This window comes from Cuculus canorus, chromosome 7 (genome assembly GCF_017976375.1).
Source record: "Cuculus canorus isolate bCucCan1 chromosome 7, bCucCan1.pri, whole genome shotgun sequence".
NCBI lineage: Eukaryota > Metazoa > Chordata > Aves > Cuculiformes > Cuculidae > Cuculus > Cuculus canorus.
Genome location: NC_071407.1, coordinates 20,081,118 through 20,141,483, shown reverse-complemented (window position 1 = coordinate 20,141,483; position 60,366 = coordinate 20,081,118). Strand labels below are relative to the sequence as shown.

At 47.1% G+C, this 60,366-nt stretch overlaps 2 protein-coding genes across 2 annotated transcripts; one reads left to right on the top strand and one right to left on the bottom strand.

Annotated features, from left to right (window-relative positions):
- Window positions 1-2,907: 2,907 nt before the first annotated feature.
- On the bottom strand, window positions 2,908-22,886 carry SCD (stearoyl-CoA desaturase). The gene is made up of 6 exons (XM_009570705.2): window positions 22,652-22,886; window positions 18,713-18,998; window positions 11,922-12,052; window positions 8,366-8,571; window positions 6,984-7,216; window positions 2,908-6,048 (listed from the first exon to the last, which is right to left on the bottom strand). The coding sequence occupies exons 1-6, from the start codon at window positions 22,676-22,678 to the stop codon at window positions 5,849-5,851; spliced, it is 1,083 nt and encodes a 360-aa protein (XP_009569000.2). The 5' UTR covers window positions 22,679-22,886; the 3' UTR covers window positions 2,908-5,848.
- Window positions 22,887-39,217: 16,331 nt separating this feature from the next.
- Window positions 39,218-56,964, top strand: PKD2L1 (polycystin 2 like 1, transient receptor potential cation channel). Its single transcript, XM_009570786.2, has 15 exons — window positions 39,218-39,512; window positions 42,608-42,721; window positions 44,061-44,188; window positions 44,853-45,109; window positions 45,960-46,184; window positions 46,717-46,945; window positions 47,317-47,487; window positions 48,193-48,374; window positions 50,484-50,604; window positions 51,291-51,389; window positions 52,148-52,269; window positions 52,594-52,711; window positions 52,942-53,078; window positions 53,868-54,015; window positions 54,885-56,964. The coding sequence occupies exons 1-15, from the start codon at window positions 39,218-39,220 to the stop codon at window positions 55,077-55,079; spliced, it is 2,541 nt and encodes an 846-aa protein (XP_009569081.2). The 3' UTR covers window positions 55,080-56,964.
- The last annotated feature ends 3,402 nt before the right edge of the window (window positions 56,965-60,366 follow it).

Sequence of the window (60,366 nt, the reverse complement as noted above, 5' to 3'; positions counted from 1 at the left end):
CGATGCTCCCGCGCCGCTCCCTGCCGCAGCCCCCGGGAGGCAGCGCAGCCCCCGCCGGCCGCGGGGGTGCCCGGGGCGCTGCCGCTCAGGCGCGGGGGCTGCGCGCCGCCGATTGGCCCTGCGCGGCTCAGGCGCTGTAGGCTGTTGCGAGCAGGCGGCAGCGGCGTGACCGGCAGTAACCCCGGGGACGCTCAGCCTGCCTCCTCGTTTGTTTTTTTTTTTTTTCTCTTCCCCCTCTTTTCTTTTTGTGCAACGTCAGCTGGTTGCGGCGGGGCCCCCGCTCTCCCCGAGCCTTTGTGCCGGGGCTCGGCTCCCTCGTGTCGGGCACCGCGCTGCCGCCGTCCTGCGCTGGGCTGAGGCCGCTTGGCTGGACATGAAGCGGATGCCACCCGCTCCGCGTGAGGCCGTCTCCTCCACGTGTTCTCCTGGGGCTCGTTTCGGTTCCCACCCCTCGTGCGTGGCTCCCCGCTGCTCCCCGGGAGGCCCCCGCCGCCCTGCGGGGGTGCCGGTTCTCCGCGGGTGGGCAGTGGCAGCTACTCGGTCATCGCTGCGGTGGGAGCCCACGGCTCGGCGCGGAGTTGGCACCCAGCCCTGCCCGGTGGGACCACTGCCCTCCCCGGGGCACCGTCCTGCTGGCAGGGTCCTGGGCCCTGGAACGGAGCTGGCACCCAGCCCTGTCCCCGCAAACCCACACCTGCATCTCCTGTGTCTTGTGTCCAGGGTGACAAGATGCAGCAAACCCCTCCACCTGGCTGCTGCCAGCCTGCAGTGCCGGCCCACAGCCCTCCCTGAGTTCCCTTGGCTGGGTCTGAACAAGAAGGCACTTGTTTGCCTGTCCTTTCCTGCCCAGCAGAGCTGGTTGGCACGTTAACCCTTCCCTCCCTTTCCCTGTCATGAGAGATCTTTGGAGAAGCAACGTTCGGGTACATAGAAATCGCAACCGTAATTCATGGATTATGTAGGATAATAGGAGCAATAATTCTGTATGAAACACTTCTAGGCAATAAGCTCAAAATGCTGAGCTGGCACTGCTGGAGGGCTTGATAGTACACGAAGACATATTTTGGGCAGGGGATTTAATAACAGCCTTTAACAAAGAGGGAGAGGCCAAGATCTGTGTTCCCCTCTCATAAAATCCAGACAGAGGGATCATTAACTTTATTTTTAGCCTTGGCTGAATAATCAGGAGGTTTGAAGGGTTGCTTTCTTTGTTTCACTTATTTTAGGAGGGGCTGTTCTGGCATAGCTGGGATCAAAAGCACACTGGATTATCAGAAGCAGCACCTCGCTGTCGCTTCCAGAGACATACTGCTGTGGCCAGAGCATTTCCATAGCTCAGGGCATCCACACATCACCTGGCCTGGGCTAGTCACACACCTCTAGGTTGGAAAATAGGGCTTCTGGAAGAGCACAGACTTTCCTCCCAAATAACCCTCTTCTCCCTTCCTTACTCCTGCACAGTTCCTCGCACTGTGTTTTGCAGTGCTTTGGCTCTGGCCTTCCCACCCAAAGGGCTTTGCAGCAGCAGAAGCTGCAACTGGCAACCAAAGCATGGGCCAGTTTTGCCAAGGAATTATGTATACCGGCTGCAAGGAGCTGGCTATGAACTGTGAAGGTGGGCTGGCTCAGTGATCCCTGGGTGCTGCAGGTGGTAAAGTTGCTGCAAATAAGGCCTACATGGAGCAAGCTGGTACCACGCAGAGATGGTTGGGTGGGATAGCTGGGGAAGCTAACATCAATTAAAGTGAGATTTGGTCTGGGCACTTCCCCCTTCTTTCACTTCAGCTGACATCCATTAAAGTGAGATTTGGTCTGGGAATTTCCCCCTTCTTTCAGTTCCCTCCAGCTGCAAAAGGGGAAGGGACAGCAGGGACACTAGCTCTAGGAGGAGGAAAATTCCCACTTGCTGAGGTTAATGAACGTGCCTGATGTGGTTGCGGCTGCCGGTATTACGTGTTATGCTGCATGTGTATCCATTAGCCGCAAGGCTCTGGCAAGAGGCCCTGGCTGGAATTAACCTGCAGTAACCCCGTAGCACAGGGTCAGCCTTGGCAGGGAGTACTGGCTGGGCTGCGCTGGAGTATGAAAGCCATTATAATCCGCTCATTCATGGTGCTTAAATAGCCAGAGATTTTTTTTTCCTGGTTCTCCTGGAAGGGAGGAAAGTTTGGAAATGGTAACACATAGCATTCCCCATCCCCATGGGGGGGTCCCGTGCTTTCCTGAGTCCAGCCCGCCATGTCATCACTCCAACAAGTTTAAAGTAACATTTTTATTATGAACAAATAAAATTTCAGATCAGCACAACCAGATGTCTGTTTCCATATTAGTAGAAATTATTTCAAAAAGTGTTTTATTTTTCTTTTCCAGTACACAAAACCGAGATACTACTATGCAGAAATCCCTAAGCTGTGAAAAATCATATCCTACTCACGTTTCAACAGTGACAGAGCTTAGACAACGTGCAGATTCAACTTTCCAATCCTTCCCTGAACACCCAACACTTGGACATCTGCTCTTCACAATACCAGCAGGGCTGGGAACGATTATGGAAAAAAAACCTGTCTGTGCTTCTGACAGCAGCGGTGTCTGTGTGGTACATACACCTCCCTTCTCTGTGCTCAGCAGCAAACCTCACCACACCCTGGCAGGCAGGGTGTAACCCCCTTACAGTAGGGAAACTGAGGCACGGAGAGTTTTTAAGTGACTTTGTCTCAAATCACAGAGTAAGCAAGTGGCTAAGCTGGGAACAAGCCCCAGGAGAAGAGCTGCTTTAATAGCCACGAGGTCCCACTGCTGCTTTCTCTGCTTCCACCTCTCACAGACTCATTTAAGCTAAACATACAGACGACGCATCCAGGATACAAACATGCCACCAAAAATATATATATATATTTATAGGTGTTGATATATATATATATATCTCAAAGTTCTACTTGAAGTGTTGTATCAGTTTCTTAATCTAACAAAAGTTCTAACTCAAATACATTCAAAATCACCTGCACCCACAGTTCAATGTAGGCAATTAAATAATTAAGCAACCCCTTGAATGTTCGAAATTCAGAAAAAAAAAAAAAAGAAAAAAATTTACAGCAAATAGCTGTCAATACTCCTATGTATATTAAAGAAAGATTTAAGGCACCCAGAGATATTTGCCAATCTACCTTAAAAGTAACTGGGCAAACAGCAGGACTGTTTGGTTACTGCTCCTCAGCTTCCACTCTGATTCCAGATTCTGGACCTGAATCAGCACTTAGAATTTGAAAGGAACCCTTTATGTGAAACCCTGCTTCTCTGCTGAGGAGATGTGAACTATTGCAGCATGTCACTGCACACTTCTCTGCTGCAGGGTAAGTTACACACATTAAGGGCAACAGGAGCAAGGAAATCACTATCCTCACCTCATCTCCACACCCCTTTCAAATACTGTCTGGAGCAACTTCATCCTTCTGTGAGTTCAGAGTGGTTTAGACTAGAACGAAGTCAGCCTGCAATTACAGAGTTAACAGTATTTCTCTTTTTTGTGAGGGTGTTTGGGGTTTTTTTAAATGGTAGGCTACAATTCCAGCTACAGTCCCCCCTACCCCAGGCAGTCACGAGCCTTGGAGCAGTAAGGATGCCATCTCCTGACACCATAAGCTGAAGGGCTCACTGCTCTGTTCCGTCTGGTTGTACTTCTTGGCTGGAGACCACATGGCTCCTGATGGTTCAGAGCCTTGAAGGGTCCCACTGCTGAGCAGTAACAAGGCTGTGGTGGTGGCAGGGAGGGGAAATGAGAAAAGGACTTACTTTCTGAGTAATATGCATGCTGTTACGAAGGAGAATATCACAAAAAACTGTCCTAGCTCCTGGCAAGTTTTGCAGCAGCAGAAGAAAGCAAAGCTGCAGAAGCTTGTCTGGCTGCTATGTGACAGAGCTGAGGTGAGGAAGTTGGCATCCGCTCTGTCTCTGCCCTCTCTGGCCTGCCTGAATAAGGAAGACACTGCAACCCCCACACCAACATCACCTTTTTCCAGCCACTTCTTGTGCTTTCCTCCAGCTCCATTTGATGCATTTAAGCAACAAAAATGGTACTATTGCTACAACAACTAATAGTAATAATAATAAAAAAATCAATACTAATGAAGAGAGATAAGGGTAAAAAAGCACATTCGGCCCACTGAGGGGGTCACGGCCATGACACCCAGAACCTAACCCACCACTTGAACTCAAGCTGTGGCCTCTGTAACTTGTTGGAAACAATATCCACAAGGATGTTTTTGACCAGCACACCCTCCAGCTGTGTGCCCATGTCAGTTCAGGAATATAAATGACCTTTCTGCAGCTGCCCTCGCTGCCTGGCTAGTGGACAAAGAAGTGAGGTGGAGAGGTGGCTTGACAAGGGAGATGGGAGGCAAGCTTAGAGACAAGGAGATGCTTTCACCTCCCCGTCTCACTCCCTCAGTACTGCCTCCCAGTCCCTCAGAGGAGAAGGGAATTGCAAACCATCCTGGTGGACCCTGGGAAGGAAAGCCCAGAGGTTCCCCACTCTGGCCGTAGCGTCCTGCCATAGAGATCTCAACTCCTTTGAGCCCCCTGAGCTGCCGCCTGGCCCCATATCGGTGTTTCTCAGGCACTTGTAATCGACCAAATGGAGCCCACATGGAGGGAGAGACCTACTCCTGTGGACATCCTCACCCCACCCTATGCCATCAGGTGCTCCCTTCCCCTGTCTGTGTGCTTAGGACAGGATGCAGATATGCAGGGCAGGCGCAGACATCATATCATGCACCTGCCACCCAGCAGGAACCCTGTTCCTGCAGCACATAAAACAGCTTAACTCAGTGGTGGAGCTTTGGTTTACACCCTTCTCCTGCTCTACATTTTGGCAAAGTCCTCTTAGCCAGGACTGAAGTTTTGTCAGCAGTGGCAAACAAAACCATCACAGGCTGGTCCTATCCCACAGCAGCCACTGGCACACCCTTCATCTGTCCCCTCCTTGATGTGGCTCTCCAAAGGGGCCGTGGAGCCCAGAGCCAGGCTCTGCCTTCAGTCCCTGGTGGCACAGGGCACAGCAGGCAGTGGAGGGAGGGAGGCTGTGACACCAGAGGCAGGAGGTAAGAAGGCCACTGAGGCTCCCTTTCCAGTGTCTACTGCTGCCACTAGACCTTCCTGGCCTCTGGTGGACCTGGCTGGAGCTCTGAGAGTCTGGGGGCTCTCCTCTCTCCAGCCAGAGAGGCTAAGCAGTGGGGAAAGGGGGAGAATACTTCTCAAGAGACATCTCGGAAAAGAGACAATCCTCTAATGGCATGGGAAGGGGACAGGGCTCCTTTTCCTAGGGAGAACAGTTTAGCCATGCCACATGTGTCAGCAGCCCTTGAGAAAGGAGGAGAGACAGAGGAAGGAGTTTTGGCACAAAGGTGGTGAGGAGAGGGTCACTGACTTTGGCTCAACTGTTCAGCTGGCAGGTACAGGCTTCCCTTAACTCTATGGTATGTAGCTGTCTGCGATGGGCCTCCCCAGGCTGCTTCCCACCAACTCCTCTGCCAGTGAGAGACCGGAACAATCTAAAGCGGCAGATGGGGTAAAGGGGCTGGAGAGAAAGAACGGAAAAGAAAATGACAGGAGGGAAATGGGTGGCCTTGCATTATAAAGGCAGAGTGCTAGATCTTAAATATATCACGTAAAATACAGCGTGGGAGGGGATTTAAAACTCATTGTTATCTTAAGCAAACTGGTAGCATTATTCAGTAGTTAGTAAACAGAACATTAAACTTTTGTCTAGCGTGTTTGGAGGGGTCAGGAAGGTAGGAAAGGAGAAAAAGGAAAAAGGAGAGGTGTGGATGTGTGTGTGAACTGGAACAGAAACTCAGCCACTCTTGTGACTGCCATCTCCAGTCCGCATTTTCCGAGCTAGGATGACCTCTTTGGAGACCGTCTTGCGATCGCTGGCCAGCCCCAGGAGACACATAAGGTCAATGAAGGCTGTGGTTAAATTGAAGTGCCAGCCAAACTCACTGGTGGAGTAGTCGTAGGGGAAGGTGTGGTGGTAGTTGTGGAAGCCTTCTCCTGCAAAACATGACCAGGGAGAGGATGTTGCAGAGCTCTAAGTGATAGCCCCTTTCTCTTGGCCCAAACCTTCCAGTATTGGTTGAGCTACCAGCTAGACCTGCAGTGAGTCCCTGACAATCCAGGTCAATCAATACTCTTACAACTCTGGCAATCCTAATGCCAAAATCCAAAGCAAATTTCCAGATGGGAATAACAAAGGCTTCTACTGATCAGTATACCCCAGGAGGCCACCCTTTGGACACTATCAATACTGGCTCCAGTAGTCACCCCTTCAATGACAACAGCTGGGCTCCTGCTCCTGCCCCCTGAGTCTCTGCAGTTCAAATCCCTCCCTACTGAAAATCCAGGAGCAGATCCTTCAGTGGTGGAAATCTGTAAAGCCCCAGTAACATAAAGTGATGCAAACCAGCTGAGGATTTGGGCTTGGAGAACACATCGGTGCAAATGCTGATCCTGGGATATACCTTTCTAGGTACCCAAAATTTCAGGAAAATGCAAGATGATCTGAGTTGTCTCATCCTCAAATACCCCCAAAATCACCAGCTGCCCTGAGAACATATCCAAACGTGCATCTGCTGGTTTTCAAGTTGAAAAAATGAAGACAGATAAGCATAAACTGCAGCACAAATTTTTCAGTTTGGTGAATGGGGCATAGAGACCTTTGAGCAGGGTAGATAAAATATTGCTATTGAGATAAGGAGGTGCTAAGTGTAGCAAGAGTCTTTTCCAGCCTGGAGAGAGGCTGCTCGGAGCTGATAACCCCACTGCCCTTATGTACTCACTGGCCAGCCTGGGAAACACCTCCAGACACAAAGGCTGGAAGGGAAGGGGACATCTGGATTCACAGAAATTCCTAGAAGCAGCTGCAACCCCAAGGGCCAGTCCCTGCACTACAGTCTACCTGCAACAACGAACACAGATACTGAACATACCTAGAGCCCCCAGGCTGACCAGGGGGTTCTCCCGTGGGTTGATGTGCCGATCATATGGCCGGTTGCCAAACATGTGAGCAGCACTGTTCACTAGCCAAGCCGCATTGAGCCCTAGGGCATAGCGCAGGATAGCCGGAATGAAGAAGCTGATGACGATGGATTCATCCCAGAAGTACCAGGGCACTAGAGTGGGCAGTGTGAAGCACAGCAACACCACCGATGGCTTGTAGTATCTGGAAAGCAAAGGACCAGGAGGAAAATGCTCAGTGGCTGAGGCAGGACAAGAAGGGATGGTTCAGTCCTCCCTTTGGAGGATTCATGCTCAGCTACACAGGTAAAATCAAATGCAGAAATACCTCACCCTTGAGCCTTGTATTGTTTGCCCTCGATGTACAAAAGCCATTCCTGGAGACTTATCTCCAGGATCTCGTCACTGGTTAGGAGACTTGGGGCTAAACTCCTGCCCTCCCTGTCTCAATCTCACACATTCCCATCATCACGGTCTCTTCTCCAGCTCTGGCCCAGTGCTGCAACTCCTCCTTGCAGACTTGGCCCTGCCTACCAATACCCCTCACCAACAAGTGCACACAAGGGACACTTAGGCCATCAAACAGATAAGTGCATGGGGTTTCTCACACTAGAGACATGGGAGTAGAGGAAGCTTAGCCACTCTGACAATCCACAAGAAAAATCCCAGGAACAAAAAGGAGGGAAGCTATAAACTTTGCTCGGTTTGTCTAGAACTGAACTAGGGACTTCCCAAACGAGGGTGGTTACTATGTGAGTTTAGTCTTCAATCCCTGCACCTACGGTGACAGGCTTGCCTCCTCTAGGGATCAGTCCTAGTACAGCCCCAGGGAGCTGAGAGATGCCCTATCCAAGAGGCACCAGTAGATCAAGACTATCCTTCCTAGTGACTACCTCTCTTATGCCCCCATTTTCAACTCTTCTTTCACCACAGTTTCCAGAAGACTCACAGGAGAGAGGCAGAGGCATGGCCTGGAAATCGTACCACAACATCTCCGCATGGGTGGGCTCTGGGCTAACCAAAGCAGCAGCTGGGCTGTGGGCAGGCAAGCATGGAGATGCTTTGTGATGGGAAGCTCAATCTGCCACTGGCAAAATGCTACAGGGTAGGCAAGAAAGGAGGAGTGTGGGAGGGCTGAAGAAAGCACTAGCTTGTAAATACTTCTTATAGGAGAGGTATGACTCGTTTCTCACAGTTCATTCCACAACAAAGTCTCCACTAAAGACATACACTTCTCACACGATGCCCTAAATGCCCTGTTGCTCCATCAAAGGCACTTCGGGTCCCCAGTGCATTTGCAGAATTCCTGCTCTATCCCACACAGTTCTGGGCTAAGGCTGACCCCACCACTCACCTCCGCTGGAACATCACTATTTTGTCAGCCTTTATGTCACTCAGGTCCAGCTTCTGGCCCTTCTCTATGACATCTGGATGCTTGCGCACCAGCAGCCAGCCGATATGGGAGAAGAAGAAACCCCGCTTGGCATTGTGAGGATCCGCATTTGTCTCGGAGAACTTGTGATGGACGCGGTGGTCCCGGACCCACTCGTAAATGTCATTCTGCAAGGTAACAGGAGTGGAGACTTAGGGCCAGGGCTGGAGATGTTCCCTTCAAATTAACAAAAGAGCCTAAAGCATTTGGACAGCTAAATCTCATTAACCTGATCTCATATTAATAATTTTATCTTGCTTTAAAGTTTGAGGATTTGGGCTTTTGAAACAGACTGGTTTTTCTTTGCTCAACCACTTCAATTTTCTTTGAAATCCGCTTCTTTGGTGGGCTGCCAATTCTTTTTTTGTAATTGGAGGCTTTCATTCTCACATCCTCTACAGCATCACAGGCTCTGATTGGTCAGTCTGTTCCCCCACCCCTGTAATAGCCAGCCCTTATTGGCCAGCTGGTGCCTCCTCCCTCACACACTCAGCTCTTGTTGGCTACTTGTTCATGTCCCTAAACGGTGCCAGCTGGAATTGATCAACTTGCCCATTCCCTTTGTCCTGACATTTTCCATGGGTCAACCTGCCTTGCTTTTCCTGGGATTACTAAATCAGACAGACCTGTTTAACTTGGGGCTGAGGGTTTTTTCAACTTCTTTCCTTGGAAATCAGTATTAAAACAAAGGTCCCTCTTTAGAAACAGAATAAATACACCATTTCAATGACAATTACCAAAAATACCTCCCTCCAGCCCTATAACCATTCAATTTAAGCTTCAAAATCAATAGTTTAGATAATGTCAAAGCTTTCATCATTTGTACTAAGAAATGATTGTTCTGAACAGCTGTAACTAAGCCTGTGCTCATGCCTTTATGCTAAGATAGCAAATGTGCTTAAAGCCATGTATTACACCATCCTAGAAAAGATGAAACAGAGATCCAAGCATGCTCATATCGCCTGTATTACACAAAAGTCTCCTTCCACAAAACACTCTGAAGGTAGGGAAGCAGCATAATCATCCCAGTTTCTTGCCTGGAAAGACAAACTGACTTGTCCACAAAGGGAGCCTGTAGCAGAGAGGGACTTGGGGAGTTGTGTCTCATGTGCTGTAGCCACTCCTCCTTCAACTGACATAAAATGATTTACCCGCAGGCCATGCAATAATGCAATGATAGGCATCATCTAGGACTCATCCCTCACTTGTTTCCAAATACTGATAATGCTGCCTTCGTTCCAGTCAAATCCTTAGCACCTCCAAGTATCACCAGCCCTCACTGATGTTAGCCAGAGCTTGGCCACTCAGCATTCCCCCAGAAGAGGGTGGCCCAGCAGCCTTCCCCGTCAAGTAAGCAGAGAAATACAACCAGTACTCATGCTGGGAATGCTTCACCTGTGACCAAAAGTCTCTTTCACAATCCAGACCCTACACAGCATCACATAACATAAGGAAGCCCAGCCTAAAAAGTGACAGGCAATTTGAATCTGCACACCTTGAGAGAATTTCCCTGTCTCCTGGAAATCCTTCTGCTGGAGGCAGAGGTCATAAATTTGGAAAGGGACCACGTACCACAAGGGGCGTGATGCCGCCTCATCCACAACACCCTGTGCACAAAAACAAATCAGGAGTCTCAAAGCTGAAAAGTCAGTCTATCCTCACCCAAACCTCAGCACATTATCTTTCCTACAGATTGTATTTTGGGACCACCTCTAACTGAAATCTTGTCTGAAAATCATGGCTTTCTGAGACCAGCAAGCAAAGCCTAGGAGAATGCCTCCTTCCTCAGGAGTTTCCAGCCACAGACTATAATCAGGAGAGCTTCTGCTGTGCTGCAGCTGCCTGGTCTTGCAGGTGGAGGAGCTGAATAGAGGCAGAATTTCCAAATTCTCTCAAATCACAGCCCACGGGTCTTAGAACAGCCAATAGGCATTTTCTGGAGGACCTCAGATAAGATAATCTATAGACTTCTATGGTCTTATAAGATACTGGTCTTGTCTTAGAGCTGCCGCCGCTAACAGGAATAAAAGAAATTGAAAATAAGTTGTCTCTTGATCTCATTGAAAGTAACTATTAAAAAAACATCCATGGGGACTGGTACTGAATTTTCAGTAAAACTTTGGATTAGTTCCTATTGAAACCGAAACATCTGTCTATCTCTCATCTTTGTCTATTCGTATCCCTACAGCAATAGCTCAGCAAATTCTCTCCCCCTCTGCCCTATAACCCTGTGAAAGATGGTCTTTGTATGGGACTAGCCTATACACAGCAACCCACCCCATTGCCTTGTGAGTGCTGGACCAGTAGTTGTAATAAGCAGCTTGGTCCTTCCTCTTCCTCATGAAAGACTATGGTTTGGTACTAACAGAGAATAGGAAAGTGAATGGTGTGTTAGAAAGTTTTTCAAGGCTGAAAAAAGCCATCCCCACCCTGTTCCGAATACATGTCAATGAAGTGATGTCCAGCTATACAGAAGGGGAAAGGAAGAAGTCTCTAAAATACTTGGTCCACTTGGGCTTTATCCTCCTGCCATTTCTCAGCTGGACAATTACACAGGGATGCAGCATTGATACTCCTGTTCACCTTCTTCTAGCAGTAAATGCTGCCACCCTCCCAAGTATTTCCTACACACAAGCAAGCCTGTAATAATTAAATCCCTTCAAGTACAGCTGGAGGACAGAGTGCCATCAGAGCTGCCTCCACAGCAGCAAACCCAAGAGACCAGCAGGATTTTTCTGTGCCATGCCAGTCTGGGTTCTCACTCTGGCTCCTTCTAAAAGGCCATCTCTGCTACTTTCTACAGTCCCTAAGGACTTCCCAGTTTGTTTGCTTTGTGGACTGTGAAGTGCCCTCATAAGTGGTTAGGCGATATCCTGAGGTGCCAAACCCTCCTCTCCTTGAAAGGTCACTGACCTGGGATGACTCTCTGGAAGCCAGACTTATAACAGGGTTATTCCAGGTTATATCACTCTTCCAAAACAGAGAAGAATCACCCTAACTCCATAACCTCAACAAGTTCTTGGTCTTCCTGCAGCAGCAAATTCCACAGCCTGGCTTCTTGGACTGTGCAGATATCTCCCCGTTATCAGCCGCACAGCAAGAGAAGTGTGAGGCAACCAGAACATCAGGAGAACACTTAGCAGTTCCACACCTTTTTCACAGGACCCGAAGCAAGCAGAGAGAGACCACACCTTGAGGGGAGGGTACATTCCTGCTTTGGAGAACTCTCCTACCCCTGCTCTTGGCCAAGAGCCCTCTCCCCACCCAGTTCACCTCAGAGGCACCCCCTGATGGGACAAAGTGAAGACAATGAGACAGACTCCAGCACAGCAGTGTTAGACGGCAAGGGCAGGTTGTTCCCTAGCAAGAGGTAGTAAGAGAGAGCAACCTCTCCGCCAGCTTATGCCCCATTCCTCAGACAACGATTCAGGGGAGCAATTCATTCTGAGCAACAGAGGCACATTGAAGAAGTGCTTACCTGGAAGGCCACAGAGTTTCCAATAGTCAAAAAGATCCGTAGGGGCAGCGTGGCTTTGTAAGACCGATGGCTCCAGAGGCGGTGAGATCCAGCTGTTATGCCTAGAGCACTCACGATGAAACACAGCACAGCTGGAGAGGAAAAGAAAGTGTTGGATAAGTTAGAGCAAGTCAGCGTGCAGCAAAGTTCCAGCATCTGGTCCTAGAACTAAAATGGAGAAAAGACCCCCAGCAGGGTCATAGTAGCATTACACTAGGAAGCCGGCAATAAGAAAAATAGCTCTTTCATTAGGAAGGACAGGTCAGGAAGTTTGGCAGAAAGACAGAGGGCATTCAACAGTTGGTTTGTTCTGCAGGCTCAGACACAGAGAGGGAAGGGTGCACATCTGTGCATAGGTCAACTGATCCACCTTCAGTGCCCTTCCTGAGGGAACAAACACCTCTTTTGCAGATCCCAGGGGAAGCTCTCTTCTTGGTATAAAATTGCAGATTTCAACCGATTGGATCCATCATGAAAACAGCTCCTTATTCTTACATGTTAAACCCATGGACAGGAATTGCTGGTATGCTTGACAACACCATTCAGTCCAGCCAAATGTCTCTAATCAAGCTTGTCTTGGACCCACCAAATAGATAACTCTGCCAGAATCTTGTTTGGAATCAGATGTGAGATATGCGCAAGGCACCGTCACCCTGTTCTTTCATTCAAAACAATCCAGGTTTTATTATCCTACCATTTCCTACCCCCTCTTCCTTCTGTCACCTCCTTTGTTTTTCTACATTCTAAACCTAATCTCTTATCTGCTAAAAGCCGGTCTTGGCTGTTTAAACATCCTCTTCTAGCCCCTTAAACTCACATGGTCCCTCCTCACTCCCATTCTGCTGTAGAACAGTGACCCTCCCTGTCTGCTCATTTGACCGTGGCTTCCCCACCTGCCGCCAAATGCAGTGCAGGCCTCAGACTGGCACATCTCTGCCTTGTGTCTCCCAGCACCTCTGTGGTCTCTTGGAGGAGCCAAGCAGTCACTGGTCATAGCTGATTTACAGGGCATGAAGAAGGACGAAAATGCATGCAAACACAGCAGGATCCAGCCTTTGCAAGGGACACTGGAGCTGAGCAAAGCACAAAGCTGGCCAAGCCTGGAAAGGGAAAAGGGAGGGATGCTGGAGAGGGTGCTTAGTTCAGGTCTCCCTTTGAACTTATGCTGGACACCTTGAAGGTCTCAGCCAGCCCCATGATGCTCACTTGAAGTTTATGAAGCAGCTCATGATCAATTCCCCATTGGTTTTAGATTTTAAGACTAATTTTAAATCATACACTACCCTCACAGCATGATAAAGAAGAGCAAACCTTGAAAAACCACCTAATGTATGACTCTATTTTGCAGGACCTATTTGGCCTCAGACACAGTGATAACAATGAAACCCACTCCTGGATGTTTTAGACACTTCCTACCAGCAGCAGAAATGTGACTTACCACCATTCTCCCTTCAATAGAAGCTGTTATACCCTGCAATCTGCATGTCATAAAACCTCTAGGCAACTCCATACCTACAGTGCACACTTTAGTAGCTGAGGTAGATTTCCAAGGGTGACAAGTAGTACATGGCAGAGCTGAAAACAGCATCTAGAAGTCTGAATTCAACCTCCAACCTATACAGACTCTACACCAGATGGGGAGTCTGTGGAAAACATGTTGGATCAGGGATGTCGGGGCAACTTGCTGGGGAAAGAGCCCAGCTCTCCACTGTGGGGCAAGCAGGCATGAGTTAATGGTGCACTGGGGACAGAAATGAACTATGCAATCTTTCATGACCTTCAGTGTCACTAGAAAGTAAATGCCAGGTTAGACGAGTACAGGACCTGAGTTCAGGCTTCCCTTTCTAGTGAATCCTCACATGCTGACTGGGAGTTTTTTGGTAAAAAGAGGCCTTCAAGATGACTCTGGCTGAGGATTGCGGTATTTAAGCTTTGCAAGAAGGAAGCTCATCTGTATCTCTTTTACACAAACAATTCTGAGAATGTGCCTGTGGATAACCCCCTCAGGGAAAGATGACAAGCAATGAAGACTTATCAGCAAGCACAAGGAATCACAAAAGAGACATGGTGAGGGCATTGACAGATCCAGAAAACAGACAAGCAGTATTTGCTTTTGGTAGCCTTGACTGAAAGCTTTTGTTAAAAATTTGGAAGAGTATCCACTGCTTTTGGGTGCCCTTGCATAGAACAGTCATGGCCCTCGTCCAAAGCCCATGAACCTTGTAGCTCGCGTTGACTTGTCTCGGAGCTGCATCCCAGGTCACTACAATGGACACTACTCTCTAACTATTATCCTGTGCTGCCTTGCCTCTTGCCCACGTACAGCAGCTGTAGTTTATCTAAGGAAAAGACAATATCTGTGAGGAAAGAGCTGATTCTCAGTCTATGCATGTATGGCACCCAGCCCCACAGAAACCCAAACCCTAGCTGGGGGCTATTAGCTCCATTAGACATAGGTAACAGTTGTAATGACAGTGACAGGATATGCACAATAAGATTAAAAAGCCTAGTGGAAAACAAAAAAAAAAATCCAGAATACTAATGATTCAAAGGGTTCACCCCCACAAAGAGGTACAATGATGATCATTGCATAGCCAAGGAACGAGCATCTCACAGGCAAGGAAGAAGTAAAGATCCTTCAACATCATCCACTCAGAATGAAATTGGAAAGAGAACAGAAAAGGCAAAGTAAAGTAGCACAGATTTTCAAAGATGCTTTGTGAAGCTGCCCCAAACTGAAGGGTTTAGGAACTCTTATCAGCTGAGGTTTCACATAACCTTCCACACCACAACTTGAAGTACCCAAGATCGAAAAGATTGTCAGCTCACAGGTGATGTTCCCAATGACCCATTCAACTGGAATACAAAAAATTACAGCCACTGGCCGTAATACGCACTCAGTGCTCCAAAAATGAAACCCAAAACATTCCATGTTCAGTCATGTCTATATGAGTCACTAGGCTTTACCTCTTCAGGTCCTGCATTCAGACCTCAAGCTAAGATGTGAAGCCAGGAATGTGCTAAAGGCATCGTCACCTGCAGGCAACACCAAGAATGTTTATATGACGAGATGTCCCTGCTCCAGCAGGTGTCCTTGGGCTTCTGCTCGGTGGAAAGGAAAACTGCAGTTTTAGACTGTTCCCTCCTTGCCTCCGAGACCCTGCTAGCCAGGTATGTCTCTCTGGAGAAAGATTCCAAGAGCAAGAAATCTGTCCATGCTGCATAAGGGGAACAGTGTTCAGGAGAAGCAATAGGAGCTACTGTTGCTAAAATTTAAATTTTCTATCTGGCAGAATCATAACTTACACTCCTGCTTGGAGGAAAAGCATGTCATCTGCTAGTTAAACCTGGAGAGGACACTGAGTGGGGAGGTGTTGCCAGCAGCAGTCTTGATGGAAAAGTAACAAAAAACTTCTGTAGACATTTCGCTGGACACATCCCTGGGGGTAACACTGGCTGAGATTTTCAGGCTGTCACAGTTGCCTAAATTATCCAGCAAGATTCTCCTTGGTCCAAAGCAGCAGCAACAAAAAAAAAAAAAAAAAAAAAAAAAGGTATCAGCCCATGTTGCTGCCCCTACTGGCACTGCAGGGAGCTGGAGTACTCTCAGAAGACCAAATCACTGGTTTATAAACGTTGCTGGCCAGGCCAACATGGGTTAACACAAATATTGTTGGTCTGCTGCACCTGAAAGCCAGTAAGACAACCTGCAAATCATGTTTCCAGGGAGGCTCAGAGCAGCGAGAGACGAAACTGTCAATCATCTTTGCATCCTGCCCTTCCAGCCTCAACCTCTATACCTTTTGGCAAATGACGTGAAATCTGCCTGTGATCTCTGAAAAGACTGTGCAAGACTTTGTCAAGTACAGCGGAAAAGACTAAATAAAAGGGGAGCTGGTTAGAAAGCCACAGTGCTGGAAGGGCTCAGAGAGCTCTCGTTATGGTGAGCTCTCACCTGACCAACAACCCTGGCTCATTCTGGGAAGCTCTGTACCAGAAAGAGATCAGGGGATACAATGCACACAGCAACGCAGAACAGCAAACAATGATGAAGGCAGAGCTGGAGAGCTTGAGAGACAAAGAAGAATTAACACACAGAGAAATGAAAACAAAAGAGGACACAGTCACCAATATAACTGGTTTCAGAGGGACAGGAATATCAAGGAGATGATGGCCTGGATGAAGAGGGTATTAGCAGGGGATTTCTCCTTAATATAAAATATAGAAGGTAGATCAGCTACCAGGCATCACAGCTGCCTGTAGCATCACAGCAGAGAACATCTGGGGCCATGTTAATTTTATATTCCGTGTACACAGCCTACAGAAGGAAAGATCTGAAAAACAAAGAAATAAGCAAAAAAACCTATGCTCCAGAACTACCACTGAGAGCTGCTCTGCCATGAGCCCATGGTGAATTGCTGGGAGCAATGTAAGTTCCTGCTGCTCTGTCCTGGTGTATAAAATGGGAACCTAGTCTTCTTGTTAGCAGAGGCTGCTGGGAAAATAACAGCATATCACCAACATCATAGCCACAGATGCCTTGTATATGCTTAGAAATGGGCAATGCAAGAAGGAGCAAGAGCCTTGCTGAGAAGCCAGACCTGTGGAGGATCATGGTACCCCAGCTCTGGTAGCACTGGAGAAGAATTGTCTATAAGGGGAAACTCCGCCTTGCCTGCAGGGTGCAGACGGTCCTTTCAACAAATGCCAGGGATGCAGGACAGGGAGCTCTGTGGAACTACTCCGGCTTCAGTAAGGCAGGATAAATCTTCAGACAGTTCAAAACAGTGCAATTCCCCCAAACTCTGTTTTTTCTCCCATTCCCAGGGCATCTGTCACTCCAGAAGACACGAAGGAATCTTGCAGTGCCTCAAAATGGCAGGAGAGCAACTGGCACACCAAATCAGAGTTGACTAAGGGAGGGGAGCAGGAGAGACTGGCATCAGGAAAAAAGCAAGGCAAATTCCCATGAAATGTCAGGAATGCCACGCAGACACCCTGAACAGGTATGTGGTTGCAAAGGCACTGGCTCGTAGACAGACATTTTGGGGCAAGATGGGGCTTAGCAGAATGCAAAGAAGCATCAACCTTTGGTATCAAGATGCTCAAGCCCACTTACGTATCTCAGAGAAACTCAAGGGAGAAGGGTTCAATGAATTTAGACATTACAGTTCATCTCAGCGGCTTGAAATGAACCCAGTAAACCTAAGTCACCTTTTCCCTCCTCTGTGCCCCAGTGTGCTGAGGGTATTTGGTTTGGAGGATACAGGCTCTCAACTCAGTGAGAGAGAGGAGCCAGCAGCCCCTGCCCAGCTTCCAGCTGAGAGCCAGGGATGTGACACACAGAGCAGGACTGAAAGCCCTGAAACTCTCCTCCAAGGTCATGCTGAGGCTGCGTGTTCTGCTCAGCCCCGCCACCCCAGCAAAAAACACAGCTTGTCAGGTTTTCACAAGAGGAAAGCCCAGTAAAGTCTTTCTTAGCAGTCCCCCAACAGGCCATGCTGACTACACAGGGAACGCATCACTGCCTCTGTTTTTGCACATGCTGTAGCCAACCTCTGACCAAGCCCTGTGGCCTCCACTGATGCTCATCCCCGAGGCCTCTAAGCTGATCCAGGAAGGAAGGAATCAGTCTGGCTGGCCCTCCAGGGAGCCATCTCTTTCCCAGTCCAACTCACAGCCATAAGGAGGACAGACTTTGAGAGTGTGACAGTACAGGGCCTGTCCACAGCTGGGCTGGCCAGGATCCTGCTCCCAGGCAAGCACTTTGCAGGAGCACCGCTGAAACCAAAAGCCATGCCAGCAGGTCTCAAATTAAGACTGTCAGGTTTTGTTTCAGGATGCTCTATTTCACCAGAAGGCAGCGGCTGGATTCAATCTCTTGACCTCCTCACTGGGAGCCGTTTGGCTTCTTGATTCCTCCAGGAGTCCATACAAAGGCTTGTGGAGAGGGAGGCTCCCCTGCAGCTTGGGTCCTGGGCCCAGCTGCCTTTCAAGCAGTCAAAGGAGAAGTTTTGATTCCTATCCAGGGCAAGGTCTCTGAGAAAGAGGAGCTTCGCCTAGCTACATTCTGCTGGGTTGTGCTTTCCATTGGAATTTGGTGCCTGGAGAGATGCTTATTTATTTTTTGAAAGTTGTCAGGCTTAGTCCCGGGATGATGGGGGCTAATCTGTCCTTTTGTGAGACTGATAAAAGACCTGATGTTCAGACTTGACTTTTATCTTATAGCACAACTATATTTTGTCTCTTTCCCCTCACACACATTTGGAAGCTGTGCAGGATTTATCTTCCCTTGGGAAGTACAGGAATGGTTCTTGTCTTTGAGCAGCAGCCTCATGCCAAATAATGCCCTGCACCTTGCCTCCCCAGCCAACCATTAAAGTGCTCCTGCTAGCACCCTTCTTTCTAACTTTCTGGGACTGTCGCAGCACTCCATGAAACGTTTTCTGTCTTTCACCCCACAACTGACTGCATGTTCAGTTGTGGGTTACTTCCAAGCCTAACACCTGTGAACCAAGTTTGCTCTTTAAGCAGCCAAGCAGTCCCCTGATAAATCCTTCCCTCAAGCATGACCTTACAGGGGACACTAGCAAGCCCTCCCATAGCTTGCTACAAAATTGGCTGGGTAGCTTCTTCTAACAGAAGATCTCCACTTCTTTCCCCTCCCTAAGTGGACCTGGAGGAAAAAAAAAAACCTCCCAATGGATCTGAGGTTTGCAAATGCTAAGAAATAAATGGAGGAATGTGCTTACCCCATGCCAGCGTCTGGATCTTTGCAGAAGGTATCAGCGTCAACCCAAATATGGCCCCTATATGCAGTAGGCTCATGAGGATGATATTCCTCCAGACATATCGCACAGGGGGCCTGGGGCCCTCTTTCTCCTGGTAGGTGTCATCAAAGATATCATCTACCATGCCTCGGTCTCCTGCGAAGTCCTCATGATTGATGAAGTCCTTCTCCATGACGGCATCTCCATTCCTGGTCACCCGGGAGGTGACAGTGCTGACAGTGGTGGTGCTGGAAGCGGAGGGGAACTCCTTGGAGAGGCAGCAATGGACATTTTCAAGAGAGGAAAAAGGGAAAACAAAACAAGAAGTTGGTGGTTATCAATGCAGGGAATAGAAACATGAACAGCTAGGCTGGCAGTACCAAGACTTGCAGCCTGCAGGTTACCCTGCCAGGCTCCACTCCCTTGGCACCCTTTGCTGAGCCCTTGGCACCAAGAAGAGCCCACTCTGGCCCCATGGAGTCATAGCCTGAGAGGGAGGGGGCCTGATCTTTCTGGAGAGAGGAGGTGAATGGTAGACACGGTGCAGAAAGTAAACAAAAAAACTTGAAAGTGAGACTTGTTTCTTCCAGAGGCTTTGGTGAGATCATCTGCAGGCTACAAGGATTTTTATTTTCCTTCAGTTTCATTAGTGGGCGTTTTTAGGAGGGCTTGTGTTCTGAGCCTGTGCAGAAACAGACAACAATAGAGGAAATCTTGAAAACGAACAAAGAGATGGGAGAGAAATACGGTCGGAAAACACATTTTTATGATAAATCCCTGGGCTGCTCCTGATACCTCTTTGTGTCACCCTACCAGGGATCACTGGGGGAATATCAGGAATATCCACAGGAGGATTCCTCTAGGGTGCCTTCTCATCCCCAACAACGGGTCACGACAAGACCGACATGTTTAGTGATAAGTGGATGGAAGCAGTCAAGCAGTGTGCCTCCAGTCAGACATCCATGGCTGCTGCTAAGCCTCTTATCCCTCTCCACCCACAGGCAAACTGAGGCACGGGAAAACAATCTTCTCAGCCAAGGCCACCAGCAGGCACAGAGGAAGTTTTAAGCAGCAAGTTGGCTCAGCCTGGCTTGAGGCTCCCGGCTCCCTCCTGTAACTGTGACATAACATTCCCTCTGCACACACTTGTTTGCCCTGGCTGAGTGACAGCCTCTGCGATCAGGCATGCATGAGGAAAGGAGCAGGCAGGGCTGACCCTAATGAGACAGGTCACTGAACCCTGAATCACCGATTTCCATCTCCATCACAACAGCCGTGTGCTTGCTGGTGCTCGCAGTCCTTTGTCTGGCCAAAGCCCAACTGCCTGACGGGGCCTGACCCCAGGGGTGTCAAGCACATGGGGTGCAAGCAGTGGGAGGGCATTCTGCCCCCATCCCCTCACTTCCCAGGAACCTGCCTGAAGGACACTGCCCTGCACTTCCCACACTGCTGCTTCCACATGGCGGGGAGGTCAAACCTCAGGAACAGGAAGGCCAGGACTGCTGGAAGGACCATAGCCTAGGCAGAAAAGCTTCTTTTCCAATAGAAATCTCTCCTGAATTAACAACAGATTCCCACCTAGATGCCCCCTCCCTGGAGGTGGTCAAGACCAGGTTGGATGGGGCCTGGGGCAGCCTGATCTAGTGGGACATGTCTCTGCCCAAGGGGGTTGGAACTGGATGATCTTTAAGGTCCCTTCCAACCCAAACTGTTCTATGATTCTATGGTAAAAGACCACCATCCTGCCATAGTCTAGCTTCCTGAAGGAGGCATTAAAACCAGGCCAGGCAGCTTGCGTGGCCATTCCAACTCCTCCCTTTCCCCAGGGTAGGAACTAAAGAGGAATAGACATACCTTCCTATGGGGAGGAGCTGGCAAAGCTGAAAGATTTGAGAAGTAAAATGATCTCTATAGAGGGAGCCTTCTGAGTTTTTCCTTCTGGAATCAAAGGTTAGAAAGGAAAAAACCTGGACATGAAGTATCCTGCTGCTTTCTCTGAACCCGGGCAGCTGTTGAGCTTGGGACCACCTTCTCTGCATCCTGCTTACAGGCTGTCTCTGCCTCCTTTCCAAATTAATATTTTGAGGATAGGATACTCTGAGCTGCTGGACGATTTATAGGCAGTCTTCCCACAAAAAGAGCCATCAGAAATGGCTTCTAATCTAGAGATTAAGCAAGGAAAATTTCTCCCCATTCCTGAGTGTCAGATAGTCTCATCTGGCATTTTGGCATGAATGCACAATTTTTTTCCTTGGCTGGAAGACAATCTACCAAAAAGACCTAAGACTTGTCTTTGCAGGAAAAATTCCAACAGACATCTAGTGGTATAATTAGACAGGTAACCCTGCCCATACAGACATGCCACTTCCAGAGTAAGAATGGGGGGTTGGAGTTGCATTTTTCTCCTATGCAATAGCTTATGTCACTGTCAAAGTTACACAGGGGCAGAGGAGGAGGAGGGAGAACACAAAGAAGAGGTAAAAAACCTCTTCTTCTATCGTTGTATTAGCTACATAAGGAATTTTACCAGCGTACCTATACTGCTGGAATTACACTGATGCAATCAAACTGATCATTTCTCACACGTAAACTAATCTTAAATCAAAAGGTCTGTAAATCAGCTGTGAAGAACAGCTCCACCATTACAGACTTGGTGAAGGGAGCATGGGGGAAAGAGGGAGGGAGAGCTGGCAGCTATGTAGCTAGAGACAGGGGACATGAGGAGGAAAGAAGGACTTTTACCCCCTTATGGCCATAGCAGCTCCTGTGGCTACTACGGAGAAAAACGGGATGTGGATTGATCTGGGGTCTAGAGCTGAGAGGGGGAGGAGGCCAGCTAAGTATTTTTCATGAGCCCTCCCTCATTTCTGAATGACTTCACTGCTCTCATCTGCAGAGCAGATGCATTCCCCTATCTCCATGTCCCCCTCTATACCCTACCAGCACTGAACTTGCCATAGGCGATCCTGGCACGAGCCAGCTCATACAGCCAGCTGCGGCTCCAAGGCTCCCGCACTGGTTCAGCCCAAGGGCCGCAGGGCACTCAGTCTCAGGTCCAGTCTATTTGAATATGCCCAACGTGACCCACGGACAGGATTTTTTTCCAGCCTCCAGGATATGCCCTGAGATAACGGGCGAGACCGCAAAATGTGGTCAGAGCACACTGCCCTTGGCATTCACGCCAGGCGGGGAGAGGAGTAAATTTAGGTCACGGCATTTGCACAAAAGGACCAAGGGAGACCCTGCATGCTGGCAACGGGCAAGAGAGCAGGGCTGTGATTTACCTCTGCTCCTCAGCATAGGCAGAAAGGGGAAGGATGAGAAGGCAAGGGCAGGAACATCAGAATGAAGCTCCTGCCTCCCCTTGGGCAACGGGGGTGGGGGCAAAAATAAAAATAAAAATTTCTAAAGATCCTACAGCTCTAGCTATTTTCCTGGTGCCAGGTTGTTATTCAGATCTTCTTAGGCCAAAAATGGGCAGTCTCCCCCTTGTACGTTTGCAATGCAGACAGTCATTGCTTTCATCTGGGCAGCTGGCTGCTTTCACCTTGCGTGCGTCCGAGGGACACTCCCTACTGCAACATTTCATCAAAAACGCTGCAAGAGAAAACCCTTTTGTACTGAAGCAAAAAAGAACGAGCGTTACCAAAATCACCACGTTACCAAAACCACCACGAGCTCTTGGCACAAAGAACCTTCCCGAACAGCCCTCACCGAGGCGATGCTTTTAAGATAAGGCTGTACTTTACGCTCAGCCTAGGCGAGGGCGCAGGCTCCGGCCAGGGCACCCCCGCGGCGGCACCCCCGCTCCAGGCGCCCCCTCCCCGATGGCGGTGCCTCCAGCCGGCCCCGGCGCGCACCTGCACGGCCACACGCGGGCGATGGACGAGGGGAGGACAAAGCACCCGCAGTCCCGCTCACCTCCTCCTGCAGCAAGTGCGCAGGCATGGGGCAGACCTGTCCCTGCTCCTCGGTGGCGGAACGCGAGCCAAGCGGCGGGAGGAGGCCGGTTCTGGGCAGCCCCGGGCCCGGCGAGCGCAGTGGCTCGGGGAGGCGTCAGCGGCGGTTTTTAAGCGGGGCGCGGTCCCCCCGGTCCGCGGCTGCGGTGCGCCCGGGAGGGGAGCGGAGGCGGGGCGGGGGGCGGGAGGAAGGATGCTGAAGAAGAGGAGGATGGCGGCGGCTCTCGCGTGCTGAGCGGCTGCTTTTTTTTTTTTTTCCTTTTTTTTTTTTTTTTTTTTCCCCTCGCGAGGCCATTGGCTGCGGGAAATTTGGTGCCACCGCGGGCTGCCCTCGCCATTGGCTGCCCGCGATCTGCTGTTCGCTCCCCGCGGCGCACCCCCCGCGCTGCCCCGGGGAGGAGAGGGACCTCCCGAGCCCGACAGAGGGGTTTGGGGGGGAGACGGCCGCTCCGAGCGGGGCTCTGTCTGGGAGCGTTATTTGCGAGTGTATGTGTAAAGAATCATGGAATGGTTTGGGTGGGAAGGGGCCTTAAAGCCCATCCAGTCCCAACCCCCTGCCGCGGGCAGGGACATGCCACTGCATCAGGTTGATCAAAGCCTCATCCTGCCCGGCCTTGAACACCTCCAGGGATGGGGCTTCCATGACTTCTCTGGGCAATATGTGTGTGTCTGTATATATATACCTGTGTATATACGTCTAAACGTATATATAATTACGGTTGGACTTGATGATGTCAAAGGTCTTCTCCAACCAAATGATGCTATGATTCTGTGATATATAAATCATACATCTCTGCAAAGAAAATGCACCCACAACTGTGTATCCGGATAAGCGCGTGTGTATGGGTGTCTATCTTGATAGGAAAAACGGTCTGCAAAATCTTGGCTGTAACAGTTCAAAATTAATCCCATCCTTTTCCACCAGAAAACAGCCCCTTATATTGGAGGGTGGTAGGAAAAAGAAGCAACTCAGTTTGCCATCAACTGTTTTCCGGAACAGCCGTCTCATCGGTCAGTAGCACCAGCAACAGGAAGATCCAAGCTCTATCGCAGGGAGACCTTCACCATTAAAAGTGAAAAAAAAAAAAAAAGAGGGCCCCTACAAATAAAACCTTGCGGTGGCAGAGGCAGCAGAGCACAGAAGCAGCTCTCCTAACCCCACCATGTGGTGACCATGCAAAGCACCCTCAGCAGCTTAGCAGCAGGGCTTGGCGTGCCTTAGTGCCCTCACCCCAACCAGGACCTATTTCAGCTCCTTCCCCCACTCGCGCTGTGTCCCGTGTTCAGCCTCTGTCCCCTGCTGACATATGAGGAGAGTAGGAATGTCAAAAGCCCATTTGAAGTGAGCCCATATCCCCTCATGCATATCCTGTCCAGGCAACTGTCCTGGAGCAATGGAGCCAACCACACAAGGTGCAGACAGAGAACCAAGATCTTGCAGAGTCCGTCCCTTGGCTGATCCTGCTCCGACAGGATTCAGTGGCAGCTATCAAAAGTGAGCTGCATTGTTATCACTGGGAGGGAAAAGGGACGATGAAAAATAATGATAGCCCAGTTGTTCTCTGGGTTCAGAGGTATCCAGCAAAGGCAGAAAAATATGTCTCATGTATTTCATTTCACTGTGATGGATGAAGAGGTCTGAGAGGAGTCTGTGTTTTCGTTTTGCATTAGCTACTCAAGCCTTGCCTACTTTCTGAGACATGGTATTAAAATAGAGAGCTCATGTTAGAAGATGTTCCTAGATGGTGAAAGCTGACATGAGTCAGTGGGGGGCTTTTTAGCTGTCCCTTTTAAGATTCTCTGTTAAATGTTCGGTTAACAACACTGAGGGTTACTGAATACTGGGGAGAAATGATGTTTTAATTAAAGATTCTACTTACTTTCTATGCGAGTGCTGGAAGAACCATAAACAGTGCTAAAAACTACCCTAAGGAAATCTGACTCCTGTTATTTCCAAAAGAAAAACAGAAAGGAAATAAATAAAAAAGAAGGTAGTACTTGTTGATTTTAAAAAATAATCTGCAGCTCGTGTCACATGGGGAAAATAACCTCAATAAAATGAACTAGGAGGACAACTAGCGATGCTACAAGTAAGTGACAGTGAGGCTTCTGGGGATTTGAGTTTCCCAGTTCTGCAAATACTCAGACCCACAAGAGCCCTTTCCCATGGTTTCCCCCTCAGACATGGAGTGCAGCTAAGAGGAAACAAACAGGGCATCTAGACTTAATCATCCTTTAAAATTAAAATGATATCTGGCTGCTCCCGCATGCCAGGAGTAAGTTTTCTGAATGTTGCCCTGCCAAATAACCCTGGGAGGTGACCATCACATTTTTTTTCTTGCACAGAGGGAGAGATGGATCTTGACCATCATCGGGGCTGTGCTCACCCAGCAGGTTTCAAGACTTTGCATGAAGGACAGCCCTGAGGAAGGCCCTTCACAGCATGGCCAGCTTCTCCAGCTGGCATTTTGATCACTTTTGAAACAGGTTAATGCTCTTGAATGTGGCCATGAGGTTCAGGCATTGACATCTTGGTGAGGTGCACAGGGTAGCTTGCTTTCTCAATGTTTAGATGGCAGCAGCTCCAGCCTTGCCTGTCAAAAGGCTTTTTGGCCCTTTGCAGGCTGGAAACTTGGCTGTGCTGTGCCCCAGCTCTGCTTCTCAAGACTTGAAATAGAAGGAGAGATCTCTGGGCAGCCTGGGTGGGAAAATGAAAAATGTCTAGTATAGACAAAGCAATACAGCTTAAACTGGGCTTTTTGTACTCTAGTTTGTATCTCTCCAGGCTTTTCCCTCCAAGGAAGAGCTGCCCAGCTGAGTCTTCAGCAGAAGAACATTACTGGTGGAGTTTGCCAACACTGCTTAGCAAAGATTCGACTTCAGTCATCAACACCAGGAAACTGATTCAACTCTTCTGCATATGGTGATTGCTGCCTGAGGTCGTGGTCTTTCATAAATGAGCTGATGCAATGCCTGGGCCATGGCACAACACAGTGATGAGAATGGCCCTGATATGGGCAGCCCAGGCCGTGAACTTCAGCACAGGGTTTCTTTTGAAATGCATGGTCTAAGGTAAGACTGTTACCACCTTCCTGAGAAGTCCTCCCCACAGATTCATGACCCAGCTAAAGCACCGTGCTAATGAAAAGCTCTTACAAAGTACTTTTTGTCAGAGTCTCACAATTTTTTGTCCAGGTTGAGGAGCAGAGAGGCACAAAATAGCAGTGGGGTTTGTCACAACGTACTATCTATCTGTGAGCAGAGCCCATATGAGAAAGAACAGTTGCATCCCTCTCCTGGGATGCAGTAACCTCCCTGATTTTGCTACCACAGTGCCAGGATGCAGAAAAAGACCATAAAGGCTAAGCTAAGGATGTTTAGCCAAAGTGCTTTCCTTCCTACTCTCCCTTAAAAAAAAAAAAAAAAAAAAAACAAAAAAAAAAACCCCCAAAACCAGCAAAGCACCCCAGAAAAAAATATTGCTTTACCATTTAGCAGTACATTTTGCAAGGAGATTCCATCTGGTGTCAACATCTTGGAAATTTTAGTGAGTGTCCTCAGTTACCCCCACAAAAAGTGTTGAAAAAGCCACACACACAAAAGCTTGCTACAAGGGCTTTGCAAGGTTTGTTTCATTATGTTTGTTTATCTTCTTTAACAGCATTCCCAGCCTCCTACTTTTTCTTCACTTTCACAACTGGAAGTTAAAAAAGAAAAGAGGAAACTCAAATAAAGAGGGAATAAGCTGAAAGCTGGGGGAAAAGTTGACCCCTACCCATTCTCCTCTGCTAAAAACAGTTTTACAAAAATTCTCCTAGGATTATTTTCTGCATCTCTTGCATTGTTCATTGTACACTGAAGAAGTATGAAGCAATTCCAGCTTTAGAGCTTTTTCTAGGGATAGGAGATTTGTGCCATGGGCCTTTCATCAAAACAGAAGTACAGAGGTGGTTTTCTGTCATTTCACCCATCCTCCTTTCTTTCCCGTCCTTCGTTTCTGCTTTTCAAAGGCATTGAGCCCTCTCTGCAGAGCAGGTGAACACCAGCATGGTTCACCACTGCTGCCAGTGGTTTTGGGGATTAATGTCCCCCCCTGTTTTGACAGGTTGACATGTGGGCACAGCCATGTGTTGCAGAGAAAAGAAGTGGGCGCCCATGGCTGCAGAATGACTTGGGGCAAGATCTGGCTCAGAGTACAGGAGTTCAGAGTTAATGCCTGCTTGAAAGGTGATGGCAGCTGTATGGCTTTCAGAATTGTCAGACACTGGAGTTCGGATGCCAGGGGATCATATGCCAGCTTGTAGGGTCACCACTCTTGTTAAATGTTGCTTTCTCCCTCATGTTTTCTTATGGAATCTGGTGACCCTGTGTTATATTTACCTGTGCTCTTCAGCTAACAGCTGCTGTTGAGACCTCTGAGAAGAGCACCAGCGGCCAACCCTCCCCACCCCACTCCCCCGCTGCCTTCGCACAGCTACCTGCCAAAGAAAATATGCTTGAAAGAAAAAGCTGGTGCTCACTTTCACCCCACTGCTGCTGAGTGGGGAATGTGGGGTTAGAGGGAGGCAATAAGGTATTAGAAATCACTGATATCTCATTGCCAGGGTCAGAAGGGAAAGCAGATGTAACCAGGATGGCTAAATTCTCTGCCATTGGTGTAGTAATCTTATCAGCACTGAGAATTAGGCTGATAACAGGCTGTTGACTGGGATAAGGTGCTTATCTCTGCACTTTGCCCCACCCCTTGCTGCCTGACTCCATGCCAGACCTCCTGCCCATCCTCCTCCCCTCCTGTTACCCAAAACAGGCTTTGCTCCCAGTCCTTGGGCTGCCAGCAGCAAGAACCCAGCTGGTATTGTCTAAACAGGGCCATACAATGGGCAGCATTGTTGACACTAGATTTTTGCCCTCATTAAAGATGACCTCACAGCCCACCCCTTGGCCACTTCAGCCATCCCCTCGGGACTGTGAGGCTGTCTTTTGAACTCGGGTAAATAAATTGGGAGACGAGGGGGAGAAAGGGGTGGGGAGAAGAGGAACACAGCAGTCTTTGTGTTGCCACCCTTTCTTCAGCACTGGTGCTTTCTGGTGTCTTTCCACCCACATCAGACATGGCAGTCTAGGTGCCAGGCAGCCAGCATGCTGAGCGCCCTTCTCCACCCTCCCCAGCCTGTGTCCTCTGGGCAGTGATGTTGGTAAAAGCCCATAATATTTTTAATATCTTAAAAAATGTTCTAGGATCATTGAACAGGCGGGAGATTTACACAAGATGGGTCCCAATTAATGATTATCTTTTGTAATTTTTGTGGTATGACACTGAAGTTTGTTTAGCTGTATGGTTAAATCGTAGTGCAACTTATTAGCATGAATTTTGAATGGGGAGCTAGGAACTTAATTAAATTAAGAAGTTCCAAGCTGGTTTAAGAGACACTGCCAATAACTGGCAGGAGATTGGGAGAGAATTGGGAGGAATTGACCAATGAGTAAACTTGTTAGGTCATTTCTGAGGTGATGATCACCAGGGACTCCTAAAGACTCCCAGAGCATGTGCAGAAGATGCAAGAAATGAGTTATTGTAATCACCTGTAAATATGTGATTATACGCATTATAAATAATGTATGGCTTTGTGTAACCTTGTGTATAAATTAAGGCAACAAATCCCTTGAGGTGTGCTTTGCTTTGAGGAAAACCTCCAAGCATTCAGAATTTGCGCAAACCTGAATAAAACAACGTCCCTTGGTGATGTAGTTATTGGCTTATTGTACACCAGGTAACAGAGCCACAGTTTGGACAAGAGCGACACTCTCTGTGGTTCTGCAGGCTTTCTTCTTCGGGATGCAGTTTGTTCCGGTCATCCTTTCTCCTCCAGGCCTTGTGTGCCTTCCTTTGAACACCTGCAGCCCACATCTCCTGCCCCTTCTTTTCCGGCTGAGAGCATCCTCTCAAGCATTCCTTGCCGCCAGCAAGTGCCGAGGAGGGACCTGAGGAAAGGCCACCTCCTAGTGGCAGATGTTCTGACCCAGCTTAGGCGGCGTGGGCAGTGCTATGCTGTCTCCTGCTCCATGGTGTCAGCCAGGTTTAGATGCAGTTAACACAGCTATGATGCCAGCTGTACCTAAGGTTGGAACTCTGTCTGTGTGGGGAAAGAGGTGATGTTGCGGAATTATAAGCATCAGACCTGAGGATGGATTGCCACATAGTCAGCACAGGGGCAATTTGCAGCACCAGGAAAGGATGAGGGCACATCCAAGGTCAGTTTGCTGCTGCTCCTGTTGCGCAGAGTGCAATGTCCCCATGTCCCTGTGTATCCCTTCTGTGCCTGTGCTCTGCATCATTGCGTTCTACCCTGTCTCCCTGCTGCAACTGCAGCTTAGGCATTTGGGGGCTGTCCAACGCTTAAGAGAACAAAAATGTTTTCCCAAAGTTAAAAATAACCTCGGGTCCAGAGATCAGATAGACGTGTCCCTTCTGAGCTGCCAGCTGAATCCCAGATATTTCTTCTCGTTCTGGAGAGTTTTTGATAGACTCCTGTTTGGGGAAGCAGGGTTTTTACTGGTGGGGCTGCCTTGAGAATGCATACATGCTGCTGGTATGAGAAGCAGGAAGGACAACGGGGAAACTTGCCGAACCTTTGTCCCCACCTTTCTGACTCTAGACGTAGCGACGTAGCAATAGTACACAAAGGAAAGTACACAAAGATGGGCCCTCAACTTTGCCTACATCCATACCTCAGTCTCCTCTACAGTGAGTGCTTTCTTTCCTCTTGGGCAATGGGACTGGAGCAGAGAGCTGTCTGTATTTCTTTAGAAGCCAGCCTTGGTTTTTCTCCATTCCCTCTTCGCTTACCACAGTGAATAGCTATACCTTGTGACCAGCACTTGGTTTTCCTATAAAATGGAGCTGCTACTTGTGTCCTTTGTCCAGGTCAATTCACAACTGAAAATCCTTCAGGATTCCCACCTGAGAAGAGTGCCTTCCCACAATGACATGTGGTGAGCTGTGGCAGTGTGCATGGCTGGACAAGGAGAGGACAATCAGAGTCCTGGAGGAGAAAGGTGCTACAAGATGATACGTTTCTGGCCAGGAACACTTTTAGGTCTGCTTGCTGGGAATGAAGCCTTTACCTGCCTGCCTGGTTCTGCTGCCCTTCCAGGTCTTAAAGAACTTGTCTACCCTGTCTCCTTTAATGAATGGAGCTGGAAAGACACTCTTCCTTTCTACATCTACTTCCTCACTTAAAGAAAAGAGCTGCAGACCTCTGGGTTCAAGTTAGTTTTGATGGGTAAAATGCCTGGTGTTTGTGTTTGGAGTGTTAATAGGGAGAGTGATGTGTTGCAAGTGTAAAAGAAATCCTGGGCAGGTAACACTGGAGCGATTCATCAGCCCAATATCTACTCTTCACTATTGATTACCTTTTTAAAGTGTCCTCGCTTGATTTCTTAAGTTTTGTGATACTGCTAATATAGAGGTCTCATTCAAAAAATAAATCTGCAAAGGCCTCTTACAAAGTCTGGTCCTCATGGCACTGGAGAGCTGCAGCAGATGACTGCCACCATGTACATTCACACTACAGACATTTTGTGTGTTCTGGGAGGTGTGCATTTTGCTTCATCTGAGCTGTGTTTGAGGTGGGAGTGTTTGCAGAGAATTCAGATATGAATTTCAAGAAGAACCCACATGAGCACAGAAATTACTTCCATCTTATCTAGTTGATAGTGCCAGGTGATTTTATCTCTGAGTCTTTGAAGAAAGTAAGTAAGGTAAGTGCAAAGTAGCGGAATTGTATTTGTTATAGAGTTACATGACATTGTCACAACTGTTCTTGCCCTCCTAATTTTACCTAGATGAGAATAGTTGTGGAGGTTTTGGGAAACTGAGCTAAGCGGACCCACTCTCAGTCTGAGGGTTGCTTGAACAGTGCTGGGATCTATCTCTGCAGTCCAGCTACTCTGTTGAGATATGTGATGGAAGATAGATCAACCATTCTACTTCTGCAGACAGTACTAGACTAGGGAGAGTGGAAAATGTGTTGGAGGTCACCTTGCTTAGATTTCCAATAAGATCTTGGCAAATGGGGTACATTAACTGAAATAAATAGTATGCAATTTACTGCACAAGTACAAAGTTCTAGCTTGAGGGGAAGAGTCAACTGTCAAAACCTACACTGGGAGAGTAACTTGATGAGATAGCAGGTCTGCAGATAAGGGTCTGGGGGCAACAGTGGAGCATGTGCTCACTGTCATGCTACTGTCAACAGAGCAAACAGTAGATGAAGAAATAGTGGCATATGAAAGACAGATGGAGTAACTGGTTCTGCTTGGCACTGGGAGCACCTTAACTCTGAGGTTTTGCTTTGTTTGTCAATTCTGCTTTTTAAATAGTCTGCTGTCTCTGTGCTGTGCCTTGGGAATAACAATTCTGCAAAAGGAATTAAGTATAAAGATTAGCAACCCTAAAATTTGAAGAGGCTCCCTGAACAGAAAAAATCACACACAGGGAGAATCCAGGCAATTTTACCCTGTCCTGCACCAGCAAAGTTTCGATAGCATGTAGGACACTGGGCTGTGCAGCTCTAGGGGACTGATGCTTGTCAGGATGGTGCCACTGAAACTATTAGCAAGGGACTGCAAGGTTGTCCCCCTGAGGGTGTCCCCACCTGATCACATATTCCATAATATACTAAGAACACCCCAGAGGGACCCCAGGATCCCACCTAACATGCCTGAATGCTGGGATAGGATGAGTCTGGAAAGTGCTAGAACATAGGTAACAGCTAGCTGGTGTGCAAACATGCGATGTTGCCACTGACTGGGAGGGCCCCAACTCCTCCTTCACCTCCTCTTTCTCAATCACTCAAGATAATCCTTCAAGAGCTGGCTCAACCAGGTGATTGGCACATCCCTGAATATCGAGCACAAGTAGCATCTAATCCTCAAACTGTTGCCATCCTCTGTTTTTCAAATGGCTGCCTGATCCTTTATTATCTTGTTTTCCTAACTATAAAATCGGATCTTCATGGTTTATTTGGAATTACACGGTTTCCTCAGTAGAGGAAAACATGTACTGTGTAATGTAGGACTGTGTAGGTTGGGTTGATATAATTGCACTGTGGACAAACTGTCTTCATCTAAACAACAGTCTTCGTCTAAACAATGGTTTGATTAGAGAAAACTGGTGGACAAAGGTAGAAGGGTGGTGCATCATTCACAGCTCCTGAGGAATCTGCCCTTCTACTCCCTAGCCAGGCCGTGGCCAGCACCATCTCCCTGAAAATTAGTGGAATGAGCTCAGGACATGTTGGGGTACAAGTAAGGCAGCTCTTTGTGCCCAGAATGTCCCTGCCTTGGTTTCCATACATGTCAGGACTCCTTGGTCTGCATTTCCTTCCATGGGCTCACAGATGGATCTTAGGAGCTACCAGGCCCTCGGGTGCAGGGACCCAGGTCTTCCCCTGGTCCTGCTGGATCTATCACAGACATTTCTTTCACCCTTAGGAACAGAGACTCATCTCTTCAGCATGTGGTGCTAACATGAGTCTCAGCCAGGGACTAAGAAAAAACACCAAAATGTCAGCACTTAACACCTGAGGGAGAGGGATACTCCTGCAGCAAGTGTTGGAGATGCTTGAGGTTTTGGCTCTGGGGGCCCCTGATCTCACCCTGTCTTATCTCTAAAGTTTGGTCCAGGCATGACTTAAACAGGCAAGGTCAGTTCCTCTGTCCAGGTATGAGTTACATGACAGTTAACCAGTGTTAAGGATGTAAGTTAGAACAGCAAATCCAATTTTATCCCCCCAGGCCCACCCCTGAACTTTTCATAAATTATCTACACAAGATATCTGCATTGTCTGTCAGAAGGCCCTGAGAGGTGGGAGGTTTCCCAGGGTCTCTTGCCCAGACTTTCTCAACATGCAATGATTTAACCACAAAGAGCCTGGTAACTTTCAACGGGTGCCTGCTAGTGGGGATTGTGATATGTCCTCCATAGCATCTGTCTGTCCTTCATGCTACAGCATGTACATGATAGGAAGGGAGCAGCAACCTGCCAGAAAAAGCTTTCCCAGGTGGAATAAATTGCATTCCCTTCATCCCAAACACCTGCATTGGTCCTCAGGCAGGATTGATAGCCGAGTGCTCTGCTGAACTCTTGGAGAAGCCTGGCTGCCTCTTATCTCATTGACAGATGTTTTTGTAGCTCAGCCCTGGCAGTGACAGGACGGATCTTGTTTGGGCTGTGCTGCCTTTGCCCGTATTATCTTTATTAACCACGGTAACAGAGTAGGTGGTAATTGACTGAGTTTAGCAGAGGACAATGTCAATCTGGTGTGGGAGGTGAGTGTTGGTGGGACAGAGACTCCCAGTGCTTGTGGCTGCCTGTGGTCCCAGGCAGTAGGAACCAACTGAGGAGGGGGCCATGGAGGTAGGATGAGCTGCACGAAGGGGAGAAGGCAGGGATTGTCCATGCAGTCATCCTGTGCTGCCTGCCCCAGAAGGTCTTGTGGAGTTGCAGATGAACCCAAGTCAGCAGTGCCAGAGAGTTGCTAAATAAGCTAACAAAGTTTGGGCTGTGGCAGCAGGAGCAGCAGAGGTCACTACGTGAAGTCATCCTGACATGGAGAAGGCACCAGCTGGTGAAATGTGCCCAGCAGTGGGCACCAGGCCCTTGGAGAGGGAGCAAATTTTTGGACAAATCAGAAGGGAATGAGGAAAATAGGAAGGAATGTAAGATGCGTGCTCTGCCTGAAAGAGCTGGCTGGTGGTGGTGCTAGGAGAAAAGAAGTGAGGCAAGGGCAAGGTTGGAAGGAGACAAACACCTGTTTTTTTTCCTCTGCACTGAAAAAGAGGGAAGGGGGTTATATCATGGTAAATGAGATTTATACTCGGCCTAAGTCCTCTGGCACACGAATTGTGCTCAGCTTGCTGCGGCAGTGGTCAAGCCTATGCCTCCCCCCAGCTGTCCCTTGGCCCGATGTAGGCAGGAAAATGGAGAGGTCAGCAGGTGAGATGGTTTCTTGTCACCCACAGACACCATCTTCCCTTCCACCCATAACCTATCCAGGACCAGGGACACCCTTGTGGGAAAGGCAGCAGCCCCAAGCCGTGTTACTGAAGGGGGGTGGGGTGGGGTGGTGTATGCTGGGACAGCAGTAGAATCATAGAATGGTTTGGATTGGAAAGGACCATGAAAGTCATCTAGTCCAACCCCCATGCAGTTAGCAGGGGCATCTTCAGCTAGATCAGGTTGCTCAGAGCCCCGTCCAACTCAATCTTGAATGTTTCCAGGGACGGGGCATCTACCACCTCTCTGAGAAGCCTGTTCCAGTGTTTCACCACCCTTGGCATGAAAAAATTCTTGTTAATACCTAATCTAAACTTCTCTTTCAGTTTAAAACCATTTTCTGTTGTCCTATTGCTACAAGCCCTGCTAAAACGTTTTGTTTGCTTTTGTCCTGAAGTAGCATTCTATAAAGACCGGATCCCCGTTCTTGCCCAGGTTACCACTTGCAAGTCGAGTAAGACACTCGCTCATAGAATCATAGAGGTGTGTCCTCACACGTGGGCTTTGCTGCTCGTGCCCCAGAGACCTGACGGAAGGACCACCCGCACAGAGATACTCGTGGGTCGCCGGCGGCCCCGCGTGCGGGCAGGGGGCGCTGCGGGGCGGAGCGATGCTGCCACCCGGTGGCCGCGGCCGGGAGCACCGGGAGCGGGGAGCCCCCGGGAGAGGGAGATGCCCCGGGAAGGGGGGATGCCCCGGGAAGGGGGGATGCCCCGGGAGAGAGGGAGCCCCGGGGGGGGGGGGGGGGGGGGCGGGAGGGGGTGATGCCCCGGGAGAGGGAGAGCCCCGGGAGAGGGGGAGCCCCCAGAGAGGGGGAGCCCCGGGGAGGGGGGGAGGGGAGAGCGCCGGGAGAGGGAGAGCCCCGGGAGAGAGGGAGCCCCACCAAAAGGAGATGTAAAATATTATTAGTTCTGTGGCTGAAAATGCTAGGACAATGAATGGTTGAATTAAGATTAGGATGGTGATAAAGATTCGTTTTTGTGTTGTGGATTCAGTGTGTAGATGATTTTGACTTGCTATGATTATTAGGAAGGTGGGAGCTCGAGGAGAGCGCGGGGTCCCGCTGCCGTCCCACCTCGCTCTGCTCTGCCCTTCCCGTCGTGCTGCTACCGCCCCGCTCCATGCAGCTCTGTGGTGCCACACGGCCTCACGGCTCACATCTTCACAGAGAATTTTACATTTTGGCTGTTTGTGGAGTGGAAGAGGAGAAACCGAGAGATGTATCCGGTCCATTGACTCCTGTGGGGTGGCCAAAGTCCAGCAAAAACTGGAAGCATAGGAGTGCAGCACTCAGAGCATCCTGCAGAGATCTTGGGTGCAGGACTGTACCGCAGTCAGGAGAGCAAGAGTCTAAGGCAGGCTGGACCCGGATTGTGGAGGGATTTGATCACCATCTGCATGGGATGCAGAAAGGGTCAGTAGTGCTCATACAGTGAGCTTTCTGAAATAGGGGATTGCTGGTTTGTAGACAAGAGCTGCATGCTATGAAATTCTGGGACCTGCCCAGCAAACGTAGGTGGTAACAATATGGAGTTTAAGAGATTTACTAAACTCATAAGCCTGTAATTGATGATTAGATGAAAGGCAGTGAATCACAAACAATAGCTAGTGAAACCACACAATATTTCAATGAGATTTACTGTGAATAAATTGAACAGAGCCTTGCCCACACTTCAGGGACTAGATGCTTAAAAAAAGTGTTGGTGCATCTAACGGTGGGAACACCAGCAGGAACACAAGTTCAGGAGAAGAGGAACAATGTCACAACAGAGACCTTCTTTTACTAGTCTGCCATTATGTGATTCATAGTATTCGCTCAAGAAGCAGAATATAATGATGCTGTTTACTGTCACGCTTGCTTCTGTTAACAAAGCTGGTGAAAGGTCCCATCTCATCTCTCAGTTCTGATGCTTCCTGTTATTTTCTTCCTATGCATTAGCCTGTGCGTTAGCACAACTTCTACCAGTTGAGGACTGTACTGTTTTACAAGCTTTTCCTCTTCAACTAGCTCTTACTGCTTCTATAGATTTTAAATGGTTTTAAATTTTATATACTACCTTGTCATAGAAGCCTATTGAGTGCTAGTAGGGAAGGCCTCTTTGGGACTAAACAGACAAGATTTTGAACCTCTTTCTGCTGGAACTGAGCTATAGAAAGACAGGCTGCATCTGCCAGGAATCTGGTGGGATGAGAGTCTGGAGGTTTTCCTTGCTTGGGTCTGTTTGCCTGCCATAGAAGATCCATCCAGTTTCTTCATCTCTGTGCCTGCTTTTATTTTCTTTCCTACTCATGTAATCTGTAAGTCCTCTGAGGGAATGGACTATACAGAGGCAAAGGACTCCTGGTTAATAGAAAGGCCTTTGTGGTATAATGGCTTTTTCTTTTTGTGTTACATGCCATTTACTGGCTGGTTCTTCACTTTGTGTGCAGAGACATTGAGGCAAAGCAGCGAGCAGTTTGTCTGAAGAAGCGGCTAGTGTCAAGGGTTCAGAGGAACAGGCCTTCCAAACAGGTGTTTGAAACCCAGGAGCGAACCAAGGAAGACTGATCAGCACCCCTTCCTCTCATCACGCTTATTCAACACAAGCTTATAAACTGCTGTATTCTCAGGGGCACTATGCAGGGACTCATCTGCCTCTGGCAGATAGCTGGGTTGGTGAAGATATTAATATCTCTGATTTCTGAGTCCTGCTTTGTCTTTGCAGGGACACTGGCAGGTGTTTGCTGCTGATATGCCATGGGACACAGGCTGCGTGTGTGTCGTCTTTGCTGGCTGTGCTCAGTCTGGGTCAAAGGAGCAGCCTGTAACCAAACGCCTTGCCACTCGCACCACCAGCAGCCTAGACAACGGGAAACTGCTCTTTGAGCACCTTGTAGAAAGCTGCTTGATATTCTAAGCATGGGATGCCTCCCAGAGTGAACTTCTGGTTGGTTACCACCACAGAACCAGTTGCATTGCACAAGAGGAAGCACCTTTTGCTATATATATTATTAGTAATGAATTATTATAAATTAAAAAAAAATCATTACTAATAATACACCACGCTGGGAAAATTTTCAAAATGCAGCACTAACAGCTTACTCAGCACTAAGGTACTCTGCCCAGAAGTCTATTTTTTTTTTTTTTTTTTCAGATATTTAACTGTTGGTTAGTGCTGCCACCACCACTTTCCCATCCCCTCTCCCTGATGCAGTCCCTGGGGATAACCATCAGCTCCAGTTCAGCTCATGCTTTCTGGAAGCCTGAACAAAATGCTTGTGTATGAGCTGCATGTGAACCTACTGAAAATGAATCATCACTAAGAGAATGAACATTGCAGCAAAAATAAGAAAGTGGGAACGTGGGTATAGAATTATTTATCCATGGCTGTGCCTTTTTTTGTTTTAGTTGCAGTGAAGACTGACTATAGTACATCACACAGTGCTATAACTTTGCTGTATATGGTTTCTCAAGAATGAGATATCTGGGAATCTTTAAACCTCTCTGATGATTATTAAGCTTCTGGAAGAAAACTAAAAGAACTGTTCAAAATTCAGATAGAGGCTGGTTATGTTACAGAGCTGAACACTTCAGTCCTCATCCTCCAGCAAGGGGGTAGAAGAAAGGATGGCAAAGTGAAGACCTTCAAAGCTGAGCTTCCAGTCCTGCTCAGCTCAGACTGTTAGTCTGTAACTGGTGTCCTAGCATTGTCTCTAACTGGAAAAAGAAGATCCCCTCAGGGGTGCTCCAGCAATAGCTGGTGAGCTCCTGGAGAGTCTGTCCTCATGGGTCTGGCAAGAAGATTTATCTTCAGTGTCTCAAACGTCTGTTGAACTTTTTTTTCAAACTGTGAAATCTAAATGCTTTGTAGTTCTAATTCAGTGTTTGATACTGCTGTTTTGGGGAATTTATGAGCTCTTTGGTGCCCTCTTCTCCTTACATTGTGGATTTAAGAACATTGTCTAAAGGTATGTGTGCCTGGCACAGCAACCAGTAAGTGTGGGGTTTTTTCCACAATTTGTTGTGTGTTTCATGTCACATCTTCCCTATCATAATTATCTCATCATCTCTAACCATCTTGTCCTTTAGATTACCTTAACCAGGAGCATGGAAGTGAGCACTTTGTACGCATGAATCATGTGTGTTCCTGCTGCTTTGTTCACCTGATGTCTGGATACGGGATACTGGGAGTGCTGAAGGTCAGGGGGTGGAGAAAAGGGATGTTGAGCTCCATATGTGAGATTGGGGACGCCTTAAGCACCCCCAGGCAGGCAGAACGTTCAGGTAAGGAGGAAGATGGACTGATCCACATATGTAATCCTAACTCTGCACCAGTATTTTGCCTGTGGAGAGGTCACTGAGTCTCTGTTAGTAGTTCGGGTAGGGTGGACAGAGGAGAGCGCGAGAGTCTTCGTGCAGGTGTTCAGTGATATTGGAGACTGATTGCAGGAAGAGAAGCTTACTCTGTGTAGGCTTGTCTATGAGATTTAATACAGAGAATAAGAGAGCAAACCTGTGAAAAGACAGGACTATACCAGGCAAAACTGGAAATAGCAACAGCTGGAGCTGCCTGCTCCCTCCCCACCCCCAGGCGGCAGCAAGGAGTATTCCCTGGCCCCACAGGTGCCGCGGCTGTTCCCCCGGGGAGGATCAGGTGATGGCTGAAGCCTTGGGACGGCATCTGCTTTGGTGGAGTGATAAATTCACGTATAGCTCGAACCTAGTCCTTCCTCAGGTCGGAATATATAATTTGGAAAAGGTGCTTTTCCACGGATACAAAAGGCCAGCAGGCGCCGCAGGGCTGATGTAAGTTCTGCAAAAGCAGAAGAGTTCCAGAGTTTCCAAATTGAACACTGTAAGTTTATTCCCATTTTTTTTTACTCCTGCTTTTCACAATAAGGTAGCAGAGAGGATGCTGCGGAGACGCTGACCGGGATGACGTTTCGGGACGAACCGAGCGCCTTCCTGACGCGTCCGCAGCGCTGGGCACGCGAAGGGCTCTGCTCCGAGCCGAGGCGGCGGCCCCGCCTGCACGCTCGGGACCTCCCGAGCCCGGGGCTGAGCCTTCCCCGCGCATCCCAGCGCTCCGCCGCGGCTCCAGCGCTCGCTGCGCCCCGCTCTGCGCCGTTCCCCGCCATCCCGGGGCCGCCTCCTAGCAGCCTCCTATTCCCACGACGGTATCCGGATCTGTTCGCTCTCCTAGAAAGCTCGTCGGTGCTCCTAGGACAGCTGGGATACCGGGGCTGATGGGGGTTCCTGGCGCCGGCTGGTGCCACCCCTCGGGTAGGTGTCACCAGCTGAGCCGCTATAAAAGCGAGGGGGGACGTGTGCTGCCTCTGGGAAAGTGGCGGTGTGTGTTCTCTGGGCTGCTGGGGCCGACAAGGCTCTTTGGTGTTGACTATTTCTCTCTTTGCTATCTACAACTCCAGCCTGAGCAGGCAGTCTTCACAATTCCAGTTAAAAAGTGTTTCTGCTAGCAGTGACTAGCAATGAGCTCATCTCACCTAAACAAAGGAGCTGAGAGCCAGTTTCGAGCCTCAGAGGAGCATGAGCTGGAGGCAGTGGGGAAAAAAGCTTGGGATAATCCTGTTTACAATGGCTCTCCCTCTACCTCTTTGAAGATTAAAGCCATCTACAACCCCAAGTCCATCCTGGAGAATCCCTATGAGAACTTTGAAGAGGCAGGGGATGCACTGACGTACCAGGAAAAGCAGAGCAAAGCTGTGGATGGGAAGACAAGTCGTTTCCTCAAGTGCTGCTCCTATATCTTCAGAGGCATCCGAGGTAAAGCTCTGGTATCTCACTAGGAAGGGTTTACTAGCCCTTGGGAAGGACAGTGGTATGGGGTGGGGGGGGTAAGAGGTGTGGGGATGCAGAAGGTAGAAACCCCATAGTATCTTTGTGGCCCAGGAACCTGCCCAAAACAGACTAGCATTACCCCAGAGGTTGTCTTTGGCTGACTTGGAGGGAGCATCCTTGTTCTGTGAGCTCCAGAGTCCATCCCGTTACATTTTCTACAAGGCAGCATGTACAGATGGACTTAGCAGTGTGCTCATGGTCATGCAATGAATCTCTTGGCAGAACTTGGGACAGAGCTTAGGTGTCCTGGATCCATAGGAGCCATTGCTCTGGTGATGAGACTATTCTGATGAACTGCTAGTTTCCAGTTTAAAAGACAAAGAGGGATGAAATATTACGTAGAAGAAATCAGAAAGCTGGGAACAAGTTAGGTGTCCTGTAAGGATACAGCCCTGGGCATGGGCATTTGTTGAACAATTTCTTACGGAAGGCATACAGTCCTAATGCTGTAAAGCAGGGAAGCAAAAGCAATAAACTATTTCTTGGGGAAACTACTGTTTTCTTGCCAATGTATCTGCCTTCCTGATTTAACGAAGCTTCTGGTGTTGCTTTTCTTCTTCCTGGTCTTGCAAGAACCTTTCACAGAGCTGTACCCTCTAACAGTACATGTGAGTAAGTAACAGTATAGTCCGGTCCTAAATTACACAGCAATTGTCATTGCAGTTACAGTCTAACACTATTATTTCACAGGGAAGCCAGAGCTGAGGCTTTAGAGGTTTCTCCTGGTCAAGGAGCAGTGCTGAGTGGGCTCTGTGGGTGATTACAGATTGCTCGGAGACAATGTATAATTTACCTGGTTTGTTCTGATATCCTTTCTTCGAAGCATTGTTTGAGACTTAAAAGGAAAAACAAATCCATACTTTCATATCAAAATTCCATTTGTGAGATACCAGCCTTGAATTTGGAGCATGGAAATGAAAATGTGTCAGGACACTACAGCATTCCGGTCTTCTGTGATTGTTGCAGCAATGTGTACTGCAAGCAAGTGTTGTAGAATAGTGTTGTAGAACAGACTAGAGCTGGGAGGATGAGGTCCAAAGGCCAGTGCAGCCAGAAGAAGGGCCTGTATCAGCCTCACAGAGGTGAGGACTTCTTCCTTGAAGATTTTGAATCCTTCCTTTGCATCATTACTAGCTGCTAATTATTTTTCATTACCTCTTCAAAGGCATTGCTGGTCTCCCCCTGCTCTTTTCTGTTTAATCTTGTTAGTGCCTCACTAACATTCGAAAATGGAAGTAGTAAAGATAAATTGCTTAGCCAAGAACAATTTGTGGGGTTTCTTTTTGTTTTAGAAACGTTCTTGTGGATTATGTATCCGTATCTCTTGGGGGTATAGGTCATTGTTGGCTTATTAAGTTCTTTTCTTGTCCTCACCTGCAACTGAGCTGGACTACCAGTGAGTAGCTGTTGCTCCTAGTGACACCAATCAGGACTATTCCTCTCTAAATTGGGTCTTTTGGTTCCTGCCTGCCTTCTGCCACCTCAGCTGTTCTTGGCTAGCCTACAAACTGAATTTGCTGGGTATTAGAGTGTCCCTGAATTTAGTTGTTCTCAGGTACACTTCTATTCCCAAAGCAAAGAAAGTTGGTGCCTTTGTTCCCAGCATGTGGATAGTAGGGGTACCCTGCCTGTAAAACAAATAAACCTGTTAAGATTGGGGTGCAGTCATAACTAGAGATGAAGGGCATAATTTAAAAGCGATCTAAACAGATAGGTGGTTGTTGTCCACTGTTTTTGTCTGTTGTGGAGATTCCTGTAAACCACATGCTACTCTCCTGCACGTGAGTTAATTCAAATCTTCTCCAGGCTGTCATTCCTGTTGCTGGTCTGGCATGTCTAGAACAGGCTACTGGTTTGTCTGTCCAGGAATGAGGGTGGGTGCTGCAACAGGCACTGTGGTAGCTGATAGTGCAGAAAGCTCTCTAATCTGTTGAGATGTCAAAGAGCTATCAAAAGGACAGCAGTAAATGTGCACAGACCACTAAACCACTTCCGCTTGCTCCAAAGAAAAAAGCCCTTTGTCCTCTGCCAGAAATTACTTCAAATGTGTTGTCTTTGATCAGCTTTGATCCTGGCTTGTGTGACTATGATTGTTGCATACCACAGGGGATAGGCATCAAAACTGAGCTCTCTAGAAGCTGCAGAAAGCAACAAGACTATGGGTATTATTGACATGGCTTCCATCACTAGGCTTTCAAGTGGAAGTTCTTACGCCTTTCAACTTCAGGAGCATTTCAGAAATCACAAAAGGAAGTCATTACAACAAGAACAAACAAATACGCTAATGGTGTCAGGCAGTTCATCAAACCCAAAATATCAAGGCTTCTTTTAAATGTAGTGGTTCTCTCTTTGATCAGCCCTGGCAATGTTTAACGAGTTGCTTTTGCTGTGTGACGATATCGGATCACAAGCTGGTGCAAATGGCGTAACTGTACTGAAGTCAGAAGAGCTCCATTGACAGACATCCTGAAGAGAATCTGGCTCTAAATTCTGTGCTGAAAATATTGAGTTGGGTTATTTGAGTCTTATGACCTACAAGAAATCTGCAAGGTTTTGGGTAAGCAAGGTAATCAACTAGTGGTGGACTGAGAACATCAGGAGCAGTTCTGCTATGTAAGTCCTATCAGAAAGTCAGCTGTTGGCACATGGATGACAGAGAGAAAGTTTTGTGTTTCCAAGAGTACTTGCGATAGACTGAATTTCTGCAAAGAGTAAGCTGAAAAAAAAGCGGGAAAAGATCAGTCCATATTGAACACCAACAGAAAATTGGGAAGTAAGTTAGCAAAAAAAGAAAGCCAGTATATTTCAGTTTCAATCAGCCCCAAATCTTTTGTTCATGCTGGAATAATTCTTTTAGGGGTTATTTTACACGTTTTTACAGCTCTTAGTGAAGTTTTGAAGAGAAAAGCGTGTGACAAAAATTCAACTCTCAAGTGTTCTTTGGGAACAGGAATTCAGTTCCTTACATGCCTTTAAGAATTGACATCAAAACTCCTCAATTTCTTTTTCACACTCAACAGGTCTGTGGGGCACTACACTGACTGAGAACACAGCTGAAAACAGAGAGCTTTATGTGAAGACCACACTGCGAGAGCTGCTAGTCTATATTGTGTTCTTGGTTGACATCTGTCTACGTAAGTAGCTGTCACATCTCATAGGTATCGTTTCTGTGTGCAGCGTGAGGGAAACAGTGTGAGGTTTTATTATTAGCCTTCCTCACTCCTGTAAGCGTTAAATTTGTTGAACGTGCACTCACTGCAGCAAGCAGATGTGTCATTAACCTACAGAATAGCTGCTGCACACACAAATAACTTAACTAACTCTTGATCTACACCTAATTGATATTAGTTAAGTTGGAGCAGTATTTTCTGATCTGTTATCAGTTCTAGCCACTGACTCCACCATACTGGGAGAATCTGCCCAGGGTCTCTTCTTAGTTTTACAGTGAATGTTTAAACCCCAGAGAGCAGCTCTAGAAACTGCTTGAGTTCAAAGACACCGGATTCAGAGAGATTTTTCCCCTTTGGGACTGGAGGGGTGGCTGAGGCGATAAAGCAGATGGCAGCTCATGCTGTTGTTCTTGGTTGGATTTAATGCTGTCCGTGTACTGAATGGTTGCTTACAGGCTTTGTGTGGGTAGAACAATGGCTGTTTACGTTTTGGGAAGATTCATTCATTATCACAAATGAGCACCTGTGGCATGGGACAGTGAAGAGGAGTATATTTCATAAACCCTATGGCAGGAGAGATAGACAGACAATACTGACTTAAGTTGCTATCACACTAAACCAAGGAGACAATGCTTCAGTCACACTTCCTAAAGAACAAAGATACAAACACAGACATGCGTGTGGTCACACACTGACTCATCCAGAAGTGCTGGAGGGGGGGTGTCTTGAATGTCAGATGCTTTATTGTCATGGTGCCCTTTCAATAGTAGGACATGTTCTTAGTGATCACTGTGATGGACACTTTTCTGCAGGAGAGAGCACTGGAGAGTTGAAACAATATGTTTGGGGAAGTTAGAGCCTGCTCCTCTTTGAAGTTTCTTGGTAGATAAGAACTTAACTGGAGCTTTTTACTTGGGAAAATAATCTCTGTACCTTTATGGGTTCAGATCAGAACTTAAAAATACAGATCATGGACTTTGTATGGAGAAAGAAAATTTCTCCTAGGAAAAAAAATGCTACCCATGGTATTCAGTTGCATCACCTAATGGTCTTCTCCAACTTTTAAAATTTCATAGTCTGTCAGTCTGACAGTTTGAATTCTGGAACGTGCAAGAGATAAGTTTGTAAATCCCTGAGAAAGCAGAAACAATATAGTCAGTGTTCCCAAGGTTTCTTCTCTTGTGCTTTGCTCAGCTTACTTGTGATAGTATAAGATACACAGAAACTGAATACATATATATGTTTGTGTCAGGCTGCAATATTAAGTTACAAGGGAGGATCCTACTCTTGTCTCTTCTCTTAGTGACATATGGAATGACAAGTTCCAGTGCCTATTACTACACCAAAGTGATGTCTGAGCTCTTCCTGCAGACCTCTACGGACAGCCGTGTCTCCTTCCAGTCCATCAGCAGCATGGCTGACTTCTGGGTGGTGAGTATAAGTCTGGCCAGGCGTGGGGAGCCCTGGAAATCACAGCTAGAGTGGAATATTCAATTCCCTCTCAATGTGCTACCTGGTGCTTTCAGAAAAGCATTTTTCTGCCACCAGTTCTGCTCTGTCAAAGAACTGTTGAAGGAATAATATGAGCCATAGTGCATGTTGTTGAGATACTGCAACCACTTCTCTCTGATAGTCAGGCAGAAATTGTCACTTAGCTTTGTCTTTTCCTGCTGTATTAAAAAAGCAAAATGAAGTGTGGCATCTCTGTTTTCCATCCAATTTTTCCAAGGCACTGGCACACTGCCTTTTCCACACTTCATGCCAGGACTGTTTCTTGAGGCTTGTATTTACTGAAGCGGAAGAGACAAAGAGGCTTGCAGGGCCCTCGTCTCTTCACCAACCCAACCAGATGCAGCAACCATTTTAGAGACCTGTGAGGAGCCAGCAATAACCCTGCTACCCAGCATCCCTCCTCTGCCCTGTGGCTCCACCAGCCCTGGTCTTTCCCCTCCTTAGCATGTATCCAACACAAGGTTCTGCTGCTTTCCATCTTCAGGAGTAGAGAGGGGTGGGTCAGGTCTTACTGTCTCAGACCAAGAAAATTCCTCTGATATATGGGCTATGAAGAAGTTGTTCTTCTCTCCCTCTTTTGCAGTATGCACAAGGCCCCCTCCTGGATAATCTTTACTGGACAAAGTGGTACAACAATGAGTCCCTAGCAGCTCACAGCAGCCAGTCATACATCTATTATGAGAACCTTCTGCTGGGTGTCCCACGCATACGACAACTGAAGGTGAAGAACAATTCCTGTGTGGTCCATGATGACTTCAAGGAGGAAATCTCAGGCTGCTATGATGTATACTCAGATGACAAGGAGGAAAGGGTCTCCTTTGGACTCATCAATGGAACGGCGTAAGTACATCTTCTGCTGCTCAGGATTAGAAAATCTGTGATTTCCTTTTTTTTTTTCCTTTTCCTTTGTTTCCCCAAATTAGTGTCTTCTGGTTGAAATATAATCCTCCGAGCTACAAGATGCCAGAGTTGAGTTTTTCTTATAAGGCTGGAATTCCCCACAAAGTCAGTGGCAGCCAGGCCTTTTGCTTTTGCCAAGCATCTCTTTGAGGAAAACCGCAACAGAATGAGTGGCAGAGTGGGACCTGTTGGGAAAACTGTGAAAAATCCAGCAGAGAATTAGGTAGAGATTGTTGTCTGTTTTTAAGAGTGAGGATGAAGAGACCTTTGGGACCAGATCAATCAAATGGGTGACACTATCTGCTTCTCTCCTGGATTTCAGGAGCCAGAGAGAAGGGAAACCTCTTTCTCTATAATAATGTGAAATAGCTGCAGTTTAACTCTTTGCTGCTGCATGAGTCTTGGTCTGTCAGTGAGAGGCTATTGTTCATAAGAAAATATGAGTGCAAGTGTGTTATAAGCAGAGGGTTGTGTGCAATACAGTAGAAGGCAATGCAGCAGATCCTGGGAGTAACCTCCATGCAAACAAGACTGTGGCATAGTCAATGAACCTGCAGAATTTTTCCTCCATAGTATTACAACTTGTGCTGTGTAACTCCTGAGAAGCATTAGATCAGAAACCTATCAATAAAGAACTGATGTAGACTCAGATCTGGAATAGAAATTAAGCACCAACTCTTTAATTAAGAACTGCTCTGTCACTTGGAGATATGGTCCTGTTTCTCCTGGCTACAAGATCATATCCAAGCCTGGGATGGTGATGCCTTTGCTTATGACTTGTCTATTACAGATGGAAGTACCATTCTGAGGAGGAGCTGGGTGGCTCATCTCACTGGGGAAGAGTAACTAGTTACAGTGGGGGTGGATATTACATAGACCTCAAGTTGACCAAAGAAGAGAGTGCTGAAGCCCTGCAAATCTTGAAGGAGAAGTTGTGGTTGGATCGGGGCACACGAGTTGTCTTCATTGATTTCTCTGTGTATAATGCAAATATCAACCTATTCTGTGTTCTGAGGTAAGCAGAGTCACACTGAATATTCTTCTGCCTCTTACTTCTTCCTCATTGCCACAGTTTCTTAAAATGCAGGTATTTTAATATGGTCCACCAGGAAGCTAGGACTGAGTGGTGTCAGTATAAGTTGCACAGATTAGCAAGAAGATTTGGTCTTCCTGACATAACCATTCACGATTCTCTTCACCTTTCACCCTTTCCTATCCTGGACAGTGAAACAGCAGAGATAAGGCTGCACAGACACATGCAAAACTCTTCCATTCATGGTTTGGTGGGTAGCTCATGTTCAGGTTTGATGCCTTTCATAGAATCATAGAATCATAGAATCCCTAGCTTGGAAAAGACCTTTGAGATCATCAAGTCCAACTGTACCTGTCTACTACTAAATCATATCCCTAAGCACTTCATCTATCCATCTTCTAAATACCTCCAGGGATGGTGACTCAACCATCTCTCTGGGCAGGCTGTTCCAAAATTATCTAAGAGCCTTTCTCCCCCGGTTTGTAATTATCAGAGTTTTCTTGTCCCCTTCAAGGTTAGTGGTCGAGTTTCCAGCCACTGGTGGTGCCATTCCCTCCTGGCAAATACGGACAGTCAAGCTTATACGATATGTCAGCGCGTGGGACTTCTTCATTGTTGCCTGTGAAACTGTCTTCTGTGTCTTCATCTTCTACTATGTGGTGGAGGAGATCTTGGAGCTGCGTATCCACAGGCTTCAGTACTTCACCAGCATCTGGAACATTCTGGATTTGGTTGTCATTCTGGTGAGGATCCTTGCACACTTTCTTGTGGAGAGCAACGGCAGAGAGGTGCAAGAGCCAAAACAAATGAAGACATGGGGAAATTGGTCTAGATAGGACAAGAGCTGATGCATGTTTTACTCCGATAATAAAATGAACTAGCAGAGTAAATGGACACATGCTGTTCTATCAGCTGTTAGGAGAAAATTCTTTCTTTAGAGCTGTCTGAGAGGCTGTGAATTCAGGGCATCATTTGGTGCATTAAGACTTTATCTTCATCCCCCAGCAGCAGACTGCAGTTGTGAAGTGTGATACTAAGGAACTCTGTGACACTGTTTTCTGTGGAAAGCATAGGCATCTGCAGCAAAGTCACTGCAGACTCTTCCTCTTTACAGCTATCCATCGTCGCTATTGGTTTCCACATCTTTCGCACCATTGAAGTAAACAGACTGTTGGGAGAGTTGCTGAAACACCCTGACACTTATGCAGACTTCGAGTTCCTGGCGTTCTGGCAGACACAGTACAACAATATGAATGCAGTCAACTTATTCTTTGCCTGGATCAAGGTATTGTAGGGGTCTGGGAGATGCCAGGCCTCCAGTCTCACATCTCGGATAGCTTGGCAGTTGACTCTTTGATCCTTCTGAGTGAATGAGGGTATCAGCTATGTAGCAGAGAAGGATTTTCCACAAAGATGTATGTACTGTTTTGCACTAAATCCTTTCACCTGGCATTCTCAGGCCGGTTATTTGGACATAATGGATAGGGAGTTAAGCTCATGTTGTGGTGTAAAAGTGGTTTTAGAAAATGCGGAGTACAATATAATTTTGTCCATCCTGTAGTATTTTAGTATTTTGGAGCATAATCTGGCAAATAATGTTTTCCTTTCATGATGGCCACCCAAAAACTGGAAACGACTCATCTATTGGCATGGACTTTGAACTTCAATCAAAGCATCTTGGCGTGGTGGAAAGCCACTCTGTACTTGGGGCTCCTCATTAGCTTCAAGGGATTTGTCCTTTTAGCAGTCCCTCTTTATATATTCCTTTGACACAGGGGAGAAAAGTCATATGTTTATGCTCCCACTGGAATGTGATAGCACACCTGGGGCAAATATCCTGAGCACTAAGTCACTGTTCCCCTAGCCTGGCTGTCTTCTCAGTGCTTTGGTGCTAGTGACACTCTTGGCCCATTAAGCATGCACATAAATGAGAGAGGCTGACCTATCTGATGGTTTGACCTAACTTTGACCCTGTTCTTTCTTCTTGCAGATATTCAAGTATATTAGCTTTAACAAAACCATGACCCAGCTCTCCTCCACTCTGGCACGTTGTGCCAAGGACATCCTGGGCTTTGCCATTATGTTCTTCATTGTCTTCTTTGCCTATGCCCAGCTGGGTTACCTTCTTTTTGGGACACAAGTGGAAAACTTCAGTACCTTTGTTAAATGCATGTAAGTCAGAACCACGTTTCCATCATTTCATCAGAAGAATTTTAACTAGTGTCCAACCCTTCCCCAATTACAAACCTCAATGTCAATCAGACACCTCTTGTATCTCTTCGTAGTAAAACCACAATGATTGGTTGCTCAAAGTCCTCTAGCTGTGACATCTACATGGGCAAAAGAACACAGTGAGGAAATTGAAGGCTACAGACATATTTTTAATTGTCTGGTGTTTATCAGTAGGGATGTAAGTCGCTAATCCTATCAGACTTTGAGACTCCTTGCAGTCCTACAATTCAGTGGAAATCCCAGCCTTTTCATGGGAGCGTTTAATGAGAAGTTTGTTTGCTGAAGCCTGTACCGCTTTCACTTAATGAGAATTTGCTAGGCACACCGAGGGTACTCAACATGTGGAGTGGTTTATCATCTTTCTGCAGAAAAGCATCATAGCTCAGCTGATAATTTAGTTTGTGTTCTGCAGAACCTTCTGTCAGCTTCTCACCTGCTGTGGGTCCATAAAGGAGGTAGAATAGTGCCATCTGACTGTCACTGAGACCTTGGCCAACTTATGTAGGCAGGTGGCTTTAGGCCTAGCTGGGTTAAACTTCTCTGTAGTTCTGATGGTAAGAGCAAAATAGCTCAAAACAAGTATTCTTTTCAGTTTGGTGTTAGTGTTTGTTTTTGGTTTTGAATTATGGAAGATGTCCAGATAGAAGCTCTATAAATTGATCACATCATTTAAGTGTCTGCACAAATACTTTTAGGTATTTGTTAGATAATGCACTTTAATTCAAACAACAATTTGAAAAACAGTACTATTTGTTGCTACAGGATATTCACGGGAAAAGCAGAAGTAATGCATTTACCTTATCAAGATGATAGCTTCAAACATCGAAATGTAAAAGTCAGAAACTTCATATTTATATTATTTATAAATATATCTGATTTTGATAAGCTAGCAGCTCTACTTCATTTCTGAAAGTTGGTAATTTCAATACAAATTCAGCATGTAGTTTTCTAAAATGTACTGTATGATAGTCTAAGATTAAGTAGACCTTTTCAAAGTGAAAGAGATAAAAATAATTTCTTACTGGAAGGAGACATTTCAGCATCATTGAACTGGGACAACTTAAATCAAAAAAAGAGGAAGCAATGCTGTATTCCTCTTCCTTAGACCTGGAAAACATTCCCAGCTCCTTAAGTAGATCAAATGCAAGGAATTTGAAATGGAGCTTTGCATTTCTCAGTCAGGATTTTCAGGCTCTGGGCTCTCAGCCTTTTCCCTGCCCATGTCTTCACAGTCTGTGTGTTTTTCTGCCTGTCTTTTTATCCTCCTCCCAATATTGGGGAATATTTTTTTACAAGGGTCAGTTCACTGATGAATTTCCAGTGAAGTCCCACAGGTAATGGATCAGGATATCTGAGATGGGGGATGACCAATGGGTAGATGAGCACCCACAGAAGGGGATTTTGGGGAAGTGAGTTAGGATACCTGTCTCAGACAGCCTGTCTGTCCGCGGGCCCGCTCAGGCAATGCATAATGTTAAGGGAGATCCCTGCTACAGCAGCAGTTTTCAGCCTGTGTTCCACAGACGTCCGGCATCCAGCTCTTGCTTATAAGGGGTCTACAAGAGATAAGTGAGATATGCAAACTTCTGATCAATAGATTTAAACTTGCTTCATTATAGGGGCTATGAATTGCAACAGGTTGAAGAACACTGTCCAATACTAACGTCCTCTCCACAGTCTCATGAACCCCTTTGCCAGAGAAGGCTTCAGTGAGTCAAAAGCCTTTATACAGGAAAATTCAGGTTGGTTTTGTTTTGGTTTTATTTTTGGCTTCTGTTTAATCCATGACACACTTTGGACAAGAAAGTTTTTGGAAACCATGTTTTATTTTCCAGTCTGTTCTTGCTCTGCAGATCAACTCCACTCCCCTCTGAAATACTATGGGTACATTTAACTTGCCAGTCAGACTGAGTAACTTAGACCCTGCTCTGGCTTGTTCCTGTGCCCATCTGGGCTGCAGGCAGGTTCAGACTTTACCTTGGGACTGTCTGAGGAGGTGGGATGAATGTATGTGTCTTTGTCTGACCTTGTGCTCTTCTTCTTCTCCAGCTTTACCCAATTCCGGATCATTCTCGGTGATTTTGACTACAATTCCATTGACAATGCCAACAGGGTTCTTGGGCCTATTTACTTTGTCACCTATGTGTTCTTTGTTTTCTTTGTGCTCCTGGTAAGCAAGAAAGCCCTCCTTGCCCCTGTATTGACAGCTCTGCTTGAGAGACTCCTCCCAACAATCCCCGAGTTAGGTGCAGTGGAAACACTAAGAGAGATTGGAAGGTTCTGTTATGATAGCTTTGCGGTGCAAATAGACCACAGTGGACAAGAGCATGTCATTGCAACTGGGGTTTTGGTGATCAGGGTGATTAAGGACCATATTTGCATCCTTTAAGGTGAAGACTAAAACTGACTAGGAATACCACTGATGTGGTAGCTGAATTCAGCTGCTCTGTTACAGGCAGTGATGGAAGCGTAGGGGACAGTCTCTGGCTTCCTAGGCAATGAATGCAGAGGGATACTCATAACAACCAGGTTAAATACCCAGTACCAGGAATCCAAATGCAGGATCTTGCAGGAGATCTTGCAGGAGAGACTACTAAAGATGGTATTTGAGCTGTGAACAAATGTACCTTCTGCCACTGCTTTAATTGCAAGGACCACCAGTGAGAAAGCACCATGTGGCTGAAATGGGCCTTCCTTCCACTCACCTTAATTTGCCCAAGGGATACCTTGTGTGGAAACAGCTTCTTGTTTAACTGAGACGTGCACAGCTATGCCTGGCTGTATCTTGCTGCTTCAGGTGCTGGAGCAGGCAAGATGCCTAATGCTTATTCATCTTCTTTCTTCCCCTTTTTCCAGAACATGTTTCTGGCCATCATCAATGACACGTACTCAGAAGTCAAGGAGGAGCTTTCAAGCCAGAAGGATGAGCTGCAGCTCTCAGACATTTTGAAGCAGGTGATGAATAGTGAAAGCTGTACTACTTTCTAGCTAAATCCTGAAGCATTTTCTGGAAGTTCCTGACCTATGTAGAATTTACTAGAGAGAAACAGTGGTTGCCAACTCCAGGCCCACCTTCTTAGTGTACACGGGAGTCTATTTCTTTTTGGGATAAATCAGTCTTTCAGATCCTTTGGCAATGGGAAGATAGAAGGCAGGGGTTGAGGGAATCCTGTTACTTGAGCATGCTGGTAGTGTTTCTGAGACTTTTCTTCACAGGACAGTCTCTAGACAAAGCTCTTTCAGGCACTGATAGTGTTTTTTGATCAATAAAACGGCAGGCCCTATTTTGCTAAGGTGAGCATGTCACAGTGGTGCAGATCTAGTGGGTTACATCTGGATTTTCTATGCACAAATTCCAGAAAAAGATCCTGGAAGTAGACAGCTCTGTGCTGTGGGATCAATGTTCTGCAAATAATCGTATTTGAGACATTATCTAAAAACAGATCATACATGGGAGCTCAGATAACAGGAGAGTCAGCAGGAGAAAAGCAAAGAGCAAACTTTGTTATGGAGACCCTGGCTACCATGTTGGTGTTGCTTTGAAGGTGTGATCCTAGTTTAGAGGTGGAGCTTTTTCAGCAGTGTTTGTTTTTTGATTCTGGAAAGCTTAAAGTCTCCCTGTATTAATTAGCATTTGCTCACCAATGTCAAATTGTCTGTTTATCACTGTTCTGCCTCCATAATTCTATGTCTATTTGCACCTTTGGTATCAGAGCTACAACCGGACACTCATGAAGCTGAAGCTGAAGAAAGAGCGGATTTCTGATGTGCAGAAAGCACTGCAGAATGGAACAAAAGAACTGAACTTTGAAGACTTTAAGAACAGCTTGAAGGAGTAAGTGAGTGAGCTTGAGGGATACCCACTTATCCCTGTCTTTTGGTCATACAGGCAATTTAAATTCTCTGGTTTTCAAGGCTGGGAGAGCAGTTAGCTCAAATCTGCCCGATGAAAGTTAGAAATAGTTATTATCTTTCCTCATGTGTTTAATCTCCCTTTCAAAATGAGTTTGTGTTGCTAAAATCGTTCCCATTTGGGATGTTTAGGTTTGTCACTGACAGAAGGAAACAATGCACTGATTTGAAAAGGGGTGCTCCTGTGCTGTTAGAGCCTAACAGTGTACTTCTGTGCCTTGAGCTTTCTCTTTCTACTATTTTGCAGACTGGGCCACGCAGACCATGAGATCACAGCAGCCTTCTCCACATTCGACAAAGATGGCAATCACATTCTTGATGAAGAGGAGCAACAGCAGATGAAGCATGACCTGGAGGCAAAAAGGGTAAAAAAAAGGGCAAGGAAAGAAACTCTTTGTTTAGTAGAGAGCACTCCAAAGTGGCCTTGGGAGTCTTTAGGTTTGTGGTATAAGCTAAGCAGGCAACTCAAATACAGCTCCTACTCTGCCTGGATGGCAGCTGAGAATATCACTGCCTGTGAAAATCTATTATTCACAATGAAGGTGACACAGAGTTAGTATCCATCTTTACAGGCATTTCTTTATCTATCTTCTAGGTTGCTCTGAATACAGAGATTGAAAATTTGGGGAAATCCTATGGTGATGACAACCTGGATGAGAATCTGACCTACGTGGAAGCAAGGAATAACCCTGCCAATAAGGCCAGCTGGGTCTCCAGAGAAGAATTTCAAGTGTATGTTCGTAATGGCAGTAGTTTAATCCCTCTGCAAATCAGAGGTCTGATTCTCTGCTGCCTCCTTCCCTGATGTAGCTGTTTACACTGTTGCTGAGCAGTTTCAGTATGATCTTGTCACTTTTTATCTTGCACGGGTGTAAATGAGCAGGTCAGGAAAGAACTGGGGCAGTTCTTGTAATGTAGTTTGCTTATCCCTGTAGAAGATTTGGTTAAGAAATTTTGCTTTCTGCCTCTTGAACAACCTCTGCAGCTGTCAGCCGGTCCACAGGCAATATGTTGTCAAGTTTCAGCTCGGAAGGTAGCCCAGACAACTGAGCCAGGGGCAGCTGATACCTTTATGAAAGGTCCTGTGGGAATAAATATACTTCATTTGTAGCCTAGTTGGTCTTCATCCTCCAGGTCTTTGAATAACACTAGGCTATTTCTTCCATAGGAGGAATATGGGACAAATATATCTTCTGTAAATATAGGAGATCCTGATTCTGCTATTGAACAACACTGAGCTATCCACTTAGGGCCATATCAAAGAAGAAGCAGGTGCAATATTTAATACTGGGATTATACTGTGATACAAACTGATTGGTGTCCATCCTAAGCAGAATAACTGATTAGAGATGAGAACACAGCATAGCAGGGAGTTATACCTTCAGTGGATGCGAATCAGCTCTCTGGTGTGGAGCATTCACTTGTGTTTGAGGTCTGGCCCATTGTCCATAGGATTTCTGCAGCAAATCCTGCTGTTCATCAAAAGAAAAAGCTTGCAAATGCTCTCCATGTCTTCCTCAGCATCCTGAAACGTGTGCTGAAGCTGGAACAGTCCATGAACAGCATTAGCTCCAAGATTGATGCAGTGATGAACAAGCTAGACATCCTGGAAAGAAACAAACTGAAGCAGAAGGACATGTTGGGCAAGCCGCTAGATAATGCTAGCAAGGTTGGTAGTCTTCCATCATGCATGAACCCAACTTCAGGGTAGATGATGAGTCCTGCCATGTAAATGGACTCAATATCACCTTTGCTTTCCTGGTCTGCCTCAACACAAGAAAAAAAGGGCTGGGCAGGGTAAGCATTTTGTATGATCAAGCCCCTTCTATTCAAGCACAGTGACAAAAATCTTCCTGCTTTCGTGTTCCCCCAGTTAACCGTGGTACCGTTAAACACTCCTTCCAGCTCCTTTGAGGCCAAAAAGATCATACTGTCCTTCCCAGAAAGAACAGCTCATGATAGTATTGTGGAAGATTGTTGGTGTGTCCACAGTGCCTCATTGCAGACTTGCAACTTTTGCCTGAAACTGACTCTAGTCAATCAACCAGCATGTTTTGGGTCTTCAGCTTTAAAGTCAAAGGCAGAAAGGTATGCAGGAGCCATGTCATTAGTTCATGGCTTTCATAGTGAGCATAGCCCAACAGTACACAGAGATCTGAGGCAGAAAGAAGCTTCTTTCCTTTGTAGAGTAGTTCTGTAATCCCTTCCCATCTGAAAGAGCAGTTTGGAGGGCCCTGCTTCTTATGTGAACATGCCCAAAAGATTATTCAAGTGTTTGCTTACAGATTTGCTTTGCCCCAGGATTTTTGTGAATATTCTGGTAGAGGGTGAAAAGGAATGACTGTCTAATGTTTGAATGTACCTTCATCATTGTATTGCAGCAGACAGTGTGTTGGATATTTAATAGAGAGGTAGGTTGTACTAATTTCTGGTAGAAGGTAGGAAGATATTTAAATATCGTGCCTTCCGTGTCTCTCTCCTGGAGTGTTGCTAGACTTCTTGGTAGTTTGCTAACAATGTTTTTGTTCTGATTCACAGGAGGAAGAATGCAGTCAGGAAGAGCTGCTCCTCCAGAGCCTAGACCAGCTGGGGAAAGAAAAAGCTGGAAGCCAGGGAATGGGATGTGTACGGGGAAATAACCAAAATGGGGTCTACCCCATCTTGCCCAAAACAAGTGTGCTGGGATCTCAGATGCCCAAAACCATCCAGCCGCAGTCTGATGTGCGCTTCTAAAGAACAGCCCAGTGCTCTCAGTCTGCCTCCTCTCAGTCACTGTCAGTCATTTCCCCACTGTTAGAAAAATCAGGACAGATGGTTGCAGATACCACTGTTGCCAGGAACTGGAGATGTGAAAAGTCAGGGATGTCCTTTTTCCAGCATAATGATGTGTAATGTCACTGAGCTAGAATTTCTGGCCCCTGTATGTCTGGATTAGGTAGAAATATGAAACCAAGTATTGTATTGGTTTTCAGCCTCCAAATAGGACGATGCAAAGTCCTTTATGCTTTCCCAAAAAGCAGAGACATCAGAATTCTGTGAACACTTATGTCCAGAGTGGCACATTGCAACTTGTTCTCTATGCACACAATTGTCTGCAGGACAAAGATGTAGTAATCACACAAACAAAAAAAGAATATAATAGTTAATGCGAGATGGAAAGGAGAAACTTAGCTATTTGTGTCTAACTGGTTACCAGTAGTTTTGTTCTGTTGTACTTTGTTTCCAGAACACTTTGGTAACCCTCTCTGTATCTTAGATTCAGATGTTGAGAAAAAGAGTATGCTAACACCTTATTCTGGGTAACTAAAATGAGAGCTGGAGGAGATCTGAAATATGAACGGAGAAGCAGTTGTTAGTGGTAGAGTCAGAGGTCTGAGTATTAGGGAATAGCACTCTGGTTACATGGTTTCTAACACAGCTGTAGACACTAAGAAGTCTTTGTTGCCTATTTTCACACTCCTTAAATTGCATTTCAAGGTATAATACTTCACAAACCAGTATCATGTATAAAAAGTTGCTACATTTTTCATATTTGTCAAGGAAACAATTTTGTTTGCACTTGTGGGTGCTGACACCATTTCAGTTTAGGAATATTGTGGAAATAAGGTGAATGTTAGTTTTGCAATCACATGTAAAATGCTTCCGTTCCAGGCATTTTTCACTTTGTAAGGCTTCTCATTCCTTGTAGTCGGTGCAGACTGTTGGGCTATTACAGAACTGCTGTAAATGTAATTCAAATATTTAGTCCCCTTCTGAGCTGTGCCAAACGTCTGCAGGACCAGCACTACAGATAAGTCGCCCACTGAGGCAGGGATGCCGCAGCCACTGCAGCGAAGCTCAAGAATCCTGCGGGCACTACACACCAGGAAGCCACCTCTACCACCCTGCTGCTTTCTGCATAGGGACCCTTGTAAGTGTTGGGGAAGGCAGGTGAGGCAAGAGGACAATGTTGTGGCAGCTGGGCTTGGATCCACGGGACAGTGACCATCAGCCTTGGGCAAGCAGGTTACAGGTAATGTGGGATTCTTTTTAGGGCAGCGGGAGGAGCAAAATAGTTGTGTTTGTGCTGCAAGGTTAGTTCATGTCTGAATCCCAGGAAACCACCTTTCTCCAGCAAAGGGAAAGCCTGGAGTCCCCACAGGCACATTGCAGCTGGGAGAGATGTCTGCCCCTCACTCTGCCTGTCCATGGCAATCACAGGAGCAGCAAGCCCGGCTTGCCAAGGTTCCCCTCTTCCCAGTGACAAGAGCTTGTCAGCCTCTTCTCCTTTGAGGTGAGAGGCAACAGTCAGCCTGCCCTCCTGAGGAGCACTGAATGAGCTCTGGCTGGGACCAGACAAGAACCACAAGCTGCACTGGTCGCCTGGAGTCATCAACAGACTGGTTAGCAAGCTCCTTTCCCCCTTTCTGGCAGGAAGACCCTTCACCCTGTGCTGTGATTTTGGTGGTACCAGTGCCTCCTCAGTGTAAAACAAGTTCTGTTACTGGTATATGGCTGTGTCTGCTTTAGCATTTTCTCTTACTTGTATGGCTCTATGCAACTGTGTCTTGTCTGTTCCTTGTCAACATGTCATCATGTATATGATGTATCGTAGAGTAGGGCAAGGCAATCACTTGTTCCCGGCGATTGCTTGTGTGTAACTGTAATCGTACATTTAAGCTGTTTGAGAAATAACATAAATGAGAAATAACATAAATACACTAAATGGTAAGTTTGTACACCTTCTCTTTTTGGATGTGTTTTTGGCCTTCCATCAGGAGCTGGCATTATTTAGATGATGGTTATCTCATAGGAAAAGTAAAGTATTTTTTTCCTTGATAGCAGGTGCATGGCTGTGTTTGTTCCAATTTGCAGAGGGTCACCTTCCAAACTGCTGTGTCTTTCTGAGAAGCTGTCTTGCAGAAGGCAGCTCTGCCTTGAGGTGGTTAAAAAAAATCTTCAGGAAGAGCTTTGGGGAAGCATAAGGTGCTCTGAAGAGGTATCACCATCAGGGTTATTTGTGTTGGTAGTTGCAGCGGCCAGGGTCTGAGCCCCACTGTGGTGAGTGCTGCATGTGCTCTGAAGAGGAGCTACTCTCAGATCCAGCCAAGGGGAAAGAAAGCGTTGCCCTAATCACAAGGTTGAGTCACAAGTTGGGGCGCGGAGAGATTCATTGATGTGTGCAGGACAAGGCATGGCAGAGATGTCTGAAAGCAGTCTTGGGTCTCTGGCAAGGGGCAGCCCCAACCAGCCATGGCCAGAAGCATGCAAAGCTCCTGGTGGTGTCTCTTCTCTCGTGTCTCCAAAAGTATAAAGCATTGGTCACACAGTACAATCCAGCTTCTGGAGTTATCAACTGTATTTAGTTTACCAGTAGATGTCAGTCAGCACCACTTGCAACCCTTAGCACTTACAGACTCCTCTCTTTGGTTTTCAAATGAGGTTGGTAACAAATCTCTCATTTGTTCTACTGAGAGAAGCTGAGACACAGAAAAATTACCTTCTCAGTGACAAGAAGACTGAAGCAGAATGCAGGGTTTCCAAAGCACACTTTATGGTACTAGATCCTCCCACTCGTGTGTTCGTTGCAAACTTTATCTGTCTCTGGCAGGTTATAGCTCTCTCTCCAGCCTTTAAACAGGGTTGGTACAAGTTTTGCTCATTTTTTGCAACCTTGTGAAAATTCTTTAATAAATGCTAGTATCGGCCTATAGCTGCTGCTGATTGGTCAGCCTTTAGTACAGGAGATTGTTGGCTGGAGACCGTCCTGTCCCTGTCTGTTGTACAAACACATCACAGCAGGAGGCACTTATAAAGAGAAACATCAGGGAACAACTATCAGTATTCATAGAGTTTATCAGTAACCAGTGAAAAGGGAGGGGAGAAGCCAGCATCATCTGATAAGCTAGCTGATTACAAATTCAGATGAAGTGCCATACTGTCCTTTTGCTGGTCACAAAAAGCCTAATTCATGGCCTCCAAATCTGAAAGCAAGAAGCCCAGCATCAGGAGAGCAGTATAAGTATGAGGAATTTCAGTGGATGCCAGGTCCAGCCCCTCTCCTGAGCTCAGAGCCCAGGGGATGCATTACAAAGAATATACGATGTTTTGAAGAGAGGTGGCAGAATTCAATGCTTTAGGAACTAAGAAGCCTTGCTCGTGGCCCAGTTTCAGAGGTGGCAAATGCTAGGCATAGCTCACTGCCAACCAGCCGTGTTGTGGGTGGCAGAAGGATGCCGGCCTCCGGGGTGTGGTGAGCTACAGGTGAGCCCTGACCAAGGAGTGCTGAAGGAGGAGCACAAATGCTCAGCTGACAAAGCAAGGTGGGTATTCCATGACAGGTCTCCAGCCTGAGGTCACACCGGGCTTTGCTGAGGCGTGCCACAGTAAGTTACCAAGAGAGCCTGTGTGCCTGGTATAAAAGGGATCTATTGCACAGGGTATCCCAAACCAGCTCTGGATGGTGCTGTATCCTGACCACTGCCATCCACAGAAGATATGAGTCATTTCTCTGCTGGCATGCTCACCTCTAGGTGAAATGGACAAGGCAGGAGCTTCAAACCAGCTGGGCTTTACTGCCTGAGAAAGGGCTGAGAAGCCATGCCAAGTGATCATTTCTGCTGGCTGTGACCACCCTGCAAGGTTATCTTCTTCAAAAAGTATCAGAAATAATAAGGGCTAGGTCAGACATAGGAAAACTATATATGCTCATGGACGCACACGTTGCTACAATGTGTCAAACCACCCAGGTTGTTCAGACATGCCTAGACACCTGTCACAAAGCAAACTTTGAAATCACGTACAAAGACTTCTGGGACAAAAAAAAAGAACAGAGCTTTTTCTCAGTTTCCTCTGGAATAGACAGCTGTTATGCCACTGAGAGATGCTGATCTTTCTGAATCCTTTCGAGAATACAGCCTCTTCTCCCTCGAGGGTCAGGAGCACAAGTCTTATGAGGAGCTGCTGAGGGAACTGAGGTTGTTTAGTCTGGAGAAATGGAGACCAAGGGGAGACCTTATTGTTCCATACAGCTACCTGAAATGAGGTTGTAGTGAGTTGGTTGTTGGTCTCTTCTCCCAAGTAACAGGTGATAGGATGAGAGGAAATAGCCTCAAGTTGTACTAGGGGAGGTTTAGACTGGATGTTAGGAAATATTACTTCACTGAAAGGGTTGTCAAGCATTGAAAGCAAGTGCCCAAGGAAGTAGTGGAGTCACCATCCCTGGAGAGATTTAAAAGGTATGTAGATCACAGAATCACAAGGTTGGAAAGGACCCATTGGATCATCGAGTCCAACCATTCCTAACACTCCCTAAACCACGTCCCTCAGCACTTCATCCACCCATTCCTTAAACACCTCCAGGGAAGGCGACTCGACCACCTCCCTGGGCAGCCTGTTCCAGTACCCAATGACTCTTACTGTGAAGAATTTTTTTCTGATATCCAACCTGAACCTCCCCTGACGGAGCTTGAGGCCGTTCCCTCTTGTCTCGTCCCCTGTCACTTGGGAGAAGAGGCTAGCTCCCTCCTCTCCACAACCTCCTTTCAGGTAATTGTAGAGAGCAATAAGGTCTCCCCTCAGACTCCTCTTCTCCAGGCTAAACAACCCCAGCTCTCTCAGCCGCTCCTCGTAAGACTTCTTCTCCAGCCCCCTCACCAGCTTTGTTGCTCTTCTCTGGACACGCTCCAGAGCCTCAACATCCTTCTTGTGGTGAGGGGTCCAGAACTGAACACAGTATTCGAGGTGTGGTCTCACCAGTGCTGAGTACAGAGGCAGAATAACCTCCCTGGACCTGCTGGTCACACCGTTTCTGATCCAAGCCAAGATTCCATTGGCCTTCTTGGCCACCTGGGCACACTGCTGGCTCATGTTCAGTCGGCTGTCAACCAGCACACCCAGGTCCTTCTCCTCCATGCAGCTCTCCAGCCATTCATCCCCCAGTCTGTAGCGCTGCATAGGGTTGTTGTGCCCCAAGTGCAGGACCCAGCCTTTGGCCTTGTTAAACCTCATCCCATTGGTCTCAGCCCATCAGTCCAGCCTG

Bases quoted from the DNA above. Each gene is read 5' to 3' on its own strand.
- SCD (XM_009570705.2), bottom strand. From the start codon at position 22,678: ATGCCTGCGCACTTGCTGCAGGAGGAG. The intron at 18,999-22,651 runs GTGAGCGGGACT...TGCCTCTCCAAG, and splicing joins CGCACTTGCTGCAGGAGGAG to GAGTTCCCCTCCGCTTCCAG. The intron at 8,572-11,921 runs GTAAGCACTTCT...GTTACCTTGCAG, and splicing joins GAAACTCTGTGGCCTTCCAG to AATGACATTTACGAGTGGGT.
- PKD2L1 (XM_009570786.2), top strand. From the start codon at position 39,218: ATGAGCTCATCTCACCTAAACAAAGGAGCTGAGAGCCAGTTTCGAGCC. The intron at 50,605-51,290 runs GTAAGCAAGAAA...CCCTTTTTCCAG, and splicing joins TTGTTTTCTTTGTGCTCCTG to AACATGTTTCTGGCCATCAT. The intron at 52,712-52,941 runs GTAAAAAAAAGG...TCTATCTTCTAG, and splicing joins ATGACCTGGAGGCAAAAAGG to GTTGCTCTGAATACAGAGAT.